Raw genomic sequence first — 70,199 nt, 5'->3', positions numbered from 1 at the left:
AGTTTTCTCAGAATCAAATTTGTGAATCCATTTACAATCGAGGTGATTCAGTTGGAGAAGAGGAGATGTTGTCAACCTCAGTGTAGGTTTACTTAAATTAGGAAGGTGAAAGGCTATCAGCATCAAAATGCATCACCATTGGTCATTTTGGGGACCAGCATGGAAAGTGAGGACTCAGTTCCGGTCCAACTTATTAACCTCCGATCAGGTCCAGTTTTGCATCTGTGAGTTCATTTAGTCCAAAATAATAATTCCGACCGTTGGACTGTAAGATGCTGAGGAAGATGAATGTTGGACGCCGTGTATGATGGCTCCGTACTAAGTATGGACCCTATATAAATGCGTGAGGAAGAAGAATGTTGGATACTGCGTGACAATGTTCCAAAACCACTGAATAATCACTCGGAGGCTGGTGAATTGGAAAAAAAAAAAAACATACTCCGTAATTCAATAACCGAGGATAAGGGAACATGGTTCCCCAGTCTTTGTTTTCATCACACATTTGTGCATTTTTCACCACAAAAAGTATGAATCTCACACAAAATGGTGGTGGAAACAGGGGCTAGGCTTCAGAGTTCGTTCCGGTTTGAATTTTGAGAGAGGTTTTTTGGTAATAAGTAGAGAGAGAAATGTGAGTAACAATTGGAGATAAAATCCATTAGCACCGTGCGCCTTGGAGGAGTTGGATTTTGAGACCTCAAACGATCAACCCCTCTTCTCCTTCCACGAACCCTCCGGTTCGACACAGTGGGCTTCCTCTAAGGGTACATCGCCTGTCAACTGTTAAATTGTGTTTTCAATGATCCGGATCTGCGGAAGGTTTATGACCGGTCACAATTAATTTTTTCCCGAAAAAGTTAACTGTTTCTAATGAGGGCGCCTTTATTTTCGTTATTTGCGGACTTCTGTTGTTAACCGTTGGATCATAATTTCAATGGTTCGAATTTGCGGAAGGTTTATGACCGGTCACAATTAACTTTTCCCCGGAAAAGTTTCATTAAAATCTAGACCATTGAAATCACGATCCAACGGCTACCAGCGACGTCTACATTTAACAAAAATAAGGGCGCCCTTATTAGAAACGCACTGATTTTAATGAAACTTTTCTAGAAAAAAATTAATTGTGACCAGTCATAAACCTTCCGTAGATCCAAAGCATTGAAAACAAAATCCAACGGCTGAGAGGTGATATCCACATTTTACTCCTCTAAGGGCGACCTTAGAGGAAGCCCACTGTGTGTGTGTGTACACACACACACAGAGTCCATCTCACATAAGGGGATCCTCATTTTAGTTTAAATGCGGATCTCCCCATTTCTTCCCTTTCTCGATCAAATTTCGATGATCCAAGCTACTCAATGTAATTAGGACATGATTTTAAGGGTACTCGCGAGAAATTGGCAAAACAATGACCGGGAATGACTTGATTTGAGTAGTTTTTATTTGAACCGTTCAATTAAAAACTGTTCGAATGAAGCTCTTTCTTGTCATTTTTTTTGCCGATTTTTCGTGGGTATCCTAAAAATCACATTCTGAATACATTGAGCGGCTCGGATCATCGAAATTCGATTGAAAAAGGGGAGTCCATATTTTAACTAAAATGAAGTGATCCTTAGGAGAGAAGGACTAATATATATATATATATATATATATATATATATATATATATATATATATATATATATTTTATACATGTGTGGTGAACCATATATCTATACACTCGAAAATCCAGTGACATGACAGCGGTGATGTTCATGTTACCACCTCCACTGGCCTAACATGCTTCGGTTTCAATCGCTCTCCTCGATCTAGGGCTTTCTTCACTCTTGCCCCGATCGAGTACCTCCGACAAAATCGTCATCGTCGGATGGCTGCAGAGACCCGTATTTTTTAGGCCATATTTTTTTCTTTTAAAATGTATGGCCTGTCGAGATAGACAGTGTAAATATACGGTGTGGTATGTTCGTGGAAGGGTATAGGCGTTATTATGTGAGAGGTGCACGTGTGAGTGTGTGGTGCGAGAAGTGGGGGATTGCTCCCCACTTCTATAATTCTCCCCAGGAGAATTATTTCTCCACTCTCTTTCCTCTCTCACTCTCTCGGCAGTCTCTCTCTCCTCCTCTCCTCCGAAACCCTCTCCTCTCTTCTCTCTTCGATTTCATCCACCCAGGGTGTGATTTCGGACAAGATCCGAGAATTAAAGTTGTTATACGGAGCTTTCCGAATATCCAAGAAAAATCATGATCGGACCACGTGGGAGCTTGGTTGACTTGGTTAAAGGGTCGGATTTTGCTCAAAACTCATGAGGTAGGGATTTCTTACTCTTGTTATACGTTTATATGATATTTATGTACCTAGATCGTGCTTTGTTTCGTGCTTGAGGTTGGGTTTTGTGTTTCTGTCGAATCTGAAAATTCTGCTCGTTTTCTGAGTTTCAGCCTAACTTCAAATGGCCATAACTTCCTCGTCCGATGTCCGTTTCATGCAAACTTTATATCGATTTTGAGGTCTTGAAGTCAGCTTTTCATTGCCACCGGAATCGCCTTAAAACTCTTAGTACACAGAAAGTTATGGTCATTTGAGTAGAAGTGTGTCAATCTATTATGTTGCTGCGTGACAGATTCATGTAGCTTTTGTAAACACCTGTTTAACCATCCTTGGAGTGCAGATTTGACTAGGGTTCCTTCGCACCTTTTAAGCTTCATTCAATCGCGCAATTTTTGGAACTGGAATCGCTCAAAAATATTAAGAACTCGATTTATAATGATTTTTAGAAGATTGCCCTATAATCTGGAAATCTGGGTAGCGTACAGAGCTGCGTTTTTCATTGTTAGTTATGGTTAAACGACGCTATTGGTTATGGGTTCTTATGGGTTTTAAATATTGGTAAGTTAATGATGTTTTGGCGTTAAAATCATTGAAAAATATTGACTATAAAATTTTTAATGAATTTTCGAACACTGACTGCTCTGCTGTCTGGATTGTTTTTGCTGTTGGGGTATCGATCCCCATGTTGTGGGGATTGATCCCCATGCTCTCTGGGACAGTTTTGGTACGTTTGATCCTCGTTCGATTTTTTTGACTCACGGTCACTTTTAACACCTTTTAAATATCGTTGATCCATCTCTAAGCTTGATTACTCGGGTTCCAATGATTCGTTGATCATTCAAATTCCTTTGATACCCGTCAAGCGTAATCTTAGTGTCGTTGTAAATGAAATACGTGATGTAAGGTTGTTTAGGAGTACCGTAGGCTATGTGGGACGTTGTGGAGAGTATAATTGGTAGATGTGAGCTTTTCTAGTGATCCGAGTGGTAGTATAGTAATGTGTGCCCACATGACTCACTTATCATTCAAACTCTTTTGGCGCTCGTTCCATGAGATCTATGTATCAATGTTAGTGGGTAGTATGTTGTAGAGTCGCTATGGAGTTGGTACGGTATTGTGATATAGTAAGGGAAAAAGGCGTGTACTCATTTATCAGTCGATGTTCTATTATGATTGATAGTTTGGAATACATTGAAACGTGATTGTCGACGCGTGCTTGATCTGTAAGTCGGTTTGATTGACGTGCTTTATTGTGACATGAGATTAGAGAGGTGCTTGTTGATGGAATTGTATGATTATTGGGATTCGAGTGGCTGTAATTGAGAATTAGAATGAGGAAGTGACTGCAACGCAAGGGGTGGTAATGAGACTGCAACGCACGTGGTGGTAATGCAGAAACTCAAATAATGGGTGATGTTGACTGCAACGCAAGGGGTGGTAATGCAGATTGCAATGCAAGAGGTGAAATTGCAGAGTGTTGAGATTATGAGGAGTATCGAAATGATTGCGAACCTATTGTGTGTACGTTTTCATTGATGTGAGTTTATTAATGCTTTTACATGACATACGAACTGTTAGAAATACTTATAAGATGATTGGAACCCTTTGTCCGTAGTCTGCCTCCCGTTGTGATAAAATCATGTTTCTTATGTTCACTTATCGAAATTCTTTCAGTCTTTGTGTATACTTAATCACATTTTCATATAGCTTGAGTATAGATTTCTCTACTGGACGTGTGTATGCTCAACCCTATCATTTTCAGGTACAAATCAAGGAATTGACATGGCGTGCTTGACGTGCTTGATTGAACATATCATAAAAAAAAAGGGTATTCAAGAGGGACTTTACATCATAAAATTTGAAGGAACATTTTGGAAAGTTGATTATTGTAAATAATAATATTGTAATTCCCCAAACACTGATATTTTGGTAACTTGGGGCCTCGAGCCAGAGATGCACTCTTTGAATTTTATTTGAAAACAGTGAACAGAAAGGTCTTTTGGGATATTATTTGTATTACAACGAGGACTTTATTTATTAAAAGGGTTAATTATTTATGTTGAAAATCGAGTACGTGACAATGGCGGTTAGGGCTTGGGAGTTGGGGTTGGTTCTCTTGCTGGTGTTCGGGAGGCTGATGTGGGCCGAGCTCATTAGGGTTCCGGTTGCTCCCCTTTGTGTTGCGAAATCGGTTGGGGAATCGGTGTTGCTAGGGCTTGGAGAAACTTCGAGGTGCCCGAGGAATGGATATGAATCTGTCCAATCCGTTGACTCTGTTCGTGTTACAGAGGTATTGCAAATTTTGTCTCTTTTTTTTGGTTTGTTGGTGTGGAGTTTATCTGTTGGGTTTTGTTTTGTTATTTTAAATGGGAATTGATTGCTTTTTTTTTTTTCTTGCTTTTTGATTTGTTTGTATGAGAGTGGAAGGTCAAGCATGGTTACAGGATCATATGTTTAGGGTTGCATGTATTTGTGTATTGCCAATTTCATCTGTCCCTATGTATTAGTAGAATTGATAGTATGCTTAAAGATTGCTTCTTCGTTTTTTTCGACTTCGAATTGAAGCGTCACTTTTTGTAAGCTTTTTCCGTATGCAAAAGAAAACAAAATTGTTTTCCATTTGTGATTAGTAAGAATCCCAAAATGCATGTTTTCTGGCTATGAAATTATTTTTTCTACGTCTTATTCCATCCACGTTAACCTATTTCAAGTACTTGTGTTATTTATGGCCCTCGTGTTTTGTTCTTCCTTTTTCTTCCCTTTTCAAATCCTGAAACTACTAAAGTTTGTATGTTTAATTGGGATTACTTGAAGGCCAAGTTGAAAGATTACGGGTTAAAAAAAACCACCGCCTCCGCCACCATCGATGACACACTCACGGCGTACGAAGTCCTGGAGGAATATGATTTCCCCATCGGTCTTCTCCCACAAGGCATCACTGGCTATGAACTGGATAAGTCAACAGGAGAATTCTCGGCCTACTTGAACAGCACCTGCACATTCACCATCAGCGGCTACGAGCTCAAGTACAAGACCACAATCACTGGTGTCATAACCTCGGCCAAGCTTTACAAGCTGAGCGGAATAAGTGTCAAAGTACTCTTCCTTTGGCTCAACATTGCTGAGGTCATTCGCGATGATGACGATGATGACGAGGAGCTCGAATTCTCCGTCGGAATTGCGTCCGCCGATTTCCCCGTCGATGGCTTTAACGAGCGCCCGCGGTGTGGCTGTGGATTTGATTGTGGCGACGTAAGCGGAGGAAGAACGAGATCTAGAGGGGCTATTGTCAATTTGTATCGTGTTTTATCTGATTTGTTGGACTGATTCCTTATCTATGCTGTAACCTGTGTTCTTGTATTGTATATTTGATCCATTGTGATTCAACCTTTCTCATCTACAGTATAAATTATCTACCATAGTCGTTGGTTGTTGTAGTGGTCGTTGGTTGTTGTTGACTACACTGTTGGTATTTGGATTTTGAATTTTGGGTAACGAGTGAATAGAGATAAAGAGTAATAATTGAGAGAAAATTTATTGATGACCATGCATAAAGAGGGAATCCAAAATCCAAAATCTCCAAACGAAACATGGTAGGTGCTTACTTGCTTTGCAACCAATGCAGAAAGTAAGGATCTTGGCAGCAATTTAAGGGATCCATTTCCGATGAGACCAAATAATTCTTCAGCTGAAAGGTTGAGTGTATTGAGAACTAGTAATGCTACACGCACAGCAAATGTGCACAGATTTTGTGCACAGATTTTTTGTGGTGCCCACTACGGGTTCCACACAAATAATTCGAGCCGTTCATTAAATGTAAAACATTTTTTCAAAGGCTCCCGCAAAAAATCAGCTCAATCCGATACTCATAGATGCTTGATTCAATCATTTAACTTTTCATTCGAATCTCAGGATAATGAAAAGTTAAATGATTGAATCAAACACTTATAGATATCGGATTGAGCTGATTTTTTGCGGGAGCCCTTGAAAAAATGTTTTACATTTAATGAACGGCTCGGATTATTTGTGTGGGACCCGTAGTGGGCCCCACAAAAAATCTGTGCACAAAATCTGTGCACATTTGCTGTGCGTGTAGCATTACTGATTGAGAACAAGGAGAAATGGCACAATTGAGAATCTGGAAATGTGAGCGCGGGAGTGCCTGTGGGTCCGTTAGAGTGGAGAGCAACTGAGAGCACAAGTTATGAACGCTTATTTGGGGTTCTTTGTTTCGTGAAGGCATATTAAACACAGAGAGAGAGAGAGAGAGAGAGAGAGAGAGAGAGAGAGCGCAAATAATCTTCCAGCTGAAAAGTTCAGCGTATTTTGAACGAGGAGAAATGGCACATTGGAGAATCTGCGAGTGTGTATGTATATGTGTGCGCGACCAGGAGTGCCTGTGCGAGCATTAGAGGACCTGGGGATCCCGTAAGGTGGAGTGCCTTACAGGGGTTGTAATGCAGAACACAACCGTTGATATCATCAATCAACAGTTTAGATAAAAAATCAATTATGACCGGTAATAAATGATTCTTACCAGTCATAATTAAAATTCATATCTCATTCATTCATTGTCAAGATCGATGACCCGTATGCGCCCTATAGGGTGTCTTGCAAGGCCTTACACTACAGAATTTCTCAATTCGCATTAGAGAGGCAGAGGAGAGAAAATGAACATTAATAGAATACCAATCAAATTTGACCGGGAGCGCTTGTGGGAGCATTGGCTAAATTTGTGGAGCCCACATAAATGTATGAGGAAGAAGAATGTTGAACACCACGTGACGGTGTTCCAAAGCTATTGAATAAATACTCGGAGGCTGGTGAATGGGAAAAAAAATTTATTCAATAACCTAAGGACTTGGGCATGAATCTCACACAAATTGGTAGTGGATACTTGGGGTGATTTTAGTTCGGGTTTGGTCTGTTCAAGGTAAAAGTTTAGAAAACCGATTAGGTTCAAGGTGAATATTTACACGACCGATTCCAACTGGAATTAAGTTCCGTTCCATCAGAATTGGGGTGGGGACGATACAGTCAATGATTTCAGCGATTTTCGGTTTGCCCGAAATGGACCTTAGTTGGGCCATATATAAAACTTGGTAATAAGCCAAATGGCCTAAACCCATCAATTTAAGAAGTTTTTGAACCACATCCCAGTGAAGAATTTTTTGGAGTAAGTTAGGGTTTGTGGTTTAAGAGAGATGGACGGTCAAGATTAAAAATAAATAGATGAGCGAGAACGACCAGATTAATGAGAAATAAATAAAAACCCTCGGTTTATATAGTTGGTTCGATTTGGTCCTAGTCGATCCATTTAATTTCGGTTCAGTTCGGTTCACTTTAAATTCCAACCATCCGAGATCGAACCGAAAATTAACTTTTTTTCTGGTTCTAGAACCGAAATTGACGGAAAACCCCTAGTGGTCCAGTTCGGTTGGGGTCCGACGATTTTTTTAAACACTTCTAGTGGAAAACAAGGTTACAAGGGCTAGGCTTTTATCTCCAATTATTACTCACATTTTTCTATCTACCTCTCTACTTATTAACCTAAAATCTTTCTCAAAACCCAAACCAAACATACCACTAGGACCGTGCGCCGAGTGAGGAGTTGGGTTTTGAGACCCAAAATGAACAAAGTAAACCCTGCGGGTCAATGTCCAGTCCAATTTTATTAAGGCCCAATTTTAGGCTGTTAATGGGCCCACAAAAATGATCGGAATCGTTCTTTTTGTAAAGCTCGTCGAATATTTCATTCACGCAAAAAATTACCTAGATCAAACATTAATAAATAAATAAAATGAAACATATTTGAACAAGAAAAATGCGATAACAAAAATTAAGTTGAAACCCATAATTGCCCATTTTTTACTTGTACAAATATATTAGTACGTTATTATACTTATTAATGTTCGATCAGACTAATTTTGGTGTGGATAACATACTGAACTCTACAAAAAGAATAATTTAGATTATTATTGTGGGCTTGAGAGGGGCTCTACACTGCCCAAAACTGAACCGGTGTGAATAATCTCTGGTCCCCTCAGGGAAAAGTTTTGATTATAAAAAAAGAAAGAAAGAAAGATAATCTCTAGTGGAAGGGAGCTGACTCATCAGGGTACTGAAAAGCTTTACGTCCGCACCTGATTGTCGAATCACCCCCCACCCCTCTTCTCCTTCCGTGAAGCCTCCGAACCAGACATACATACATACATATCTCCGCACGCGCGCGCGCACATACATCAATAGATTATACATGTGCGGTGTACTATCTATCTATACACGCGCAAATCCAGCCACATCGCGACGTTGATGCTCACGTTACAACCTCCACTGAACTAACATGCTCCGGTTTCCATCCCTTTCCTCGATCTAGGGTTTTCTTCACTCTCGCCCTTGATCAGGTACCTCTTTCGTCATCGTGATGGCGGTTAGGGCTTGGGGATCGGGATTGGTTCTCTTGCTGGTGTTTGGGAGGCTAGCGTGGGCCGAGCCCGTTAGGGTTACGTTCGCTCCAATTTGTGCTGCGAAATCGGTTGGGGAATCGGTGTTGCTGGGGCTTGGAGAATCTTCGAGGTGCCCGAGGAATGGATATGAATCGGTTGACTCTGTTCGTGTTACTGAGGTATTGTAGGATTTATGTTTTTGTTTGTTTGTTTGAAGATTTGAATTGGGTTGTTGTTTCTCTGTTAGTTTTCTTTTTCTTTTAAACGAGAATTGAATATTTTTTACTTTTTTTTTTTTTTGCTTTTTATTTGTGTGTATGAGATTGGAAGGTCAAGTATGATTACAGGATCGTATGGTGCCAATGCCAATTTCATCTGTCAACTAGTTGCCTTTTGTAGTTGTAGTTGAATTGATAGTATGCTTAAAGATTGCTTTTATGTTTTTGATAGTTTAAGTGGTTAACACTTTTTTTTAGTTGAATTGATAGTAATAGTATGCTTAAAGATTGAATTTATGTTTTTGATAGTTTAAGTGGTTAGCCTTTTTTTTTTTTGCTCGGCAACGAAACTGTTATATAACTTGGTACATCGAGGGAGAATGCAGATAAGCAAAAACTTGCGCAGCCGCAAAACAAAATAAAGTAGAAAACAGAACAAGTGCATCCAACCGAAAATTGGATGACACAACACCTCAATCCTAGACTAAAGTTTCAGCTTTTAGCACTTTTTAAGAATATATAGAGAAAGAATGTATAGAGAAGTGGACAATCAAAATCTGAATTTCATTTAAAGCAGGTTTGGAAAATTCAGTGGCAGTATATATTTACAATTTGGCGGTCCCAATTTATAGGAGACGGGAAGAACGCTTTTAGGAGTGTTACTTATCTTCAGATAGGTGGTGACTTTGAATCCATTGTCAGTTTAGACTTGAAAGTGTCATTTTTTGTAAGCTTTCTTTGTATACAGAAAGAAAATGAAATTGTTTTCATATGTGATTACAAAGCTTACTTGTGAATCTCAAACTTCTTGTTTTGTCTATGCAAAGTAATCACGCGTTAATGTATTTAGGAGTGTTACTTATCTTCAGATACGTAGTGACTTTGAGTCCATTGTCGGTTTAGACTTCAAAGTGTCACTTTTATAAGTTTTTTCCATGTACAGAAGAAAAATAAAGTTGTTTTCTTATTTGATTAGTAAGCTTACTTCTTGTTTTTGCTTATGCAAATAATCTTTCTTCATCTTATTCCATCTATGTTTACTTATTTCAAATACTTGTCATTTATGGCCCTAGTGTTTTCTTCTTCCTCGCATCCCATCGTAGCATTAGCTTCATAAATTCCCTTGCTGGTGCCCCTTCTTTTTGTTTTGGTAAATTTATCTGGTTTATTAATCTTTGCAACTCCTTGCTTGACTTTTTCCTTCTTTGAGCTACCGTGCCTCAAATGCATTTGTCTCTACCTCTACCCTTTGTTGTCTTACACTGTTACACATAATGATGTCTGTTACCATAGAACATAGATATCCCTAATTTCATTTATAAAATAGTGGAGTATGTAATTTGACGGGATACATTTGTTTGACTGTCACTTAACACACACACAAAGAATTGCATATTGTCTTTAGGAAGGAATCAAGGATGCTCTAGATTCTTCAACTTAATTTAGCCATCAGCACTGCGTCATCTTTTCCTTTAAATCTTTGGGCAGCACTCTCTTTAGTTTGCAACGTGTTCAGTGTCATGTATCTTGTATTGTATAGTTGATCCATTGTGGTTCAACCTTTCATCTTTTCCTTTAAATATCTACCAGAGTCGTCAGTTCTTGTTGACTGACACTGTCGGGACAAGCATTATGTGTTTACTTGATTTATAACCAAAACAGAAAGGATTTTGCCAGCAATTGATGGGAGCCTTTTCCGATGAGACCAAATAATTCTTCAGCTGAAAGGTTGAGTGTATTTTGAACAAGGAGAAATGGAACATTTGACAATCTGCAAGTGTGTGCGCGCGCGCACGCGGGAGTGCCTGTGGGTGCGTGAGAGAGGAGAGAAACTGAGAGCACAAGTTTTTTAATGCATATTTGGTTTGGGGGTTATTTGTTTCGTGAAAGCATCTTAAGCAGGAGAGAGGGACTTTACTGATGAGACCAAATAATTTTCCAGCTGAAAAGTTGAGCCTATTTTGAACAAGGAGAAATGGCACATTTGAGAATCTGCAAGTGTGTGTGTGTGTGTGTGCACGCACGCGGGAGTGCCTGTCAGTGCATTTGAGAAGAGAGAAACTGAAAGCACAAGTTATGTATGCATATTTGGGTTCTTTCTTTCGCAGAGATTATGATTTAAAGTTTTTTTTGTAAGGACGGTGGAAAAATTAAATTTGCCTGCATTAGAACCTCCGGGTTTCCTATAAAATCTTTCAGCACCTATTGATATGAGTTGGAAGGAGAGAGCATACACACATATATTAGAAGGGAGTTTGAATCAAACCATGAAGGTGTTTCTTTTCTATAAGCAATTTTCTGGTGGGGTACTGATGGAGTTCACAAATGTTTCGTAAAGGGAGATGAGGCCTCTTTGCAGAGGGCACTGAGTTTGGTCTACAATAATAGAGATGATTATGTTGCTCTGCTCTTCTATGCTTCTTGGTGTCCTTTCTCGGGAGCTTTCAAACCAACTTTGTCCATTTTGTCATCCTTGTATCCCTCCATCCCCCATTTTGCAATTGAAGAGTCAGTCATCAGGCCAAGGTTTGGGAACTATTATCCCTCTGTTAGTGGATTTCTTTTGTCATTTTTTCAGATTCCGTCTTTTCACGTGGAGTAACATTGATTTAATATTGTTCAGCACACTGTCCAAATATGGAGTTCATGGCTTTCCCACCCTTATGATTCTTAATTCGACCTTGCGTGTGCACTATCAAGGCTCCCGGACACTTGGTTCTCTTGTTACTTACTACAATGTTGTCACAGGTATGGCTTTTTTCTTGGAACCTATGTGCTTCTATTTGATTTGAGTATTATTGTGTAGAATTTTTATAGTTTGAAGTTTCTATTTCTGTTTTTGTTTATTCCATTGATTTTTTTGGCAAAACGCCATATCGGCTAAACAAACAGAAGGTGTGGGCAAGCCTTTTTTTTTTTTTTTTTACAGTTTTTATTAGCAATATTTGGTTTCGCCTATTTATACTCTTATATTGAACTTAAAGGTAAATGTCTTGCATTCTTTTCCTATGATGTCAATTTTTCGCTTATATATATGAAAGTGAATGGATTCTAGCATCTGGCCTCAATTTCATGGGAAGATATCTAAATCTGAGAACGATATATTTGTTGACTTGATATGCCTCTGTGTTCGTGTATGTAGCATGCACCTGTCTTCCTTTTCCAGTTTACTGGTTTTACCTACGTGTACTGCTACTATTTTACTTGCCCTCCTCTTGTGTGGAAGCTTCCCCTGCGAGCGCGCACATGCACGCACAAACAACAATAGTGTACACATAAACCCGTTAAAAATGTACTCATTCGAGCCTGTAAAAATAGGACTCAAAGATTGCTTCCCGAGTGTGAAATTTTTGCACGGCCATAATGAATATTACGTCATTTTGTGGTGTCAGAACTTCACGTGGTAAGCTGAAATGTTTCCACTATTCTTACCCTCCTTGGGCATGTAGGATAATACTTCACATCTACTAAGAAGAGACAAGTGAGGTAGTTTGCAAAGTAAAAGGCACCCAGGGTTCTCACCTGTATACATTGTTTGGAAAACAAAGTAAAATGAGTCTGTAATTCACCATACCTATTGAATAGCAGCCTACAGAACCCAAAGACTAATTGAAAGGACCAAACTGCACCTAAGAACCAGCTAACTGAAATCATCTGTTGTGTAATAACCCTTTATTGTATCACTCTATTCATGATTTGTGTTGTTTTACTGAAGAAATTACTAAAGTGATGCCTAATGAAATTGTACTCTTTTAGGCCTCAAGAGTGCAGCATTCGATGGAAACTCCCTGGAGGGAATCGGGAGGTCATCAGATCACGAGGAACACAATAAAGTTGATCCGGAAAGCTGCCCATTCTCATGGGCTAGATCTCCGGAGAATTGGCTTCAGCAGGAGACCTATTTAGCCTTGGCCACCGCTTTTGTCCTTTTGAGGTTGCTCTACTTCATTCTCCCAACCGTGTTTGTATTTGCTCAATTGGCTTGGAGAAGACACATCTCAAACATGAGCTTGAAGGGATTGTTGGAGCATCCTCTTGCCTTTATGAATCGTGTGATACAGTTGTTCCCTTCCCTAAAGGAGCCCCGGAAAAGAAGTAATCTGCAAGAAGGAGCAATGAATGCGAAGGCATGGGCTTCAAAATCCTTGGCTTCAGTTTCCTTTGGGGATGCGAGCGCCAGCCGGGTTGTGCCAGTAAGTTGATCTATCACTTTCTAATTGCGGTGATAATATCCTGTCTGGTTGCCGTTTCATAGTCAGTTTTCCAAATGAGTTTTACAAGATTCTGTTTGGTTGTTGATGGGTTTTGAAACTCGTTTTCAAGGAGCTATAATTTGTGGAAATAACTCACTGTCTAGAGAATTGTAAAATGGTAAACTCTTGTTCTCGGAAAACCATTCCGCTCAGACCTGAATGAGATACTAAAAAACGAGGAGTGTTTGTTTTCCGAAACAGTTTTCTGAAGAGTGTTTATCCTAAAGTGATTCTTGAAATTGCAACTAAACATGGCCGCATTACTGATTCATCTTCGCGACAGAATCTTTCATTTTAGTATAGAAGTTTGTGTCCAGAATTACTGTGATAATTTAGTTAGTTTTTCATTTCCGGTTCCATGTTTCATTGTAAGGTGGAAAAACTTGCCTTGTCTGACTCTTGCAGCAAATTCAACTGTATTTTTATGTAACCTAGAATAGAAATTGTTATCGTTGTCTGAGAAATAAGACGTGTTTGTGAATGTGAATAGCTTGTGCCTTGAATTTGCGACTGGTCGGTTTACTTTCCTGTTAAAAATGTTGAAGTTTGTGTTTATTGGCATCGTCATATCATTGTCCAGCAGTAATACTTCTTGATTACTACTATGTGTTAATGGTAGAAGGAGAGTGGAATAAAACACGGATGGATTTCAGATGGCCAGGATCGTTCTTATGCATATTTCTGCGATTGGCATTGTGTCCATTGTTCTTGTTCTTTTGGATATTTAGCTTTTTTCGTCGAAGAATTCGATTTCAAGGAAGAAACAACAGGGACAGATTTGTCATAAAATCTGGTTGATTTTAATTCCTGTCCAGGACAAATTCTCAGCTATTTTTGTTTTTGTTAGTGTATTTTGTAAGCCGCAGTTTGTTGTTACTTTAGCAAGCCGTTTGATGTTTTTTACCTTTTGTTTCGAAACCTCAAATGTTTATAGTACTATGCAATCTCTTAAACCAACCAAAATGATTTTCACACTCCTCTTTTTACAATCCACGCTCCTAGTAATTTTTTTTTTTGTGTGGTCTTTATCCACATGAATTTACAAAGTTATCCTTTGATGTGAGAAAAATTGTATTGAACAAAGGGCAAGATAGTAAATTTGTGTGGATAGAGACAAAAAAAAAAAAAGGAGTGGATTGTCAAAAAGGGATGTTTTAATTCCCTTTTGCCTTTTATGCCCATTCTATCTTACCAAATTCAAATGCTTAGTCGTGATCTTAGTCACAGAATCTTCTTTTAATCCTCGCGTTGCGGCCGTGCTCTCGCAAATTCTCCCACGCTTGAATTCTTCTCTCTTATGTGCACGCACATAACATAAACACAGACATAACTAGATAACAGGGAGGAATGGTTTCTACTGTGACTGAAAACACTCGATAACAGGGAGGAATGGTTCTTAGAGTTAGAGGTGAGAGAGAAACTTATTATTCACGGCTACATGAAATATCAGCTGTCCATTTCGGCAATCAATAGTCCGGATTTTAAAAAATATATTTGCGCGAAGAGTTAAACTCTTCTAGCGAATAGCTTTTTGGAAATCTGGACCGTTCAAAACACATTTGAACGCGCAATTGAGCACTGTAAGTTATTTTTCCGGCTCACCCGTAAAAAAGTCCAAACCAGAGTTACATACGTACTATTTACTACTACTGGATAGGGTTTCTGTTCCGAGTTTTCTTACATGTTCGTATGTTGCTTAGCCTTTGCCACTACGGGGGCGTTTCCGATAGTTAACAAAAAAAAAAAAGTTGGAAATTGATTTCTACACTTTTCTAATTGATGCAAACATTTTTTTTTATTTTTTAGCGGGTGAATTTATGAAACAGTCCCTGCATGCATACACTTTTAGCAAATTTCAGGAATTGTTTCGTATATTCATCCGTTAAAAGACAAAAAAAAGAAATGTTTGCATCAATTCAATTAGGAGAATAGAAATCAATTTTCAAAAAAAATTTAGGCGGTTAATTTTGCCACTCCCTTTTTTCTAAACGTCATTCTCCTGCAAGTGTATTTTTGATGCAAAAATACACATGTAGAAAAATGTTGCTAACAAAAAAGAAAGTGATAAATCATTTTCCAAATTTTATTCACAAATTATTAATTATCGAAAACAACTTGGTAAAATACTGGAACTAGATAATTTTTGTGAACATGACAGCGGTCAGCCCAGTCCATGTGACCGACACCCCCTCTCTGTCCTAGTTAATCTCATCGCCTGCACCAGATAAAATCCAACGGCCATTATCCTCTCAATCGCAATACACGAGCCCTAGATTTCCATCCCACACTTCACACGTACCGAGACGAATCTCCAACCGTCCGATCGCCCCCACTAAAATCCCCGCTAAGTTCCAATCCAACGGCCATATCATCGTCAAGAACAAAAACACCCCCCCGCCTCGCCTCTCTCAGGTTGCGTTCTTTTACACCTAATTTAAATTTAACTTAAAATGAGCTGGTTTGTAATTATTTAAATTTTTTTCGCATTTTTTAATTTTGTTTCAAATTTTTATGAATTATTAATTCGTTTTGACGAGAGAAATCGAAAAAATAAAAAATTTATATTTTTACATAAGTATTTTGAGAAATAACCATTTTTTAACAAAAAAAATTAAAAAAAATTCAATATTTTGAGAAATTAGTTGTTATTTTTTAAAATATTTATGTAAAAGTACAATTTTTTTAAAACCTTTTTAGTATAAAACTAACAAATGTAAAAATAATTCAAATAATTACAAACCAACGCTTTTTAAAAGAACGCACCCCTAGTCGCAAAAACCGTTACTAAAAAAGTCTGTCCAGAGAGAGAGAGAGAGGGGAGGGAGATGGAGAAGGCGAGAGAGCAGCAGGTTTACTTGGCCAGGCTTGCAGAGCAAGCTGAGAGATACGATGCTCTCTCTCTCTCTCTCTCTCTCTCTATATATATATATATATATATATATATATATATGTGTGTGTGTGTGTGTGTGTCTGTATATACGTATCCGTATATGTATATTGGCATAAAAAATGTAAGTAACACATTAATTTATACATCTTCTCATGCGAGTGATTGCGGCCCTTTAAATAGGGTTTTACCATTACTTGTGAAAAAGATATAAAAATGAAAGTAAACTTTGATGCGTCACTAACATTGTTTTATAATAAGCTTTATAGTAAGTGTTTTGTCCCTTTTCTAGTGTGTGTTGTTTTGTCTTTCTACAATTGATATAGCAAAATACTACCGTGTTCTATTACTGGACTAGATTTTTTTACTGTGTTATGTGGCTAACAGAGTCCAAGGGATGATCAAAAGCGTGGCCTTTCTGGGCAAGAGTTGTGGCTTCATGTCATTTGTTGTTTTTGTACTTGCTGTTTGAGCTATTGAAAGCATTGGTGGAGATTTCCCGCCTCTTTTTTGAGATTAGTAGTTAGAACTCATAAATTTGGGTTTGGGGGGGGGGGGGGGGGGGTGTCCCTGTGTTTTGAAAGTCAGCCTAGGCAGCCGTTACTGGGCGGTGGTCCGCTGCCTTGACTAGGTCGTGGGCATTACATTAGCCGGCATTGCACGAGATGACTAGTCAGCCGCTAGGCATTTAGTCGAGTAGGAGGCATTCGTTGGGTAGGCGGGGACTAGTCGGCGACCGGCTAGTATATTTTGTAACTTTCATTTTGAATTGGTTGTTTAAATATGCAGTAGTAAAAAGTACAGAGAGTCAAGTGTTATTTTATCAAAATCATATGTAATAACTTCAGTTCTCTCGACAATCAACATCCCTAAATCGCAGCAAAAAAAACCATAAGTTCCAGAAAAATTATGACTGAAAAGAAGGAAGTGGCGCAACAAATTAATGTCTGATGGATTGTTCTATGATGAAAGTCAAGGACCAAAAAATAGTTGGGAATTGATATTCGCGCTCCCTTTTTTGATGCAGGCGCTCCACCTTCAACGTGAAGGGAGCGCGAATATCAATTTCCAAATAGTTTATGGGTGCAAAACTAATCGTTAAAACTTTTGGTTTTGATGGATGGATAGATGGATGAATGTTTGATGGTTTCATTTTGCATGTTATTTGATGTTTTGTTCTTCTTTCTCAAACTTTGGGAAATGGGGACTATTATTAAAAATATAATAAAAAAAACCCGACTAATATCTAGGTGTTCACTAATCGGTGACTAGTCGGCCCAGGCGCGAGGCGCCCCTCTTCTGCCCGTCTAGCGCCTAGCAACTTCATTGTCATGTTGCTTTCTGCAATGGGATGGCCTACCATCCGACGGTCCCAAATGAGGAGGGTGTTGTATCCAGGAGGCACTCAGGCACACTTTGTCGACTCTGCTTCGTATCACTAAATAAATGAACTCATAATTGCTTTTAACTTTTTGGGGCATGCTGATATGCTTGGGGGCTGGATTGACCAACGAGATACTTATTTCTGTTAGGGAGTGTTGAGTGGTACCATAGAAGTCGTAAAGGACAGTTATTTGAATGATCTGATTCCAGAATTTAGTTTCATTCTTTGCAATCTTTCTTTCAACAGTCTCATCCTTCATTGTTGCATCGCCTCAATGTTCTCATATTCGGGCAAATTAGATGCATCAGTCTAAGCGGTCTTTCTAAGCATTCATACAGTTTTAATTAATCTTGCGATTTTTTTGGCACACATTATCTAGTCCCAAATTTTTTGTTTGCAGAGATGGTTGAAGCAATGAAGAAAGTTGCCAAGATGGATGTGGAACTGACTGTGGAGGAGAGGGATCTGGTGTCTGTTGGGTATAAGAATGTCATTGGGGCCAGAAGGGCAGCATGACGGATATTGCCTTCTATTGAACAAAAAGAAGAGGCTAAGGGGCATGAACTAAATGTGAAGAGGATAAAGGATTACCGACAGAGGGTTGAAGATGAACTCACAAAGATATGCAATGATATATTATTTGTGATTGATGATGACCTCATGCCATCATCCTCAACTGGAGAATCAATTGTCTTCTACTATAAAATGTAAGTGATTTTTTCCCTTTCTGGTAAAGTCTCATTGTATCTTTTCTTTTATACAATTTAAGTAAATGTGTGATTACACTCAAAACATGGCTGACAAAGTGGGTTCCATGCGGTGTTGTTTAGTGTTCTGATACTCATATGCAAGCATGTATTGGAATCAAAATTTTCACTATAAGTACGTATGGAACTTATTTGTTATGCATCAAATGATTTATGAGAAATGTAGCACTTGTTTTTACCTTAGGAAATAAAGAAGTATATTATGACATGAGAATTTTTCAGCTTTGAATCCCGATGCCCACATCCAACATTGTATCAGAATCCATGGCATTTCTAGACTTCTGCAATTTGAGGGGCTAATTATTGTGGAACACTTGATTAAGTTGAGAACAATAGAATGCATCTCCGGCTCTCAAAGTAACAATCGAGTTTCTTTCTGGTGGGATGGAATATTTGAAAACAAGGCGCATGATTTATGACTGATCACATTCAATTGGAATTATCATAGGATCTTGCATTTGACTTGAGCATGTAGTCTGGTCTTGTCTTCCATAAATTGTGCATGTTTTTGTTGAATACTTGCATATACTTACTTATATAGATAAAATGTGCGTCTTTCATTGGTGACCCCCTATTTCTCTCATTCCAGGAAGGAGGATTTCTACCGTTATTTGGCCAAGCTCAAGTTTGGAAATGATCGCAAAGAAGCTGCAGATAAGTCCCTTAAAGCTTATAAGGTATCTCCCTTCTACTTTCTTTTGACATACCCCTCCGTTTCTAAGACTAATATTTTACCAGCATCCAACATTTTGTTGTTTATATTTGGTTATATTTGGTTATCAAGCTTAGAATATGAACTGGGCATTTTGTTTATGCTGCAGGCTGCCACTAGCGCTGCTGCAACAGATCTGCCCCCCACTCATCCAACCAAACTTGGCCTGGCTTTGAACTATTCTGTGTTTTACTACTTGATTTTGAACTCCCCTAAGAAGTGGATCTCTCTCTCATGGTTTTGGTCATTTTGGATTTCGTGGCCTTCGTTTTCTTCCTCTTCATCTTGGATTCCCTTCTAACGCTTTTTCAGCTGTTGTTATTTTGTCTAATTTTATTGCATACCCCATATTCTGTTCTATCTTAAAAGTTGTCTGTTTGGCGTAGGGCTTGCCACCTGGCTATACAAGCATTTGATGAGGCCATTGCGAAACTTGATAGCCTCAATGAAGAATCCAAAAAGGATAGCACTCTTACTATGCAGCTTTTCAGAGATAACATCACGTTATGGACCTCAAATCTGTTGAAATGTAAGCTTGATTTGAATAAGAAAAACGTATGGGTACTATTCCAATCTCGGGTTGCAGCCAAAAAAGACTTTTTGAAGTTGCTTGATTGAGTTTGGGATTACAAGTTATCCAAAACCCTTTGTCTGCTTCCCCCATCTATGTCTATATATACATAGGAGTTCTGATTGTACAAGTAGGAAGAGTGTGAAGTAAAAGAGAGAAACAGAAGGAGAGATGTGAGAAAGAGGCAGCCCCTTTGGGGGGCCTCCCCCACCACCAGTGGAAGGGAAATTGATGAGAGAGAGAATGAGTGAGATGAGTAATTGTGTTTGTGTTTGTGTTTTGTGTTCAAGATTATTAAAAGAGTAGTGTTTGGTTGTGTGTGTAATTGATACCTTTCGCTTCCCCTTTCCAACAAAATCTGCCAGAAGAGGGAAGTAAATATCGTTCGTTACTTCTCTCTCACTCTTACCTGTTAGTTTGATTCTTAGTAGACTTGATAAACCTATTTGGAACCTTTTTCTTCTTTGGTGATGATTTTTTTTGGTGACTATTTTTTGTTGCCAATAGTCTGGCTTGTGCACGTGCACGTGTCTACCACATTGCCTATTTGACAATCGACAATGCAACAGGTCCAACATTGATCTTCTCAGTCTTTGATTATTTGTTTTTTGGAGTTAGACTCGAAATCAATTCTTACCACCGCCTCACCTCCATCACTGCATGATAACATTTCACACCCTTGACACAATAGATTCTATGTCATTGAAAACAAAGTACAAGTTATGCTTTCTGTTGCTTCATTAGCCAATTACATGAACGTGTGCTTATGGTAAAGCTATGGTTTAGCTATGTCCATTGCTGTTTGCTCTAGACCTCGGGTTTCGCTCGCTCAAGCTCGGAGAGAATCGTTCTTGGAGGATTTCAAATTTGGAGTTTTAGGGCTTAGGAAATCTTGGGTTTGACTCTCAAATCTTTGAGGTAGGGATTTCTACCGCTGTTTATATGTTTTATTAGTGTTTTGATGCCATAAATGGAGCCTAAATTATTGTTTTTGGCTGCAAAAGCTGTGAAAATTGCCATTTCTGCCCAAGTCTTACCAGAACTTTTTCCCTACCGGTAGTGGTCTTACTAGTAGAACTCCTTTCCTACCCGTAGAACGTTTGATATTTCTCCGTGTCCAAATTTTTGGCTCTTATGATTCCAGTTTGTACCGGTAGGACCCAATTCCCTACCGGTAGGACTCCTGTCTCATAGAAATTTTTCATATATCATCCCAATTTTATATTCTAAAGCTTTGGTCCATCCTAATGAGTGAATTTATGCATGTTGACGTGTTTAATGGTAATATTACATGATTCATACTTGGTACTTGATCGATTGAACGCGAATTGTATGATTATGATTGATAGATGAGTTTGTTAAACAATGTGGATGAATAATGAATGAACTGCGAGATGATAACATATGAAAAGAGTTGTGAACACGTACTAGACCCACCAACGGGTGAGGATGCTAGGCAAGGACCGTGGGATCCATAATGCCCGGCAGAAGCTGACGCTCATGACACGCAATAGACCAGCCGACGGGTGAGGATGCTAGGTAGGAACCACGTGATCCATAATGCCTGACCTGAGCATTCGCTTAGGTTACTTGATGATGAAAAGATGATGTGATATGAACGCGATTAAACGACAATGATATGAAACGAAAGACATGTTGGGAATATGTTGGAACTATGAAAGATGTGTGTTATGCTCATGTTCTCATCTGATAATTCGTGTTTTGCTTCCACTGTACATCCTTCTTGTCATCTCATGAGCATATAAAGCTAGTGTAGAACTCTCTACTGGGCTAGTGTAGCTCAACCCTTCATTCATTTCAGGTGTAAATCTCGGGAAATAGCATTGCGTGCTTGATGTGCATGGACTGATCATACTTTTGAAACCTGACTTGAGGAGTTACTTTCGCATCTCTTGTAAATCACGTTTTGAAGATGTAATTGTAACTTTAATTATATTCTTTTGACTATGGGTAACTGTAAACTCTTAACTCTTCGTATCAAGTACTTATGCTTTTGGGCCGTTGTGCCAAAGATGTAAATATTGGAAACAACTGGAGTTGGAACCGTAATACGTTAACATGGGAATGGTAGACTCTTTTGGAGTATTATGTTATGTATTGCGAGCATTTTATTTAAGGAAAGGCTTTATTTATTTATATTGAAAATCGAGGACTTGACACAAGTAATATATATAGCTTGGTATGGTGAATTAATTCCTTCCATCAACCTCTTTAGTGCACGAATTCTGCAGAGCTAGTTGGAATAGAAGACCGAAGTGTTTAGGTGGTGGGCTGACCGGCATGACTAGTGAGGAATATCATATCTCATGAGTCTCATAATGCGTTTGAAGATCCTCACTGTCATGTATTTTAGACAGTCGTATGCAGTTGTGTTGGTGAACTCAGTGTGATTACCGATATTGGTTCAACCTTTTTTTGAATCTGCTTTGGTAAAACATGCTATCTTATTAATTTGCTTTCTGTTAGCTATGTTGTTTTGCTTGTGGTTTTAAACCCTAGACTAGACTCACTCTTCTGATTCCATGCAAGATGATATCATGTTGGCTTAGTGATTGCGTTGCAGTGTTAAGTGCTGTGAGGAGAAGAATTTGATACTTATTGTGGTTGGCTGGGAATTGGGGTTTTTTTTTTTTTTTTTTGATCCGCAAAACACACCTTAAGGGCTTTCATTAACATCCTTTTCCAAAACTGGTACAAGAGAAGTGGGAGGATTAACAATCCAATTACATGGAAGAGAGTTTCTTGAAGCTAAAAAAGCAACTTTATGTGCCACTCTGTTTGCGGCCCTTCGAACCCACTTAAAAAGAAGATTTCCTTCCTTTGCAAAATGTCTAATGTCCATCACCAAAGCTCTGACATCCCAAGGAGGCACTAATTCCGACACACTTAGATGGATTGCCTGCTGGCTATCGGACTCCACCTCAGTCGAGCATCTTGGGCATGGTTGAGCCTTTTGCATGGGAGAAATCTGCTCTTTAAGGGTTTGAGATGGCAGGTCCAGGATGGTAAAAACATAAATTTTTGGAATGATGCATGGATCCCATCCTTGCCAAACTTCAAAATTCCTGTGGCCAAATCAGTTAACAGTGAAATAAACTTGGTGGCGGATGTCATTGATCGGTCAGGACAATGGGATATCTCAAAGATGGTGAAGGAGATTCCTCAAAAAGTTGTTGATGCTATTTTGAAAATCCCTTTACCTCATGTGAAAAGGCCGGATCATCTTGTGTGGCATTTTAACTCTTCAGGAATCTACACTGTCAAATCTGGTTACCATATCGCTCAACAAGCGATTTTGGAGAGTCAAAGAGAGAAGCCTGAATCGTCTTTCAAACTGAAAAAAGAAGCTTGGAAAGTTATGTGGAAAATGAAAGTGCCTAATAAGATAAGGAGTTTTTGGTGGCGGGCTTGCAAGAACATTTTAGGAACAAAAGAAAATCTGTTCAAGAGGAGATGTTCAGTAGACAATCTGTGTCCCATCTGCGAGAAGGAAGTAGAAACTACGGAACATTTGTTTTTTCTGTGTCCATGGGCCAAAATGGTATGGTTTGGGTGCAACATTAAACCGCTGGGGGATTTGGGTGGTAATGGCTCTGTGATCAAATGGGTAGCTGATATGATGGAAAACTTGACAGTAAAGGAGGTAATTAATCTCATGGGCAGAGTGGCTCTAATAGCGTGGAACATATGGAAGTCAAGGAATGATTTTGTCTTTAACAAAACGAAGGTTAACCCACAGCATACAATAACATCATTTCTCCATGCTGAGATGGAGTTTTTAAAAGCTTTTGAGATTCCTAAAGTCCAGATGGATAACCCAGCTAATCAGGAGGATTTATCCACCTGGAGGGCTCCGAACAAGGGCAGATTTAAAGCAAATTGTGACGCAGCCATTCCTGCCTCCGGGCTTAGGAGTATCGCTGCTGTTGTGCTTCGAAATTGGAAAGGAAAGATTGTGGATGGCCTTGCAAAGTCAGTTCATGTTAGGACCAGTCTTGGAGGGGAGCTCCATGCCATTAGAGCTGCCTGTGAGATGCTTATCAGTTTGGGAATAGGGGTTTAAACCGCCGGGTTTGGGTGAATTTTGGCGGCTTTTATATATGGGTTTGATTTTTTATTGGGTTATATTTACTCATCTACAACCCAATTAGCTAGGTAATCTTTATTCGTACCCAACGCGACAGATTTGTGTTAGGATCCAATATGACCTATATCATTTAAGTGAGTTATTCTCAAAACAAAGAGATGGAAGCTGGTCAGGTGGGATCCACTTAAGGACCCCACCGACCTTCACATTTACCTAGGGTTGCAAATGAGCCAAACCGAGTCAAGCTTTACTGTGTTCAAACTTGTTTATTAAGTTTTTAACGAACTCGAGCTCGAGCTTGAGCTTAGTGAAAACTTAACGAGTTGAGCTTGAGCCAAGTAGACCTTGGTTTGACTCAAGCTCGAGCTTGTTCACAGGTCTTAGCGGGCCAACAAAAAACGTGTATATATATATATCATCGCATAGGCCTAATACAACCAAAAATACATTGATTGTGAACGTATATATCTTTTATTTTCCTATATTCTACGAGAAAATAATCTCAATTTTAGAATAATAATATGTAATATATTTTTGTAAGAATTCTGCATCAAGATGTCAAAATGCTAATGTTAATTGTAATAATTAACGTAAAAAGTCTATTAAGTCTTGGCTTGCGAGACAACTCGAGCCAAGCCTCTACTAGCTTGTGTTCGGCTTGATACCGAAACGAGTCTAGAATTTGAGCTTGAGTTTGTTTATTTATGTCTCGAGCAAGCTCAAACGAGCTTTTACCGAGCCGAGTCTCAAGCGGCTCTGTTCATTTGCAGCCCTACTGATTTACCCATGAAGTTAATTGGTTAATTTTTAAAACATTTTGTGAATTTGAGCCCACGATTCTAATAGAATTGCTCACATATGAAGCAAGTCGAGCAACCCCACCAAAACTATAAATTTGCCAATCTTTTAATACTGGAATTTTGATAACCATAGGCCACTAAGTGTGAATAAGCATTTGCAAGCTTCTGTGAACATTAACAATTACCAATATCGAGATATTATTTCCACATTAACCGTTACCCCATGCTTGATCAATCACCAATTATTTTATAGTAGTATTGCATGTCAGGTTTTGTTAGTAAATGAGAAAAAGATCAACTATGTTTTTATATAGGGCAAATTTTCGTAATCGTCCCTCTAGTTTTACGGCTGTCTCTATTTCGTTCTTCTAGTTTCAATTGTCTCAATTTCGTCTTTGTAGTTTGTTTTACGTCTCAAATTAGTAAAATCGTTAACACCGTTAATGAAACTAACGGAAAAAAATATGATTAAAAAATTAAGTGCTCCAATTTTCAATCCGATTAAACCAGTGCGAATATCTTATTTTTCTGATCATTTTATTTTAAATGGTCATAATGGATTTTTGGTTCTAAGGCCTTTCAATAAGCATCCTAAGAGAGTCCTAAAACTAAATAAGGAGTTTTCGAGTGCTCGTTGAAAGGCCTTAGAGCCAAAAATTCATTACGACCAACTAGGATAAAATGATCAAAAAAATAAGATCTTCGCACTGATTCAATTGGATTGAAAATTGGAGCACTTAATTTTTTAATTATATTTTTTCCGTTAGTTTCATTAACGGTGTTAACGATTTTACCAATTTGAGACATAAAACAAATTAGAGGGACGAAATTGAGATAACCGTAAAACTAGAGGGACGACTACGAAAATTTGCCCTTTTATATATTGACCGCATTGCCCGAGATTCCTGGCTCCGTCCCTTGTTGGAAGAGCAAAAAACCTATTGATACAACTCTTGAGCTGGTTGGAAGAGTGAGATGTCTATTGATCTCCATACAACTCCTGGAGTAGTCTTGACCCAGTCGTTGATTAGGCTTTAATGGACTTCGGCTTTTCGCGGAACTTCAAATAAATGCCACGTGTCACAATTTGATTGGCGTGTCATTTTTTATGTATGAAGTTTACATAACAGATTTGTCATCGTATTCATGTTCATGATCTCATGTTCTTTCTTTTTTCTTGCCTTTTTCTCGTTATCCCGGAGACCATCAACGGCCTCCGAATCTTTTTTTTTAGATTTGGAATATTCGTTTCACGGTACATATGCAAATATTAATGTATCAGCTCAATGAACATTTTAGCCATTCTTGATAGCAAAAAGAAGTGACCCTGAAACACTTTAATAGGGGCTACCAAAAATGTCCTCGGCTATAGTAGCAAGCAACATATATTTAAGTACTAGTAGTTCACAAGAGTGGCTGCCGCGCGCTCTTGTAGGTTCTGGAGGTGGTGATGGCTTCTGGGTGATTGCGGCGGCTGTGGGTCAACGTGCGGAGGTGCGGGTCTTGGGTCAGCAGAGGCTAAGGTTACTGACTTGGGTTTTTGGGTTTTTAGGTTTTTAGGTTCTGGGCTTGGCCCATTAGTTGTACGGGGTTTGCCTTTTTAGGTGTTTGAATTTTGGCCATTTGGCGATTATGGGCTTGTCACAATAGGTGTTTTGGGTTTGGCTCAATTGGTGTAGACTTGACCAAACGAGTGTTTTCTTGGTTGGCATCTTATCAATTTCAAATTGGGTCACGGATTGTTCTTAGGGATATGATACGGTCAAATCCTTATTCATTTAGTCTTTGTAACAATTTCAAATATTAATATTTTGTTTGCCGTCCGGAAAAAAAATAATTTACTTTTATCACATTTTCCCCCCTCATTTTTCCTCTCTTCAGAAAAGTAATTGTACTCCGACATACAAGAATAAAAGAACGAGAGAGTATTAGCATCTTCCTTACATTTGGTAGCCAAAATAAAATACATTATGAGACACTGACTTGGTAATTTAATATACATAGGGATGATAGCCAATCGAAATATGAATTGCTTAAGCATATTTGCTGATTTGCGCTTATTAAAAAGCTTGATATTTTCGGCCTCTTGTCGGGATGAATGATTAATTAAAAAAAAAGTTGATTCAGAAATTAAAAAAAAATGGATAAAACAACAGTGAGCAGATATCTAGCCGATGAAAGAGATGAAGTGATTTCATCAAATCTTGGAATATGTTTTTATCCATTAATTTAATTGGTTCTCTCCGAACAAGGTTGATTAAGTGAGATCACCAAATCTTGTTATTTTACTTAATTTTCTCATTAATTTCAACTCTGGCTTTTAAATGCAACAATTGGTCATGGTAGTCATGCATATTTTTGGAAAATAATCCTACGTAACATAAAGATTGTGAATATTAATGAGATGTATCGTACTGGTCGCCAATATTATATATTCTCAATTTTAAGAGTCAATGGCTCAATTTTTTATATTGTTGGAAAGATAATTTCACGTAGCATAAGATTGTGGATATATACTAATGAGAGGTGTCGTATCGGAACCTCTTGTACATTTTCAATTTCAAAGTCAATGTTCCATCAAGAGAGGAGTAGAAGCCAATGGGTCGAATTTCGCCAAAGGTAGGAGTAATATATTTCTTTAAGTTTGTTCTTTATTGGATTCGATTTAGTTGTCGCATGAAAGATGTAAGCGTTCCCGTATTATAATTCTTATGATATTTGTGAACTAGCGATTCATTTGTGTTATTCACGATTTCGTACGATATTCCGCGACAATTAATATAGACATTTACTCCAATTAACAACTTCTACAGTTAGGCTTCTACGACCACCGTGTGGCTTAGTTGCATCGTCAAGGATATATATATATTTTTTTTTTGAAAAAAAGATTAGAAAAAACAAGAAATATACATTGCAGTACGTACCTAGATAGGAACACAAATAATTTTTTATGGGTTTATTTCTTCATGAGTGTACGGTGTACCCATCAACCCAAATGACAAACTCTAATCCGCCACGGTATACTAGTCCTTTAGTGTACCAGCTATATTAAGACTTATGTCACAGTTGTTGGTGCTTTGTTACTATTACTTTCATATAAAAATTGTAGAAATATACTGAAATAAATTTTAAAACTAACATTTAGTTTGTGGCTTAAGATATTTTTTAATATCGTGATTGCCTATTTCTGATTTCTTTGTTTTGTTCGTTCATTTTGTAATTCCATTGGTTAAGATAGCCTTGAAAATAAATCCAATTTGTTATTGGATTAAGTGGTTGTACTTGTGTAACATTTTTATGTGTATAATTTTATGAATGTCTATTAAGTTAATCATTTTTCAAAAGATGATTTATTTTTGTGGTTAGTGAATTTTTTCTAGTTTTTTGGTAAAAATGTTCGACTTTTTAGATTTGTCTGAATGAGAGAAATCAGGAAAAAATAGACCAGCATCGACTTTTTAGATTTTTTTGAATAAGAGAAATAAGGAAAAAATAGACCAGCATCTGAAAAAAATAAACGACAAAGATAAGGCTAAGAAATTGTCCTTGTTAAACTATTTTTGGCTTTAGAGTATTTTCTTTAAGAATTGGTCATACTTTTTTTTTTTTAAGACGAATTGATAAATATACCATTTCCACAAACTTAATAGAAAAATTTTAAAAAATTATAACACAAAAATAATGTGAAATAATTTTTTGGGGGCAAGTTGTTGGTATATATTTTGAGTGATGATGATATTTTGAAGTTAAGAGGCAATGGTGGGTCTGTTGGTACTTGGTAGAGAACACAAAACACAAAAAGGGCAACAAGGAATAAAAATCAATTACTCTCTCCGTCCATGTTTCAATTTTGGGATGTTCCAAAATAAGTGTCCACTTTCTAAAAATAACTATTCAAACATGTCAAACTTATAATATTACCCCTAATAGTATCATTTTCTTCCTAATTTGTTTGACAGATTTTGATATTTGTGTTATTTTAGGATTTACAAAATCTTTCAATTTAAAATATTTTTCATGATTTTGAAAACTTGGTATAATAAAGCTAATTGAAATCTATCAAATAAGATCTATATCCATATTTTTTGATATACATATCGAAAGATATAAGCAATTTAAATACATAATATTAACTTCACAAATTTTAAGGTTAATTTTGGAAATATAGAGCAAAATTTTTGAAATCTTACAAAGCTCTATTTTCCGTAGAGGACGCTTAAATTGGGACGCAAGGAGTATTTTATATAACCGAAAACACTCACACAAACACTTTACACACATACTCACTCACATCTTTTGATGGATACCACTCATACTATATTCACTGGAGGTATAGTATGTGTGGGTTCTAGTGTGCATGTAAGTGGATTTGTGTAATTTTTTTTGTAAATTTAGCTGACATCAGCAATTTGTGTTGCCTTGACCGGTGGGTCTATGCGTTGCCGAAAAGACCAATACGTAAAAATTTTGCAACCAGAAGAAAGAACAAATACTGGAGTACTCTTATTAAGATGCTTGATGAGGTATGCTATCTAATATTACTACTATCATTCATAAGTGTTTCCTCGTAAGAATGTTCGCGAACTAGGGGGCCGAGGTAAGAATGTTTGCGAACTTGGGGGCCGAGGGCCAACCGTACGTACATAACTACACATACGTACATTCGTATACATGTACGTAATCGTGTAGTTGGTTTGCATCATCCTAGTTAGGTGATCGACAGTAAACATCGATCGCCCTAGATGCAACACATTAATTTATTTACAACAAAAACGAAAAAATAATATAAATAAATAGATGCAATTACATTCACGCATGATTCATCTATCCAAAAGTCTAGACCAAAATGACCGGCATCGAATTTAAATTGGGTCTAATTACATCATGTTATATATACTACCACCCGGCAACTGACGAAATTGTCCTATTCATTTTTTATGGAATACTATAGTAAATTAGTAATCTTTTCGAATCGTCATTTTATTTTATTTTATTTTATTTTTTGAATTCAAAGGGATTAATCTAGATTAATTAGTTTATACCATCAGAGTTGCATGTCGTCTTCTTCTTCTTCTTTTTTGAATATCAACAGGGATTTTGGGAAACAAAGTCAACAACACAAACAAGGGCAATGCCGCTTGTCTCCAAAGGGGAGTCCATGGTTCCTCGCCATATGTTTGGACTTTGCTAGATGTGAAGTTACAGTTGAATCAAATGCGAAGTTGATAGCAAGAACAAAATTGAAAACGAACGAAAGAGATTCTTCCATTAACCTACACTAATTAATGGCCAACCTTCATAAAAGACATATTTTAGCAAGAGGCAAAGACAAAATTGAATTTACCAAAAAAAGACAAAATTGATTACAATGTGATGCAAATAGTCACAATGCCTCTGTCGAATCTTTTTGTCAGAGGCAAATACATTGTCCAAACCTTCAATGCAAGACTGAATTAAAAAGATATTTTGTTTCACACATGACGTAAACCACCAATTATATAGATCTGAGAATTTGCCAATGAATTGCTTTCTTTGCACGAATAAATTATTCAAGACTTTTGTCAGGTATGTCATCTACATAAAGAATTACTCCAATTTGATTCAGCATCGATGCGCAAATGAAGAAAACAGATTTGTAACGAAAAACTGACAGTTAATTTAAGTTTCAATTAAATTATTTTTTCTCATCCCACTTTCCTTTTGCTAATAATTTTACTTTACTTGATAGTTCTTGGGTTGCATGAGTCTACTGTAATAGTTTTCGGGTTTCATTGAAAATTGCTTAAAGCACAAGAGCTGAAATTGCATTTTATCCAATTTAGTATCCAAACATTAGAAAGACTTTTCTTTCTCATTATAATTTCTAGTAATTCCTGTCTAAAATCACTCACCCCAAATGGGTTGTAAAATATGCCAATCCCATTCTTAAAAAGAAGAAGAAAGAATCTCCCTATATCGATGTTTTCATGCATTCCGAGATACGCAATCTTTCAAAAGATTTGTACAGTGTAAAAACGTATGATTGTAGCTTGCACTACGATAGGTGGTTGCAATTTTAAACGCAAGAGGTTCCCTAATCGTTAATTTAATGTTTTGACCTGGTAATGATACTACAATTTATAACTATATATAAATACTAAAATGTTAAGTCTCTATATATTAAGAAGCCCTTCAAGTTGCCAACACTTTCAAGGCAAGAACTCACTACAAAGGGGGCACACACATATAAGCAAGAGGCAGCAGCCACTTCTTCCATTCCAGAATAGTTTCAAATGCCTCAATCACTTGCATTCGAAGCAGATGCCTTGTCCCCCAAACGGATGCTCAGTTTTCCCAGTGATTTCTCTTTGAAAGAAGATGTAGAGCTCTTAAATCCCAAAGAAGCAGTCATTAACCCCCCGCCAGCTACTCCAACTCCGACCATCGTCCAGAAGGTTTGTCTCTCATATCTTCGGTATATAGATTACAAATGGACCCGATCGACTTCGATCTTTGCAGTCCAAACCCGTACTATATATAGGAAGAAGTCCCATCTCGGCCGCCCATCTTGAAGATCAATGATTCAGTTTTGTAAAGACTCTAACCGAGGTCTGAGTCTTTTAACAAATTTCAGTCATTAAAAAACACTTTTTGGACAGCCGAGATGACAAGAGCTGCATGCTCTTTGTATCGTCCGAATTAAACCAGATCGCAGAGAAACCATATTCAATACGAACCTATAAGAAAATTGTTTGGTATACATCCATCTCAATATTCCACTAACAACAGATTTATTGGTTTGGTGTAAACAGGTCATTACAGAGCTGATGGGAACTTACATTTTCGTGTTCGTGGGGTGCGCCTCGGCCCTTGCCCACAGAGACGTCCCGCTTCCAATTGAAGCAACAGCGATGGTTTGGGGTCTGTCCTTCATGGTGCTCAAGTATACGCTCGCGCATATCTCGGGCGCCTTTATGAACCCTGCAAGCTCCATTGCCTTCGCTGTTGTCAAGAAGCTCCCATGGAAAAACGTACGTAAAACATCCCTTTTCCATTATCCATTAACGTGTAGCTAGCATTCACGTTTACTCGCCCCAATCGTTGGTTCTTCCTTTTCCAGGATTTTAACACTTTTTTTCTTTTTCTCGACGGAAACAGTGTTAATTGTAGTTAATGAGGTTTGAACCCCACTTAAATGCATTATAGTACATGATGTTTATCATTGGGTTACCACTCCAGTTGCGGGATTTTAAAATTTTTTACTGGAATTTGGATGCAGGTGCCCATATTTATTGTGGCTCAGATCACCGGTTCGATACTAGCATCCCTCAACCTCCGAGTATTGTTCCACAACCAACCCGATATAAGGCCCGCCGTCACTCAGGTTGTCAGGCCATATACTCCTCTTCAAGCTGTTGCTTGGGAGTACACCATCACTTTCATCCTCACTATCACCAGTTCTGGCGTCGCCACTGATAGCAGAGCGGTATGATACGTATGAACCCTTTTTCCCGAAATTAAATACATGCACGTATGTGTTTATGTACGTACGTACGTATACAAGGCTACTGATTTCCGTCTTGAAAATGATGAAATAAACAGCACAAAATGCTCTTTGGAGTTGCGATTGGAGCTACGGTGGTGTTCAACGTCATCATTGCCGGGTAAATGAGTACTTCCTATCAAATTTTCTTCTCATCAACAAAAAAGGCATACAAAGAAGCACGTATATATAAACACGAAATAATGATAAATGACACAGCATGGACACTTATCGGACACAATATTATTAATTTCCAAATAAAAAAGTTAGAACACCAAGACACTTATTAGGCCCCGTTTAGTTGCACGGAAATGATGAGAAAAGATAGAAAACTCAACTTTCACGTAGCTTTATGTGTGTTCAATTACTTGAAAAATTATAAGACTCACAGTTTCAACTTTTCTATTGAAAAACATTTTCCTGCAAAATAGGTCTTGTCGTCTTGCTAAAGAAATGAACACCAAGGAATTCAAGAGAACACACACAGGAATATATATTTTTTACTTCACCTTATTTCACTTTTTTCGAGAATCTATTTTTCACACAACATTTTCGACAACTGAACGGAGCCTTAGTGGGTTTCTAGTTACGAGTATTGTTTCCCACTTTTCCGCCAGGTAGGCGTGAGCACTTGTCGTAGTCCAACGTATAAAAGGCGTGAGCGTCTCGATCTGACTTCGTATGTAGTGCGACTGCGTGTGACCCAAAGGGTGATGCCACAATGAGCTAGGTTTGTGGTTTGCCACAACGAAGTGGATTAAAATTTCCCAACCGTGTGAGAAAAGAAGTAACAACGTAGAATAACTTTATTATGTCATAATAATAAAGTTGGGGGTACAAGAGAGATAGAAATCCAAATTACTTGAAGAAGTAACTGAGTGAAAATGAGAAAAGTGAGATAATTGCTTCGCTAGGAAGACTTTGATTTTTTATGCGCTGGGCTTGATTGGTGTGTGAACCCGTTTTTTATCTTGTGAACTAATATTTATAGGCAAGCGTCTTCGATTTTCTGCATGAGATGGATTTCCCGCCCTTGCTTCTCGTGATGACAAGTGTCTCATGTAATTCCTCCACTTGTACATTTCATGGGATAATGGGCGGTTGCTAGAAGTTAATAAAATTATCCACATGTTTTTTCCTCATCATGGGAAGTTACCGGAGATAATGGGGTACTCCATTTCCCCATTTCGTGGGCACCATAGAATAATGGGTCAGTTAACCACATGACTTTGGAACAATTATTCCATGCATCACGGCCCACAATCTTCTTTGTTCCCAACGGTTGGAGTCAATCCACAACCGTTCATCCATAAATCATGGGCCAACTCTCACAAAATAAAACATGGACCAAGCTTTAAGACTAAAATTAATTGGGCCTTACTCCAAATCACAAAATTAATGCGGCCCATTAATTTTTAGCCCAAGAAAGCAATAGACATCGGCCCAATTTAATCAATACTTAATTAAATGGTCCTCCAACGCTAGTCCAAGATTTGGTGCCAAAAACGGGTGTAAACAGATATATAAAAAATTCATATAAAATCGAAAATTTAATTTCTGTGAAATTGAGGACAACAATGCAGATAATTTAACCTAAACATAAAATCAACATTTGCCAAGTAATTTTTCAAGAACTTTTAGTGCAGATAAAACGGAAAATGATTTTCACACCTTTTTATTTATTATGGCACTCATTTTCTAGTGAAAAAATGAATACAAAAACTTCACTAAAAGACAAAAAATAAAGTGTTCTAATTAAAAAAGAGAATGTGAAAATCATTTCCCTAACGATTTATACAATGCCGCCACTTTTTAAAAACGCATTCTTTTGACTTTTCCAAATCTTTAGTATTCTAGCTTGTTCTCCTAATATGTTCCTAACATATTTGGCTAAAGAAATCAAATAACACGTTTTTGGGCATGTACAACATGTATCTGGAGCGTATATAAGTCTGACACTTGTCAAACACCAATACGAGAGAGTTATACAGACATATCTGGTTGATGTGATGCATAGATACTTCTACATCATATGCTATTGATACTCCTCGAATATTCGCAAAAACGTATCTTAGAAGTATTGACAATATTGACTTTGTTTTATTATTTTTGAAGTATCAGATATTTTTTGAATAATGTATGTCCCGTGGCCTAACGATCCTTTAGACCTTCAGAATTTAAAGCTAGAAATTAGGAGTGTTCAAAAAAATCGTCCGAATAGTAAAATCATTCCGATCCTGATCGAACCGTCCTATTTAGTCCGGTTTTGCGGTTTTACGGTCAGGTTATGGTTCCAAAAAAATAAAAACCGTTAATTTTGATTCGGTTACTGATTCTCAATTAATGAACCGTAGTTAGAACCGAACTGAACCGTTTAAAACTAAGATAAATATAGATATACATATGTGTGTGTAATTAAATATGTATTTGAATTTGGTAGGTTAATATTTTCCTTGCTAAACTTAATTTATTTAGAGATGAAATTTCATTTATTAGAAAAGCTTTTATTTTCTTCCTTCCTTTCCTATTCCAACAGATTATCTTCCTATTTTTTTAATTTTATGAGTTCATATTTTGTGAATAAGTGTTTGGATGCTTATTGGATAGAACCGGAACCAAACCAAAACCGAACCGGTCTTGTGGTTTGGTTTTGGTTAGGTTCCATGCATATATTGATTAGGTTCTGGTTCCCAATTTTTTAAAACCGTTTGAAATGGCATGGTCTGGTTACTGGTTTTCTAGAGAACCGGACCAATTCGGACCGTATACACCCCTACTAGAAATGTCAAAAAAGATACCGGTCGCAAGAATAACTGGCTTATGACAAAGTCAAAACCTTTATAGAATTAAGATGGTGGCAAATATTCGAGTAAAATTGACAAATACGAATAAGTACAGATATCGAATACTTCACTTGTGTTCCAGGGAGGAAATATAGTTAGATGAGAATAACATGATCATCTTTTTTTTTTGAATCTCTTTCTAATTTCCTTCTTATGTTATACACATGTTCGATAAAATTGAATTTCAACAACCAAGTAAATTTGTGTACAACACTTTTCGACAAAAAAAAATTTAGTTTCTCAACATTCTTGCAATTAATACTCCTAATACAGTCCCAAAAATTACAAAAATATTTTCTTACTTTGACTTATCCTAGCTGTGTCCTCGTATCCATTTTTTTTTCCCGACTTTCTCCGTTTCACTGTATATATATTTTAATGTGCTCATATTCCGTATCCGTACTTTGTTGGAAATCCGGTCTTCAAAATGATGAAAGTGATGGCATCGCTTGAGAGATTTGGAACGGTAGAAGCATTCGAGTCACGTTAAGAAAACGCTTTCCTAAAGACAGTATTTGCCCCCACCATAAGTGTGCACCGAGTTACAGCAAATCCGCCTTCAAGATAAATCGAATCCGAACTCTAGGTTCTTTCTGTCCGCGTTTGCACAAACGAAGACAGACAGAATATCCGCTAAGCAAATGTAGAAGAACCAAGAATTGATACTCTATTTTGAGATATAACAGAATATCAATTTGCCATTTCTAGGAAGAGAATGTGTAGAGAAAAAGAGAGCAATTCAGTATGAAATTTTCAGCCCCTTGAATGACTTTACAAATGGCCTATTTATAAACTTATAAGCACCCTTGTATGAAAGGTTGTTACTCTAGTAAACAACCATAAGAAATGGTCATGTCCTTTGAAGACACCAATTAGGAAAGATCATGTCTTTCAAAGACAATTAATAGAGAGGAGCATGCCTATTAGTAGACATCCTTTAAACAATTAATTAGGAAGGGTCATGCCTCTTGGAGGCATCCTATGATTCATATCCCTTCCTAACAATCACATCTTTCCAAATGAACACACCCCAATTTAATGGGTGTTACAATCATTTACATAAAGTCACAACTCATGCGAAAAAGTGTAGCAACCTTTCACAATATCCTCATTTAGTACTTTTCCAAAAATTCCAAACTAAAATCCAATTTTATTTTGAAAAACTCCAACATACTTCACAGTCCGTGTGTCTTAGTAAACATACCTACATTTGTCATCCTTACCATATTTTGATCGCATTGAAATAACAACCTAGTGTTTATAACTAGCTAATTCATCCAAATGTTGCAGGGATATTTCTGGAGCCGCGATGAACCCTGCGAGGAGTATAGGCCCTGCCGTTGTTGCCGGCGAATATAAGGACCTATGGGTCTATATCGTAGGCCCTCTCCTTGGAGCCACAACTGCAACCTTGGTATACGGTACACTCCGGTTACCGGAGCCGGATCAGCAACCAAAGGAAAGCACCAAAGTCATATTCAATAATCTTTATACTGAACCGAACCCATCTTATCAATATCCCTCTTATCAACAAGCCTCTCATATTGAGAAATTTAGAAAAGTTCTGAATGTTTAGCCTGACGCCTCGTTGTGTACCAGCCAAAAACTTGAGAGAGAGAGAGAGAGAGAGAGAGAGAGAGAGAGAGAGAGAGCAAGGCTCAACTTTTAGTAGATAAAACCATGCCTCTTTGTATATCAGCCCAAACATCTATTAAAACCATATGCCTGAGATCACCACTCCATAAACTACTTTTATACCCTTGCTTTTTAAAAACAAGTTACGTTTAATGGGATATGGAGTATCATGATTCGCGGATTTTGCGTGATTTGGTTTGTTTACCATCTCTCTCTCTCTCTCTCTCTCTCTCTCTCTCTGCGCGACATGTTATATATCCATCCTCAGTCTCTACCATAGCTAGGGAAAATCCAAATCTAAACCCCTCTGTGTTTTGTGCTTTGCCTGGCATGTTCGTATATATGGGGATTAGGACCATTGTTGGAGCCATCTATGGGACTCAACTATCGTTGTGAGTATAGGGCTCGGCCACGACATCTCATTAATTTATGCAAAGATGATGCAGCCATTTTTATGGTAAGAGACTATAATCCAACTACTCGATACAACGATCTGTTAGATTGTGTCCTTAGACATCGCGATGCAATCATATCACACCTCAACTGGATATGTATATTTTTAGGCTTTCACAGTTTTGATTTGTATATTCATAATGATACCATGAGCGCTTCAAGGCGTCTCCAAGATATATTTCCAGATACCGCTATACAATTACAACCCATCTTTTCTCAATGGATACAAAACACTCATGCTTTGGCACCTGGTGCAACAGCTCCTGGTGCAATAACAAGCACCAGTTTAACTTGGGGGGTAATGATTTAATAGTGATACGCCACATTACTCGTTCATTTTCGTCATAGAGACGCTTGTGTAATAAATGTTGTTTGTAACTTTGAGAATTCTCCAAGTTTAACATAGTATGAGGATTTTGTGTTTTCGTGAGATTGAAAACTTCTCATAGTTGTTGATTGATAATTTTCGTGTTTTTGTTAATCAATAGAATATGAATTATACAAAGACTAAAAGGAGCACGGGCGAGAAGCATGCTGCCCAAAGCCTGGAAAGAAACAATAGGTTGGTGAGAAGCCAACCTAGAAATACAGAAATGGAGCAAAGTAGCAGCTGATACATAACCAATAGAATTATAGAACACCACTGTATAGATTTTGTCAAAAGCAACAGAATTTAGAGAAGACAACCCCAGCATAAGCAACAAATCAGATCCCAGAGTCCAGACTCAAAAGTAATGTTAACTTTGCAGCATCTTTAGTAGAAACACATACATCTCGACGGGTAAAAACACCTTCATAAAAAACAACACCGCTTCACAAGCAGCAGCTGCACCCTCTGATTTGGTATCAGTAGTAGTAGCAAGGATATCACAAAATTGTGTTTCCATGAACTAACATATACGTATCAGGAATATCAAAGAACAAAAATAGCCACAAGAATTCAAGTGTATCACGATGAATTGACTAAAGCAGTAGTAATATCGAACCAAAATGAATGTAGTTTTGATAGCAGCAACAGCAGCATCGGAGCAACCTCCAACCGTTCACAACCTTGGCTTAATCACAACCCACCAGAGTACTAGACTGAACAGATTCTATGATATTGCTCAGCCTAAATATAAAAAGATTGACTGAATAATCGCTCGACCCCCACTTGGCTCTAACCCAAAAAGCCACTCCGAGTTTGATCAGTTCCAAAGTCTCCTCCCTATTAGGAAATTTTCATTTCAAAAACATAAGCATTCCTTTTATTCAACACAGTCCACATGACGGCAAAAGGTATACAGTCCCAAATCACTTGTTTCCGAGGTTTGAATTGCCAACCCATCCGCCACTTCAGTAGGTCTAGTTGGGCCACTCATTGTACACCCTGCAGCCCTGCCAATCCAGAATCTAAGTCCAGATTTCCCATAGTGAAATACAGCACGTTAGTTTGCATGGACTGCCTACAGAATTTGCAGCATTTTGGATGATCCCCAAACTCAATTAGCAAGTAATCAACTGTTTTAAAAACTTCTCAAGATTATTTATTGAGGAGTTTCTTCTTCCCAACACGTAGATGAAAAATTTTCAGTGCAATGTAAATATGAGAAATACCTTGCTTTGGATAGTGGATATAAAGTGATTCTGTTCTTTTCCCGGAGTCCTCTTCTCTTTATTTTCTTCAAAACATTTGTTGGGCCTTGATCTTCTTCTTGTGCCTAGTTTAGTTGTGATTCGGTTGTAATTGGATTTTTTTTTTTGTTAATCGATAGGAAGGGATAGGGGAAGGGGTGCTGCAATTCATAGCTAGCGATAAGACTCAAACCCAAGCATTTTTCCTAGTCAAGGATGCCACAATCACTAGGCCAACCCCTTGGTCTTCAGTTGTAATTGGTTGTTAGTTTCTATTTTTCTTAGTCGCTGTGGTTGGACTATGGCAGTCAACAAGGCTGTGTCTTGTTTGGTTGTTTTTGCTGGGGTATGCCCCTTTGATCCTGTAATGGTTGCTTAATAAAATCTTAAGTTACCAAAACAAAACAAAAGAGATTCAGGCCCTTCGTTGTCTCCTCTCTTCTGAACCTTCGCTCCCTTTCACCGTCTGTTGATTTTATCCCTCACCTCCGGTCCATCTCTACTGCCCTTCTGCCTTCACGTTCTTCGTTAAAGATCTCGTCCATCTCTTCCACCCCTTCTTTTTTTTTTCTCTTCTTCCCCTCTCATTCCACATGTTGCTAGTTTTCTAGTTTTGGGCTGGCTCTTTGGGTCTACTTGGGTGAGTTTTCTTTGGTTTACCTGATGAGGAGGATCTATATCTGTATTCTGATGTCACCATGTCAAGTACTCGATGGTTTTGTTGTTCCAGATTGGTTGCTGCTACCTACATTGGAGATGTCACGTACTGACTGCTGTTGCTGGTCCTATATTTACATATTCTGTGGCTAGCTAGCTGGGAGTTTTTGTTCATGTAATCTTACTTCATTATTTATTGGATTTTGGTTTTGCTTCCTTGGTTGGCATCCTGCCACCTATTGTTCTTTCCTCGGGGGCATGGGTGGCATATGATTATCCTTGCTTTTGGTGTCAACCTAGTTGGGATTTTTGGCTTTGGTTGTGATGCTGTTGTGCCCGCGTTCCTTTTAATCATTATAAATCCTTTTAATGATTAATAAAAAAAATCTTTGTTGAGCAGAGAGAAAAAAAAAAAGTTGCCTAGTTGGTTTGTCAGTGACTCTTTTTAGTTTTTAGTCAAATATTTAGACCCAAAACTATGAAACTTAGTAAAAAGACAAATATGAGCCAATTTGAATTAAGTTAAATTAAAACTAAACTAATCTTCCCAAATATTATAGGAGTAGTACCTGTATTAGATAGTTTCTTTCAAATGACCAGCGTTGAATGTGAAATTAAAATCTAAATTGAGCCTTGCATCATAACAGAATAATCTATCCCTGTCGCTGGAAATGTAATACGTTACCCGGCAACAGATGAAATTGCCCTATTTCTTTTTTATAGAGTATGAAATTGTTATCTTCATTTATTTTTAAATTCACAGGGAATCTAGATTATTTATACTGATCAGAGTTGTCATCACAGCTTGGGGTACTGCAGTCTTTCAGATAAAAGTGGTAAAAATATGAGAAGGAACACTAGAGAAAAAATCGAAAGCGTTACAAACTACATAAGTTGCTAACTCGTAGACTACATCGCTTACTTTCCTGATAAATATGCGACGTCTCCATATCACCGGCCATCAGCATTTGTAATCGTAGAAAGTGCATGATGATCCTTGACTATGGCAGATTATGAATAAATCTATAACCACGCCCGCTTTTATACATAAAGACATAAGTGTATAGTAGAACCCAAGCACACCGTTGCGTAAGAGTGTTTGTGAAATGGGTGATATAATTGTTTGTATTCTGAAGGATAATTTCTGTGTTCTTAAAGGTACGCAACAAATAAAGTTCGGTCCTCGCCGACTTTAACCCAATCTCGCCATTTTCTGTGAGAAACAGAACATGGTTGAATTAAGAGAATCCTCTTCAAAAGATTTTGACTTGATAGGAAACATTAAGAGAAATTATCTATCAGCATTTCTTACTATTTCTCAGCACTGATTTTCTAGTCCAAACATTAGAAATTATTAATGGGTATCTAAAGGCATCAGAATCAGAAATCACATTCCAAACCCACCCCCCACCCCCAAAAAAAAACAAAAACAAAAACAAAAACAAAACAAAACAAAAAAGAGGTTCCCTAACATTTAATTAAGTACTTTTGACCTGTTTTTTTTAGCGGTGAAGAAAAAATTAATAACCTCTGAAACATAATACAGAGTTTAAACGGATTCTAGAAAAGACGGCATCACAACGAAAGCAAAGCCACGAGATAATCATTTGCCACGTAGAATCCGAGAGAGAACAAAAACCAGGGATGGCAAGGAGCGAACCAAAAGAAGAATATTTTGACCTGGTAATGGTACAATATTTTGAACTGTTAATTCTCTTTAAAAAGTACTTTAATTTGCTAGCACTTCAAAAGGCAAAGCCTCATGGAAAGTTCCAGAATAGTTCCAACACCACTCATGGATCGAGCACTTTCATTTGAAATCGTTACCCTTCCCCTGAAAAACAGTTGGTTTAGTGAACTCTCTTTCGAAGAAGAAGGAAAACCAAGAAATGCCCAAGAATCAGCCACTCACAGTACCGCCGTTTCTCTGAGTATGTTCCAGAAGGTTTGTCTCGAAAACTCAGCATTGATTACAAATAGATCCAACTTTTCTGCGGTCTACAGGAAAAAGTTGCATTTCGGTTGTCCATCTCGGCAATCAATGATTCAGATTTGTTAAAAGACTCATAAAACAAATTTGAACCATTGAAAACACTTTTGGAGGATCAAGATTTACAAGAACTACTGCTCTCTGCAGCCCAAACCCAGACCGTCGAGAAGCCAAATCCATTACACATCTATAACCAACTTCTTACTATATGTCCATCTACTAACAACAGAGTTATTGGTTTGTGTAAACAGATTGTTGCAGAGATGTTGGGAACTTACATTTTCGTGTTTGTGGGTTGCGCCTCGGCCCTCGCCTACAGAGAAAACCCGCTTACAATTGTGGGAACAGCAATGGTTTGGGGTCTGGCTTTGATGGTGGTTAAATATTCTCTTGGGCATATCTCGGGTGCCTATGTCAACCCTGCAGCCACCATCGGCTTCGCTGTTGCTGGGAGGTTACCATGGAAACATGTAACATTTTTTTCCATTATCCACTCTCTTTTTTTGGGGCGGGTAAATTTTCTATTGTCTATTGATCTTTGAAGAAGGATAACCTCTTTAGGTTAGCAAAGAGTGCAAAAAAAAATATGAAGGGACGGAGCTCAGGTCCAGCGTGAACCTATCCAGTTTGGTCCAATTTTGTCCGGTTTTGGGATATTAACGTTCATTTCGTAGTTCTCACAGAGAATGTCATCATCAATATAAAGATTCAAAGTTGAAGGGTACAGTATCCATTCAACGACGACGGTGTCTCGTGGGTCACATTAGGAATTAATCTCATCCATATATAAATCACTGTAAGTAGTTTCCTAAGCACAAAAAACGTTACAGATTGTAGTGCAATTTACTGACATCACTGTATTCATTTAATTTCGGCCCATGCACGACGAATATAGTTCTACCAACGCTAGATTGTGAACGTTTTTCTATGAAGTTTTTCGAGTATATATTTTGGCTACGAGAGTGGGTGAAAACTCGACTACTAGAGTGGATGAAGGACATAGTCTTAACAAGTTGGAATTGGGATGCAGGCGCCCTCGTATATTTTGGCCCAGCTGATTGGTTCGACACTAGCATGCCTAAACCTTAGAGTACCGTTCCATCACCAACCCGATATAAAGCCCGCTCTACTCAGTACTCCAGCTCAACTACTCCTCTACAAGCTGTTGCTTGGGAGTACATCATCACTTTTCTCCTAACTTTCACTTCTTCCGGGATCGCCACTGATCACAGAGCGGTATGATCTTACACCCTCTTCGTGGAATTACATATATATATGTACATTGATTTCCATCTTGAAAATGATAAAAACAGCACAAAACGCTCTCAGGAGTTGCAATTGGAGCTACACTGGCGTTTAATATCATCGTTGCCGGGTAAATGAACTTCCACGACAATTTCTTTCTCATCAAGGCATTTCATAACCATCGAATAACAATAATCTTGCTCAAATTTGTTCGGCCAGATAGGAGAACGACAGTGGATACAACTAAGTTAATTTCATCCAAATGTTTGCAGGGAAATTACTGGAGCTGCAATGAACCCTGCGAGGAGTATAGGCCCTGCTATCGTTGCCGATGAATATAAGGACGTATGGGTCTATGTCGTAGGCCCTGTCCTTGGAGCCGCAACTGCGACCTTGGTTTATGGTGTTCTCCGGGTACCCAAGCCAAAAAAATCAAAGGAAAGCACTAAAATCATATACGTTAATGAGTTGTATACTGAGCCCTCTTATGATACCACTCGACTTCGGAATATTAAGAACATTTTGAATGTAGTATGACTAGGGGTTGAGCCAGGATTTTAAACTATTGGCGATGAATACGCATACAAAAAATAACGATAGAAAGATGAGCTACAATATGAACAGTTATCGAATTAACAAATTGAAAGTACAGTCCGTTCTAAACGATGTTTCTCATATGCACATAATTACCAATTACAAAAGGTATTTCTTTTATCCCAAAAATATTTGCTGTACTCATGATTTCCTCTGGCTCCTTGGGCAATACAGTACTTTGCTATATGTCCTGGTTGACCGCAGCTCCTTGGGCAATACAGTACTTTTCCATTGTCTGATATCACCATGAGCTTGTTCGGTTGGGGGCTTTAAAATCTCTGTGCACGGTTCCCAATACATTTTATCTATCTCTCTCCACTCAAACCTCCTTTAAAACCCAAAACGAACAAGCCTCATTTGACTGTGCTGACAGAAACGTCTTCTTATTCGGATTACCACCCTCACTGTTTTGTTTTAATTCCCACGTACCATTCTCTTGATGATCTCTTAAGCTGGTGTTCCTTAGACTTTAGTGTGTCTCCAATTGCATAACCATAACTAAAGATTTCTAAAATTAGCAAGTGTTGGTCTAAAATATGACTCACAATGGTATAGTCAAGCTTAGCAACCCTTTAACCAATAACTAAATTTTGGCTTTTGAATAATCAAGAACCAATCTTTTCTCTTTCAACAATAATCAAATTTAGTGCACTATTATCACATTAAGATGGTGGCACTTCTTGGTTCTTGCACACTCTTGGATAAAATTAGCGTAAATTTCAGAGACACCCTTTGTACTTTGCCCGTTTTTCAACTACACCCCCTTCGCTTCATTTTTAAAAACTCGCACCCCTTGTAGTTTAGACTAGTTTGGAAACTTAGCTTTTTATTCCCCGCAAACGATCCTGGACCTAACCGTTATTCTTTGGAATAATAGTTAATTCGTTGTTTTATAAATTACATTTTTGGTACAGAAACGACAGATCATTCGTTGATGCCGTTTTTGGCATTTAGGGTTCACAGAGATCTCACTAATGCGATCATGTTTCTATGACGATGGAAATATAATAACTTCAAATCATGATGATTTCACAGGCGACAAGACTTATGGAATATCTTTGATGTCATCTAACAATGTCACGTGTTTTACTTACGATTCTCATAACAACCTGATCAATTCACACCACTTGGTGCTCTCAGAGTTCTCTGCAATACTATATAGTATAGAATAGGCGGATGTAATTCTTTAGCTGATTAAGACCAAAAGAGAAAATAGGTGTTATGTAATTATTAATATATTAAGAGCAGCTAGCTACTGCAACAACTCTAAAGAAAGAAAGAGATCGATAATATTGTCACTATCTTGACGCCCCTGTGATATTTTTTGAAACTCTGATTGTGCTGCTGCATGCATGGAGTTGAAAACCTCACCAAATACGTCATTATGTATGAATGATTTGGAGAAATGTTGATGAGAAGTTTTTCAGTGCCGGGTGGGCACGGGCCGCATGATGCCAATCACGATCTCGGCCTTCCAAACATGCTTTGGACGGCCCACATCTGTTTGGGTAATTTTTTAGTATAAAATTACCAAAACACCCCTCAAGCCCAACAAATCTGGACCGTCCAAAATACGTTTGGACGACTGAGATACGTGCTCGGCACCACGTGGCCCGTGCCCACCCGGCACTGAAAATTTTCTCAATGTTGATAGCCATAATCGGAAGAACAGAAGCTTACTTGAATTTCTCCAAAAAAATGTCATACTTGCGTCCCATGAAGTTTATTTTAAATAAGCTAAGCCAAGGTAAATTTACGTACAACACTTATCCATAAAAATAAAAATAAAAATTTAAAAGTAAAAAGGTTTCTCAACAATTCTTGCTATTGAAAGAAACTTATTCACGGCTTAACCATGAACAACTTCTTTACAGCAACAATCAATCGCGACCGTCCAAAAGTGTTCTGAACGGTCCGAATTTTAATAAAACTTTTCTAGGGACTTTTCTGATCTAGAAAAAGTTTCATTAACATCCGAACCTTCCAAAATACTTTTGGACGGCCACGATTAGGGCCGTAAACAACTCCGCCGTGAAAAAGATTTTCTCCTTGCTATTACATGTAATAATTAATATGCTAGAAATTAGAACAATATTTTTACTTTGACTTATCCTAGCTCTACCCATATCCTACTTTTCAGTATATTTTCTCACATCGCCATATCAATATTTATGTGTCTTTATATCGTATATGTATCCGTATTCATGCTTCACAGCCTGCCCATGCATGTCTTAGAAAAATAAGTATATCTACGTTTTCATCATTATAATTTTTCATCACCATCGACTGACAGTAATCTAGCTCAAGATCTGTTCACCCGGACGGGATAAAAGTGCGGATACCAAGTTAGTTAATCCCTCCCAATGTTGCAGGCAAATTACTGGGGAGCTTCGATGAACCCCGCGAGGAGCATAGGCCCTGCTATTGTTTCCGGGGTATATAAGGACCTATGGGTCTATGTCGTAGGCCCTACTCTCGGAGCCACAGCTGCGACCTTGACATACAATATTCTCCGGGTACCAGCGCCAGAGAAATGAAAGGAAAGCACCAAAATCAAATACAATGATCTGTATAATGAGGCCTCTTCTGAAACCAGTAAACTTGGGAAAATTAACAGAATTCTGAATGTAGCATGACGCCTTGTGGTATATATTAGCCAAGAACATGAACATGATTGCAGATTCATTATTTAATTTCCCATCTTCCGCTGCAGTTTACTATCCTATTTGATTGCAGATTTGTTATTTGATTTCTATACTTTTTCCTTTCCAGTACGCAAGTAGATCTTTTCCCTCAATCTAACTAAATAGTCTATATCACTATAAGTAGGACAGGATACCTTAATATTTGCATACCGCGAGAAAAGAAAATCTTCAAAATGGAAGTTAAAAAATTAAGAGGCCAACCTATCCAGGATAAGGAGAAAAGGCAAGAAAAAAGAGAGAACAAGATGCATGAAAACGTATGAAAGAGGAAATTATTTGCTACAAGACTGTCACAAACTAGTCTGAACTAGAGATACTCGCCTCTACGAACATTAAAAACAATCTGAATGTAGCATGACACTTTGTCGTATATCAGCCAAGAACATAACATGAACATGGTTGCAGATTTTGTTATTTAACCACATGAAAAAGCATATAATCTGACTTTTTTTTCTCCCCTTACGAGAACAACATCTACTATACAGCAGAGCTATAGACACGATTCCACTGGATACATGATGAGGGTAGAGATGCACCTGCACCAATTCCAAGTCCATTTACAATGGAAAAGCTAACTATTGGTCACGTGACGTGGGCAGGTCCAGTGTAGCTCAAACAGTTCACACCTGAGGTATCTGGCACTCTGTTAGTCTTCTGGAATGGCGGATTTCGATGTATTATGGCATAGATCACCATCCCAATCAGTATAAGATCAGGTTTCGCGGCATTTGCTCCAACTCTCAGCTTGTGGTCTTTGTATTGTGGAAACATTACCTGTTAGCAGGCATAAAGTTTCAAACTTCTTCAGAAAATTATGGACACACAAAAGGCAAGCACATAAATTAGCACATTAAAACGAGAACCGTGTAGCTATTTATAAAAAGTGACATTAGTATTTAGTTTCTCTAGTTCTTCTGCATGTTTAAAGAGATGTCTCTTTTGAGATTCTTTTTTTATAAAAATTGCATTCAAATTTCGATATTGCCCCTTTATTCTCACTCTGAATGCATTCCAAGTTTTGAAAACCTTAAATAACAGTATACTTGTAGCCGGCCCCAAGTGATTGGGACATAAGGCTCGGTTTGGTTTGGTTTGGTTTGTTTAGAAAAAGGACCAACAACCTGGGACATGCCAAAATACCAAAATGACGAACAGATTTGTGGGAAAGAAACAGAGCCAAATTTCTTTGAAACAACTAAGACAAACAACAATTTGCAATCACATTCAAAAATGCCAAAAATCAATACCACAAGCATTACGATTCACTATTCATTGTTTGCTTACCCAGTTTGAGAAAGCCGCGTCCAGTTCATGAGTTCATGAGATCGTGGATGCCTTTGCAAAAATGATGAACTAGTTCCGGAACCATTTTCTTCGCCCCCAAACTGCTCCGAGTAACTAGAAGTAGACGGAGACCACACGGGAACTACACCTCCGTCCCTCTCTCTCCTACTACTAGAAGATTCTGCAGTGGAATCTTCTGCATTCCGTATCCCTACCATAATATTTTGTGTCAAATTTACATTGTTTTGGACAGTGTGCACTGCTCCTTGGTCAAATACATCCCTCCTTGGTGCTTGATTTATATTTGTTGGCACTTCTGCCCTACTGTCCACGGAATTCCTTATATCCAGAGAAGATTCTTCCTCTTCAACCCTCAACAAAGAAGAAGTCAATGTTGGGACCATTTGATCCTCATACCTTCTAACTGTATTATGGTTGGTAGTTATAGGTTCATGGTCCATGTCCATATGTATGTCGGGTGGAAATGCAATGGGCATTGACTCAGAGTCTCCCAGCCCTTCTTCTGTTCCGTTTTCAAGAGCAGCTCTAGAAGCTGCTTCTAGTTGCCACATCTCCAAAAGTGCTTCTTCCAACCGGGCTTTCGCTGCGTCTATTCCTACAATGGGACGAGGGTAGTTGGAACCTAGCTCGATTCCAGCAGCTTCGAGTACGGATTCCGGTGCATTCCAAGGGTGGTGAATCCATTCAGTAGGAAGTCTAGCAAGCTCGGGTAGCCACCGGCGCACGTACTCTCCGTTAGGGTCAAATTTGTAACCTTCAAACTGTAAAAGAAAAAAAAAAAAAAAACCAACATATTTGGAACTTCTGTCAGCTTTGTGAAGTTTCACTAATATTGTTGTACTGTAGTTTCTGTTACCAGCTTAGTGTAGTTCAATGGAATTCATATTTGTTTCCCAGACTGATTTCACTAACATCAAACAATTGCTACCAGGAAAACAAAAGTTCACCAAATTTTCCATCTTGGGTATTGAAAACCAGCAGCAGCCATCACCAATCTATCAATAAAACACATTGTGATTGCTACTAATGAAACCATTTTGTTTCAGTTTCACATGAATCAGCCATTCAAATGCAAAGGTTCAGAGAAAGGACATAACAGAATGAGGCACATACAGAAACTATTAAGAGATAATCTGATCATTTTATCACTATCAGCAATCCATTGAATTTAAATCAAAGCACTTCATTGAAAGCGTACAAGGAAAGATACGAAAAGGCTTTTCATCGGTTAAGTAACAAAGTTGCAAGCATTTTCATTGATAGGGTAGCTGAAGTATGAATAAATGACTCGTTACGATGATTTTTTGTAGATGTTGTAGCCAGAGGTGTCAGAAAACCCAACACAAAATAAACCAAAATAACTCAAAAATAGTGTACCTGTGGATTGTCAATACGATCTAACTCACGGCCATCAGGGATAGTACCAGAGATATACTGCCACCCAAGAGCATCACTCTCCAGATCTGCATCTAGAAGGGTATCCCAGAAATACTTCATTCCCCATATCCATGGAAGCTGCAAAACCTTCACAAAGAAACTAGACACCACAACACGTATCCTATCATGTAGCCATCCAGTGGCCCACAACTCCCTCATGCCCGCATCCACCAACGGATAACCAGTCCTACCTTGTCTCCACGCCTTAAAATATCCCTCATCAACTACCCAAGGGAAAAACTTTAAGTGACCAAGAAGAGGCCTTTCATGGCTATGCGGGTAATTAAAACTTATGTACCTTGAGTATTCCCTCAAGCCGATAGACTTAAGGAACAAGTTAACACTCTCTTCACCGGCTTTGTTCCCTTCATTGGCCCATAGAACTTGCTTAATGCGAACAAGATGATAAACCTTCCGCACGCTTAACTCCCCAAAATGTAAATGGGGAGAGAGGAATGAGGTTGTGGCACTATCGGCCTTCCTACTGTTCTTGGAGTACTCGATAAGTGGGCCATTAATGAAGGTAGTAAGTGCCTTGTCGGCATTGCTCCACCCGGGAGACCATGCTCGAGCAAGAAGTGCATTGCTTCCTTTCTCTGAGTCATCCTCAAGTACTAGTGTATCTGGACGGCATCTGAACACCTCACCTGAAAGCAAGTGATCAATGCACGACAGTACAAACTATGTAAACAAGTTAATGTAAGACTCTGAAAGGAGCTATTACTAGAAGAACAATTGTGTTGAAGTACCTAACATAGAGGTGTTAGATAACTTGGACTACAAGACAAATTTTTTGAAATAGTATTTGATTAGCGTGAGAGTTCTCGAATATTTATTCCAACCTCGTACCTATTGTCTTGAATTATTCCCAACTGAAACGATTTTCCTTATTGAAAGATGTTTTAATTGCTACAGTGTAATGACACCAGAACTGAACAAGAGCAATAATATCCAAGTCAAAGGCCGCATTAAAAAAGATTAGGTCTTCAAGGAATCTAGTTCCGGCATGACGTCACCTCTCACCTCTTGATAACCAACATTCTCTTCATTACAAATTTACAACATTCACAGCTGTACAAACTAAACGGGAAAAAAAATTCGAGTTAGGGATTAGCAAATACTCTTCCCCCATCTACCAAAGGAAGTCCTTACGAAATATCCTCCATTTAGTTCCCAGGAAGAATCTCATTATTAGTACTAACAGTTAAAATACAAGTTTTCTCATCATATAATACTGCAACATTTTATATGGTTGCATAGATAATAGTCTGTCTGCAACATTCCTGCCAGTGTCTCTGTTGCTTTGCATGTCACCATCTCCTATTCATTTTACTCATACAAAACAAAATAAAATATGACAATCCAATTGGTCTAGAGGAGAATGTTCAAGAGAAAACTTGAAAAACAAACCTGAGGTTATCCTCTTAGGTGGGAGAAGTGGAGACTCAGGATCATAAGCCATGGTAAGGCATCTGTCCCAGAAAGCTGCAAAGGTTGTGAACAGGCGACCCTCTTCATCGTGAACTTTCCAAGGTTCGTAAAGCAAGTCCGCGTTGAAGGAACGCACAGCTATACCTTCAGCAGTTAAAGCCTCCTTTGCCCTGTGATCCCTAATAAGTGACAAGGGGTCTGCCGCAACAAGAAAAGGAAATGGGGTTGAGACCATGGCCACAAAAATAACAAATTAACTTCTGCTGGCTAAGGTACTAAGGATTTGACCACAACCAAAAGCTTATGAAATCAGGAAATCGACTCATATTGCTTAAAAAAGTTACCTTAGCTTAGCATCATAGATAATTAGATGAAAAGCAAACCAAGTAACCTAGATGGCAGTAATAATGTCACAACTCACAAGAACTCAACTAGTCAACTACGCCACTCAACTCCACAAGCTTTAATCCAAATTGCTTTGGGTTGAACACAGTTAACATGCACATTAAAAGGAAAGTGGCTTTTACATGCTAGAATCCCAAAGTAGAATTAATAAGAGTTAATCTCTTCATAAAAGTTAACAAAAACAGACAACCACAGGAATTAACTATCTATCACCCTTGAGAAATGAGAAAGAAAACACCAGTAATGAAAGAATAAATTAATATCTAGAAGATACGACTCCATCCTACATGAGGAGCAGCATGAGCACCAAGAATTAACTAAATTCCAAAAGGAAAATAAATAGCAAACCATGTAGAAATTGCAGAACCCTAACACAAGATTTAGTGATGTATGGATGCAGAAAAAAGAAAGATGTGAAAAGCACAATAGGAGTCGAGCGGTTCACCCAATATTGGCTACGTTCATTGTAGTTGTATATGTTTCTACTGTGATGAGTAATGAAGCAAAACGCAAAAATTACACTGCAATTGTCTTATGGGAAATATACAGATAGCCTAAGAAGCGCGTGCACACACACAGACACAGACACAGACACAAATACTGACATGTGACACTTTCCAAATTAATAGGGACATAGACAAGACGGGGGGCAGGACAAAAAGAAAAAAGAAAAAACATGCTGGCAAATAGTTTTAGTTGTGATTAATAGGAATATTAAGAGATGATTGGTCAAAAGGACAACAGATGTTTCTTATAAATTGTAACTATGAAAGTAAGTTTTTTAACATTATGAAATGACGTGTTCCTGTATGTGTCTCCCTTGTCTCCAGCAAGCAAGATCATCAAATCGTGAATCGTAAAAGATTCGGCCATCGAAGGAAAATACAAGATATGTAAATAGATATTAAAGATTCACTACCACAACAAAAAATTAGCCTTAAAAATCAAAAGTATGTTTCTAACAATGATTGTGTAGCCTAGTAGGTAAGAAACTTGCTCATATGGCAGCGTAAGTGGGTTGGTCCGAGGCTCCAAGACCTGACATGATCTATGATTTAGAGTATACATTAATTAAAGAATTAAAGAGATCGATTAGTCAAAATTTGTGTTCATGTAGGGTATTATATTCAATAACATTTACAATTACTTGTATAATCATGGTCTAGCAAATTAAAATAACTAAACCAACTAGGGCTAGCTTAATTGGTCAGTACTCTTGTATCTCACTAGAAGATCAGGAGTTCAAGCCTTCCCATCTACGTGTGGGTGTTCTTTCCTTTGTATTTGTTGGGGCTATTTCTCCCCTTAATGGGGCTTATAGTTGAGTTGGGTTTATAGTGATTGTGGCCCCTTTGATGGGTTTATTTATCCTGTTAGTTCGGTTGTTGGGATTTGTTATCTCGTGGACTCTCACACAACAGATGTAGTGTCCCGTGATTGTACTTTGTACTTCATACATGATGTAATGATCTCTCTTACTGATTTGCAAAAAATTTAAAATAACTAATATATTTTATAGACATTGAGCTCATCTACTGTCTACCATGATAATAAACTACAGAAATTTCACTTAACTAATAACAGATAATCATGAGAACAAGGTATCTTACACTCAAACATATCTAGAATATCTTTTAACGTTTAAATGAGAAAAACTGGTCAACTTATAACCCCATAAATTAACTTTAAAGCCAACTTTTATAATCAACATGATCCATCGGAATAAATTGAGAGACTGACCATATAAGTGGTTGAAGAAAAGCTGAGTTGCTCCAGTAGCCTTGACAACATCAAGAAGGGCAGCCACAGAATCAGTGGATCTCTTGGTGATGAGAGAGGTACCAAGGCTCCTCAAGGAGGAATCAAGGTGAGCCAAACTGTGCTTCAGCCACCACCTAGAAACCCTACCAGGGTAATAGTGCCCTTCCTCTTCAGGTGCCCATATGAACACTGCAACCACTGACCCCGCCCTAACTCCTGCCGCCAGTGCTGGGTTATCTTCTACCCTTAGATCTCTCCTGAACCACACTACTGTACACCCACCACTTGACATCTCCCCAAATCCCAAAACACTCAAATTTGAATTATGAACAATCTCTCACAAAATTTCAAAAAACCAAATCCCAAAACACCCAAAATTGAACTTTGAACAATCTTTCACCCAAAGTTTCCAAAACCCAAATGCCAGGACACCCAAAATTTGAAATTTGAACAATCTCTCTCGCCCAAAATCTCCAATACCATAGACAACAGCAATAGATTGTAACTAATCTTATGATTTTTTTTTTATCTATTTTCCACTATGGTTTTCACTTTTCTGGGTAAGAAAGAGCTTGAGAATCTCTGGGGATTTTTTTATTGTTGGCAACCAGAAGGATTTCTTCACAGATGATGGGAAGAGAGAGAGAGAGAGAGGGGGGGAATTTTGAGATTGGATGAAGCTGAGTGGGTATAAAGAAATTGAGGCAGGCAATTTGCAGCCACAAGTTTTCTTTTCTAGATTTTTTACTTTTTCTTATCTTGTCATCCTGTGCAACCCTGCAGACATCTCACCCAAGCTACCTTCCCAAAAAGTGTCAAGCCGTCAAGGTTTTCCCATCCTTTTATAGTCTCTGGCGTGCTTGTGTTTGGTTTACCGTTTACCGTTCAAATACATGAAATCTCTCTCAAACCGTTGTGCAAAATTCTAGTTTTTATGGTTTTTCCTATGTTTCACTATTTTTCATTGTGAATTTTCCATAATTTAAAATAAAAAATTCACCATAAAAATTGTCTCTAGAACATCCGTGAAGGACTGATCAAATGAGAGTATGATAGCAAATATATGATGTTTACTCTTCAAATTTCGCATGTTCAACTTTTATAATAGCAAAAAGCACTTGGGGCTATTGAAATTGCTCGGTCCTTAATTTTATTACTATTTCACAACTAGTCAAGTTACACATTGGACTAAAGACCATGTTATGCATAATTCCTCCATTGATAGGGTGGAAAAATTGATAGGTTGGAAAAGTTGAATAATGAAACACTCTCTTGATGTTCCTTAACTGTAGCAATCTGAAAGTGATTGCATTTTCTTCTCAAATATTTTTTAGTGTATTTTAGTTGTACACAAAAGGGCACCCTGGCTGACACTGTCTCTATTGCCAAAAGCTTGGGAGTTTTCTTTGTTCTTTTTTTGCCAGTAATAGAATAGTGGTTATATACTAAGATAAAAAGGGGCTCGCAAACAGAGTGAAGTACAGTTGGTGTCTCTCTTGTACTCTTATGCACATGAGCAGGGTTCGATTTCCGTAAGGACATATTCCCTTCCCAAATCCCCTATGATAGAGTAGATTAGGATTAACAAAAAAAAAAATTTCAAAAAAATCCCTGAACTTTAACTAATGACCAAAAGATACATTAACTTACCATTCTATTAACAAAAAAGCCCCCACAGTCCAATTCCGTTAATTTGTAACGGATGGAGCTAACGGAAGACATTAACCTTCCTTCTTCTTTTTTTTACTTTTTACTTCAAAAAATTACTTTTAACTTTTATTAAGTAATAATAAATATACAACAAAATTCTTTTTTTCTTAATATTTATCAAAAATTATTTTAACCCTATTTTTTACTATTTACAAAAATAACCTCCTTTTTTTTACTTTCAAATTTTACATTTCCCTCCCTTTCTCTGCCCCACTTTTTTTTCCAAAAATTCGACCCCACACCACCAATCAACCCCACAACCAACCGCCAAAACCTTAGCCCCAATTTCAGAATTTTGAAATTACTTTTTTTTTAGGAGATGATTTTCACACTCCTATGTTTTACAACCACACTCCATTTTTATCTTTTACAACAACAACAACAACAACAACAAAATCCATGTAGTCTCCAATTAGGCCTGTCAATGGGCCGGATCCGACAGATCCGAATCCAATCCGGATCCGATAAGACCCAAATCCGATTCAAATCCGATAAGACTCGAATCCGATAGTGATAATCCGGATCCGAATCCGAAAACTTCGGATCCAATCCGAAAACTTTTTTTACTTCAAAAATTTTAGCAAAAAAATATAATTTTTTTTTCAAAAAATATATATTTTCCGAAAAAAATTTTAAAAAATTAAAATAAAAATGTAAAAAAAAAATACAACTTCTTAAACATTTTTTTTTCAAAATAAAAAATTTACTCTTTTTTTTTAAAAAATTAAAAAAAATAAAGTTCGGATTCGGATTGATAACGGATTTAATCTGATCCGATCCGTATTTGAATTACCGGATTCAGATTATCGGATCGACATTATCGGATTCGGATCTGGATTCGAATCAGGATTTTTCGGATCGGATCCGGTTCATTGACAGGCCTATCTCCAATCATTGGGAGTATAGGCGAGGATATATTGGAGACAGACATAACTTTTGGCAATATACACAAAGTGGCTGCTCTCAGAATACCACTGAAACAGTGGCCTCCCTTATACCTGCTTTGCCGCGAAACTATGCTCTCAAATCAAAGCCAGATGGCATTAGAGAAGGCAGGCCCTGAGACCCGATTCAATTTCTGTGCACATTACCATGCTTCCTTCATTGATACTCCCTTTTTGTCTTTTAGCAAAAAAAAATTCATACACTTTTAATACTAAAAAAAAAAGAGTGTGGCTATCAAAAGGGGAGTGTGAAAATCACTCCCCTTTTTTTAACCTTCATTTTATTTTTTATTTTCAAAAATTACTTTTAACTCTTTCTTTTTTAGTAATAAATAAATATGCAATAAAGTTTTTTTGTTACTATTTTTAAAAAATTACTTTCATCATCGTTTTTTTAACTATTTTCGAAATGGGGGCTAGGGCTTTGGCGGTTGATTAGTGGGGTGGAGTTGAATTTCTAAAAAAAATTGAGGGTTAAAGTTAAAAAAAAGGGAGGGTTAAAAATAGTAAAAAATGAGGTTAAAGTAATTTTTTATCAATAGTAAAAAAAAAACTTTATTGCTTATTTATTTACTACTAAAAACAGAAAGAGTTAAAAGTAATTTTTAAAAGTAAAAAGTAAAAAAAAAAGAGGGGGGGGGGGGGGGGGGGGGATGTTTACACCTTCCGTTAATTCCATCCGTTATAAACTGACGGAAGTGGAAGGCGGGGGCTTTTTTATTAACAGAATAGTAAGTTCAAGTGTCTTTTTGTCATTAGTTAAAGTCCATGTATTTTTTTGTAAAGTTCCTGAAAGTTTAGGAGTTTTTTTGAAAATTTTCCATTAACAAATGGAAAAAAAAAAAAAAAAAGAAGGTTAAAACTGTGGCTCGTTGTTACTCCACCAATTCGATCTTCAAACTTTCCTAGTGCCAAGGCCACCTCCATGACTGCTTGGGCTAGAGCCCTGGGATAAAAAACAAACTTGGATTTTGTTCAATGTTAGAACTTGCAAAGGAGAAATTTGGAGTTTTTACTAAACTGTTATTTTCTCGCATCTGATTCTCTGTATCGCTTTTTGCAAGTTGAGGGTATATACTTTTTTAATGCATAAAATATGATTTTAGCAAGTGGGTTTTTTATTGGAAGCTTTGATAACAACGAGACCACTTGGATTTGGCCTTTTAGTTTTAGTGGGCCTTGTGTTTCTTTGTTTTCGGAGCTCTTCACAAAGGTCCCGATTGGATGCAGGTAAAAGAGGGGGAAGGGGGTTGCGCCCGGATGAGAATGAGGGGTCATCCTTTACCTTAGTTTGCAGGTAAAGGAGGGTTTCGGGCGGGGCCGAACATATGGTTCGGTCGGGTACGGGTAGACCTTTCCAAAAAAATCAGTTTTCGGTTCGGGGCTTAAGGTGCTGTTTTTTTCTTACCCGACCCGACCCAACCAAAAAAATCGGTTACACGGACGGGTATCCCCCCTCCTTCGGTTCGGGTCCCAAAAAAGTGATAACCGACTGGTCGGGTCGGGGTCGGGGGCCGAACCCGACCCGTGCACACCCCTAATTATAACCATAAACACCGCACACACCCCTAATTATAACCATAAACACCGCACACAACTCACTCACATATCCCCACAAGCTATGTGAGTGTGTTGTGTATGTAGTTGTAGAAGATCCCTTTCCTCTCGGGCGGACTTGGGGATTCATTTTAGGGATGACTAATGGGTCGGATTTACCCAGCAAATACTAAGGCCTCGTTTTTGCTAACTTTTAGGCCTCGTTTGATAACAGTAATAGATAGATGTGATTCGTAAGGAGATGAGATTATGATTGAGATTCATAATGAGAAGGGATTGGTAATGAGAAGGGATTGATAATGAGTATGTTTGTTTGGGATGAGATTAGATGATGAGATTGGATTGATAGAAGAAATTGGTAATGAGAAATGGTTGGGTTCAGACTATGAATACTAAGTCCCACGGGGTATTGCTAATACCCTTTAAAGTCCAGCTTCCTCATCCCAACGGACTACAAATCCGAACCAATTTTGGAAACCAAATGCAGTATTGTTAATACCTTCGGCTTAGTAATCAAATCCCATCTCCTAAGAGCTTTATCAAACGTGGCCTTAAGTTGTAGACTACTACTTTTTTTGTTTGTCCTTATTTAAATTTTTTTTTTGCATTTGTTAATTTTATGCCAAATTTTTATATATTATTGGTTTGTCTCAATAAGAGGAATTAGAAAAATAGAAAATTATGAATTTACGCACATTTATCTAAGAAAACCCCAATAAAGTTATTTTTGGGATTTTTTTGAATATTTAAAAAAAAAAACTTGTATGAAGTCAGAATTTTTACTTTTCTGATTTCTCTAGTTAGACGAATCAATAATATGGAGTACAAGTTTGCGCGCAAGACTGACAAATTTGAATAAAACTAGAATAAGAATAAGGCTGTTGATTTTGCCACTCTCTTTTTTGTTAACGCTACTCCCCTATAAGTGTATTTTTAGTGTAAAAATACACTTACAAGGGAGTGACGTTAAAAAAAAAAAGAGTATCAAAATCAAAATGATGGCCAAGGACATATTTTGATAATTAATACCCGCTAAAGACATTTTCAGCATTAACAATTATTCTTAGTATGTCCTTGAAGATATTAATTATCAAAACACGTCCTGGGCCGTCATTTTTTTTCTCCCCATAAAACAAACATGTTGGGACTGTGGTCCACAACTTATAGGGTGAAGCAGACCCGACCCAGCCCATCTATCTCTAACCGAACGCAGGGTATATTCGTTCAATTCATCAGCCCCTTTCTTCCCCCACCCATATTCCCCACAGCAACCCTAACCCAAACCCTAGCCGTCTCTCTCTCTCTCTCCTCCGAGCAAGATGTCGCACTTCGGAAGGTCCGGCCCTCCAGACATCAAAGACACCTACTCTCTCCTCGTCCTCAACATCACCTTCCGTAATTACCCCCAATCTTCACACAAACAATTTTCGGTTGCACACTTATTGTTTTGATTTTTGATATTTTTTTGGAAATTCTCATCTAATCTTATTTTTGTTTCGATAGGAACCAGCGCAGACGATTTGTTCCCCCTCTTCGAAAAGTACGGGAAGGTCGTCGACGTTTTCATCCCCAGAGACAGGAGGTCTGATACTCTACTCACACGCATACCATATACACTAGTTTGTGTATTTTGCCCTCTTTTTTTCCTGTTTCTTTTTCATCTAATTAGGTTTCTAATTTTTGAACTTCAAAAGGGTTTGTCATAGAACAAAGGGTAGCCCAAGTGGTAAGGCGATCTCTTTATTCTTTACCAGGACAAGGTCCGGGGTTCGATTCTCACTGTAGGGTCCCATTCCCTACCTCTTTGATTAGGCTAGAGTAGATAGGTTTCTTGCATGTAGACAAAATGAAATAAAGAAAAGAAAAGAAATACTTGGTTTGCCATCTCATTTGAAGGATATTCGATACGTGTTACTTCAAATTCCAGGTTTTCCCCCCTAATTACAAGTGGTCTGATAGGGATATCTGAAGCCAAGGATAAAATCACCTGTTTTAGTATTAGGTTGAGGAATTGAAGAAATGGTTTATTGTTCCTCATAATCTTGGCTTATCTGCTATTGCCTATTGCCCAGCCTCAGCTTAAAGGGAAGCAAAAACGTTTTCCCTCTCAAAAGGTTGCTTGCATTTTTCTCTAGATCAAGATGTCCCTTGAACCGTAATTGAGTTTTTATATTGAAAAGAGTGGAAAACTGAAATCTATCTAGGGTTAAAATGTATGATGGAATCATTTCTAGATATGATGTCAATCAAATATCCCAGTACCAGTGAAGATCAGAGTCACAATAAATAATAGATAGTTTTGGAGTTGTGTTTGAATGTCAGTATGATAAGCAGTGTATCTATGCTATACAAATTGTGCATATGCGAACTTTAGAAGGGGGAGAGTGAACTTGAGTGATTTTTCCCTCCCTAATCACAATTAAACTGCTGGTGATGTGACTCTCCTCCTGATAGGAAATAACCAAAAGATATAGAGAGGCCAACAGTCTGCGAGGAGAGTATAGAAGCCAAGTTTGTTGGGGCAAAAACTATGGAGAGTAGAGGTGATTTCTGCAACTGTAAGAGAGCATGGTTTCATTAACTATGTGGAAGGGCACCCAGGGAGATTTCTGGAAGTGTGTTAAATACCATTTCGAATATTCAATACTGATTTCAGTTGTACCTTGTTGTACAATTAGTACTAAGTGTACATAATTGTAAGGATGCATTTCTTTAATCGTTTTTAATTTGGGCTCATTGGTTCGTGCAACTGTGGGTATGTAATACCACTTAGGACTGGTGATTCACGAGGTTTTGCTTTTGTTCGCTACAAGTATGCTGATGAAGCCCAGAAGGCGGTTGAGAAGCTCGATGGTATGTACTGAACTTATAATGTAGTTTACGAAGGAATTTCTAGATTTTGGATAAGTGGAGAGGTTGGTGGTTTATGCATCTGCGTTTCTTTGTCAGGACGAGTGGTTGATGGCAGAGAGATAATGGTTCAATTTGCTAAGTATGGACCCAGTGCTGAAAAAATGTGAGTCCCTTATTGTGATTGATGGTCTCTTTCATTTTATAATGTACTTAATGTAATTGGTAATTTGACTATCAATGTGCCTGTTACTAATTCGAAGTGATGTGCTGAGTGTACTATTCGCTAGAGGAGCTTCTTTAGAGTCTCATTATAGATCCACACACTCTCTGCAAAACCTATTTTGCACATTATCCTACTCATCACCTTCTTGTTCCTCATTTTTTGGCTCTTTATTGTCTTGTTCATTGTCGTAGAGCTAGACTGCTAGAGTCTGATGCATCATCTGCTCCCTTTCCAAAGCTCATACGGAGTGTTCATGGTACCGGTCGCAGATAAACCCGATTTATGACATAGCACGTGTTGGAAACGGCTTCAGCCCAAAATTGAAGAGCTACTTTTCTAGCATGTAACATGACACGCGCCATGTCACGATCCAAACCCGTGGGTTAAAGGTCTAATGACCGGCCAGTGAGTCGAGGTCACCCTAGGCCTATCCTAATAAATCAGTTTAGGGATTCAAACACTTTTTCAGATTCTGATTATAATCCAAAAATCTGTGAACTTCAATTCAGAATCTAAAAGATAATTGGCTCAAACATCCCTCTGAGGCACTTGCTGAGTCCTGTATATCTGATTGTTATCTTATGTGCCAAAGTTTCTTTTGTTTTTGCCAGTAGGTAAGAAAGGGATGGGGGAAGTTGCTGGGGCTCGAACCCCAGACTCGAGGAAATGGTTGCAAACGCCCCAAGCGCCCCAACCAATGGGGCTCTCACTCTTTCTCTCAATCTGGCAGTGTTTCTTGTAGATGCTTTTTAACTGTAGCTTAGATGTTTTGCACGGTTTTGGTTTTCAGCCATAAAGGGAGGATAGTGGAATCAGCATCGAGGTCAAAAGAAAGGTCAAGAAGCCGCAGTCCTCGGCCTAGGTATGGACTTCATTATTAGTATTTTCCTTTTTAATGTTTGGGTTATGGGGGTGCGGAATTACTTATCCTTTCTAATTTGCATATTTTGTGTTACATTTGGAATGATGTGCCCATGGACATTTTCTTTTCACATTCGACCAGCTTATCTCCCCTACAATAATGATTAACTTTATATGTTTTGTAAGAGGATTAAGGATGCTATCCGGTGTGTTGCTCTTAGTAAACCTTGTATGATTCATATCCTGTATTGGGTGCCCCTATATAGCTTCTCATGAACCTTTTGCAGGTGGGGCGGGTGAAGATTAGAGAAGATTGTGTTGGGATGGACCAGCCAGTCAAAAGGTTCTGAGCTGGTCTGGAGTGTAAACTTGCATAACTGAGAGCAACACTTAATAACTTCTTGTTGATGGGATGGGCCAGCCAGTCAAAAAGTTCTGAGCTGGTCTGGAGTGTAGACTTCCATAACTGAGAGCAACACTTAAATAACTTCTTGTTGACAGATAGAGTTAAAACAAATTCCATGCTATCTGCATTTGGATAGCTGCAAACGTAACTCCTTCCAAGGGGAATGGTTGGAGCCGAGGTACCTCCTATGTGTACTTTCAGAGTCGGGAAGTGTACCCTTTGGATGTCTTATTCTTATTGTAGGCAATTTGCTATGTCCCATCAATTTATGGGCAGGTACTTGGCAAACTGGGACAAGTTTCTATCCCTAGTTGGGGGCAGGGGAACTCTATTTTCTCTTCTGCATCATGGATGATTTCCTACTAACCACTAAGAAGATAGTAGTTAGTAAGATCACTCAGTTTGTTGGAACTTAAGTTTATTTTCACGAGTTGTAGTTAAATCTTCAAAGGTTCCTTCCATTGATTCTGCTAAGTTTTGGGAGCAGAATCATGTATTTAAACTAATTAGCCCATGTTTAATCACCAGGTGTTCGTTCATACCTTTGAATTATTGTTGTTTGATAACCATTGATTGTTTAACTTTTGTTGTTGTCTTGCATACTGTTGTATGTGTATAATTGGACATCTTCATGTCGGGAAAAATTTCAGGTATAGGGATGAATATAGGGGTAGGGATTCCAGGAGGAGAAGTCGTAGCAGAAGTAGGGGAAGATATGATCGTGACCAGCCTCGAGGAAGGGAAAGAGATTATCGTCGTAGAAGCAGGAGCCTCAGTGGAAGTCCTGATTATCACAAGGAACGTGGAAGAGGCAAATATGATGATGAAAGGCGTGGTCGAAGTCGGTCTTATGGAAGGTATTCTGCTGTTACTCTTTAAATTTCTACATGTTCAACTTATGAAGTGTTGTATAATGCTATGTGGGTGTTCTGAAGTGCGTCCCCTGCTCGTCGTAGTCCTAGTCCTCGGAGGAGCCCCTCTCCACGCAGGACCCCACCATCTAGGGGTGGCAGTCCAGACGGACGCAATGGCAAAGCAAGCTCTCCTACTCCAAAGAGTGTCTCACCACGTGGTGGTAGACGTGCTGGTTCTCGTAGCCCATCTCCTCATTCTGATGCTGATGTAAGTAATGAACCTTGTTTTTTAGATTAATCACATCCGGAAGTTTGTGGCTTGGTTTGTCATTTGTATTCTCTTGTATTTGTAGGAATGAAGGGGCGGTATACCATGTGATGCTTCTCTTACCCGTATGCCATATCATACTCAGCTGTGGTCTGTGGCTATTCCTGAGAGGACATTTCAATCGAGTGTCAATGTTGCTACCAGTTTATTGATTGCTAGAATTGTATGTTCGTGAAAGATTTTTAAGGTTGACTATTTTGTTCTTGAACTTGATGCTTCCTTTAAGTTTGCTGGTATTATTGCACTTTGATATTTCTGGGTTTGGTGCTATGGTTTTGCTTGGTTTGGCCACTCTTATTCTGAATCCAATGTATGTAGGGTAATTGTCAATTCAGGTTACTGAAATTTTTAAAACTTGTCATGGATCATGTTCTGGCCTTCTATATTGCATCCAGGGGTAGAGTGAATGTAGCTGAATGGCTGATGCTGTAGCAGCCGTTGATATGCTGTTTTTTACTTTGCGGTTGGTCGATGTGATTTCTTGCCGGTTGGTCGATGTCATTTCTTGCTGGTTGGACATTACGATGTTTTACAGATTTCTCTGATGATTTCATCTTTGGTAAGGGTTACGACTTACATGTGACTGAAGTCCCATTGGGATTCTGACTTTTCACCTGACCATCCTTTTTTGTGCTGATTATCAAATTTGGGTTGGGAAAGGAGTCTTAGTAGCTGTGATGACCTAAAAGATGGTTGGAGCTGTCCTCGTGCCTTAACGTGTGGCTGATGCTGTTAAGCTGCTGAACCACCCACCGTAGACCCAATTATAGTGAGAACCTGTTATGCTGGGCTGGACATTGGTGAATGAGGTTGGACACACGACGGACATAGATGCTTTTTGTTTTTTACTTGGCTAGACTTTCCACCACTGTTTGTTCACAGTTTTCAGAATCAGTTTCACTGAATTTTTTTCAGAGACTTGTTTGGTTGACACTTTTTAGAAGACAAGTTTTATAATTTGTGTAAAAGATACTTTGTTTTGTGAAACATTAGAAATCGGTTGTCTTACTCCCGAAAATCATTTTTTCTTAGATATTGTGAAATGTTGGTGATTTATATGTTTTTTTAAACGGGTTTTGAGAAGTCATCTGTAAGACTGATTCTTTTTTTTCTTTCTTTCTTCCTATTGGCTCTGTAAGACTTATTCTGGAAACTGCAAACCAAAAACTCCTTTTTCTTTGGCCATTATCTCTTACGGTTTTACACTACGCTGTTGTAGAATGTCCAGATACAGTTTGTTTACATTCTCCAGCGGATATGGTTTTGAGCTGATAATGACAGTTGCATGTTGTTACAGCACATGAGATCGTGGCTGTAGATATGATGTGAGCCGATACGTCATAAATCGCTTTTTGCTGAACTTATTGCTGACAGCAATTGAATTGGGTGTTCCCTTTTTTGGTGTTGATGAGTGATGCTTGGTTTGGTAGCTGTTTCCTGTTTTGCACCTGGCTCTGGTAGCTGTACTTCACTTCCTTGCCTTCCAGCACATCTTGAAGATGCTGAATCAGAGGTTTTGGTATGATCGTACTGCAAAGTGTTTTTAAATTCATGGCAGTATTTTGTCCCACCTGTAGGCACGTCGTTTGCCTGTGTCTTGCATCTTATGATTAGTTCTTGTTAATTTAGGCATTTCTTGTACTTCATTGTTCGGATGTTTTATATTTCTTACCTATTTCCTCTCATGACATTTATGGTAAATCATCCCATAATTTGGTAACGTTCATGGTTTGCATTGTAGTAGATGTTTGAATTGTTAATTTTTTACCTCTTGGTTATGCCTGGGCTCTAAGGCTAGTTAATTTCTTGGTTTCTCTACTAACTTGTGATCGAATAATGATTGGATACATGTATATGTTGTTACATGGGAAATTATTTATGGTTAGCATGGAAGGATGTTTTTACTGGTGGGGACGATTGCTAGAACTGCAATTTATCATTTGTGCCAATTATTTGGACAAGCTCTGTGGTCTTTTATCAATTGGGTTGCTTGATTTTTGCGTAATACTAAATTCTAAAGTAGATCGCTATTCCTCACCTTTTCAGTATAGAAGAAATAGTTAACTGTTGTTTTCCTCAAGCAAAATTACATTGTTCCAAAACCATGTCAAATGACTTGTAACTTGGTGGATTTCATTTGTCCCTAACCAATGTCCCCCAATTCTTCCACTCTATGGTAGAGAATTTGGAAGACTTGAAGGTGTATTGCTTTTGTTGGAAAATCTGTTGGCAATGTCCATTCCTTTTGAGGGAAGTTGACTCCAAGTTCTCCGACTCATTTTCACCCATTTCTAAAAGATGGTAGGAGTCAGTGACAGTTCTAAACTGTTAACATGAACCTGCTATGCTGTGCTGGACATTGTTAAATGAGGTTGGACAGACGTAGTTGCGCTTTCTAACTTTTGGCCATTAGGTATTCAATCTACCCTGCTTTAGCATGTGTGAAATACAATTCGGTACATGCTCTAGTAGTTATATGATTTTAAGTTTACAATAACTGTTGCATGTTGTTACAGTGTTGGTATGAAGTGATAGCTGATATCTTTGTAAATCAGTTGTTGCTGTACTTATTGCTGATAGCTATTAGTTCGGGTGTCCGTTTGTGGTGTTGATTAGTGATGCTCGGTTTGGAAGCTGTTTCCTCTTTTGCACCTGCTTTGGTTGCTTTGGTTCACTTCATTGCCTCCCAGTACATCTTGCAGATGCTGTATCATCTCTTGGTATCTTTTCCTATTTGCATTGGTCGGGAAGGTATTTTTGCAGTCATCATCTTCTTCATGCCTCCTGTAGGCATGCACGTCGGTTTTCTGTTTCTTGTGTCTTCTGATTATTTCAGGAGGATTTCTAATTTACTTGCATTATTTTGGTGTCTGATTGTGCTTCATTTTTTCATGATGCTTGTCATTTTTATGAAACTTTTTTCCCACGTCACCAACAAATATTGCCAAGGTTTCCCCAACGAGATCAAGAAAGTTGAGGTTATGGTACCACCGTTCTCTTCTCCGGTGAAGCTTTTAAATGCCAGGCTTTCGGGATAGTTAACTCTGTTACTGATCTCTCTTTTCCTCCTCACTTGTGGTTTTATGATATTTGAGTACAATACCTATTACTTCTATTATGGGATTTCAGTTGGGTAATGCTGTTAAATAGGAAGTTGATTTTCGTAAGGAAATCACGGGATGGTGTTTATGCTGGTGCATGAATGCTATTGAAAGGAGGGTAAGTCTTAGTTGCAAGGAGCTCCTAAAGTGGTGCTGCTCTCAACTAAGGAGCTTGATGGGAGCCTGGTTTCGTTGAGATGGGAGCTCGCTCCTTACAAAGATGGGAGCTATTGTATGTTCTTTGTTATAGAAAAACAGGGATTTATCACTTGGCTTTATTAATTGGTCTTTGATGAACTCATATATCTAGCTCAAGTCATGAGATCTTGAAAAGAAAATCATTCTATATTGTAATACTAGCCCATTTCTTACACTTATGGAGGATTTAGCCCATATTTTCACTATCTAAAATGATTTTACTTTTAAAATGAATACTCTATGCTACATTATTTTCATAATATATGTATACGCTTCCAACCTGTTGAAGTTATCATTCCTGTTGAAGTTGCTGAAGCACCACGAAGCACCGATACGTCTTGGTTGTTGCCGTATGAGTAGTTTTCATTAGGTTCTGATGTTTGTGTTGTCTTTTCGCCATGTTGGTGTCCTCATTTCTTTTCCTCGAATTATTGTCACGCTTTTTGTATCTGCGTCCGTGCAGCTTAGCTGACTGAGCCTCAAACTTCTATAGATCCATTGTCTCAATTTTTTTTGAGTAAATGCTGAATCATATGATCTGCTTTTGCACCCTTAGGCCTATTTTGGTTTAATACTCCCTCCGTCCTTTTTTTAGAGTTTAGTATTCTATTTTGGATTGTTACTTAATAAATGTCCATTTTGTAAACTTAATGGGTAAAGTTGGTATATTTTTCATTTTGCTCCTAAAAGTAAATTTTTATTTTGAAAAGTTAGGGAGTAGGGTTGTAAACGAATCGAATCGAGTCGAACTGTGTTAAGTTCGGCTTAGGTTCGTTAAGGTACTAGTCTGGCTTGAGTTCAATTCAAGCCTGAACAACTTGGCTCGAGTTTGGCTCGTTAAAATTTTTTAAGGCTCGGGTTTGGCTCGATTGGGTTCGTTAAGGTACTAGTCTGGCTTGAGTTCGGCTCGTTAAATTCAAACAAATCGAGCTGAGCCGAATCTAAGCTCGAATTGAGCTCATCAAGACTCGGGTTTGGTTCGGCTTGGCTCATTAAACTCAAACGAATCTAAACTCTCTCATTGGTCTTGTAGAATTTGGGAGATAAATAAGTATTGAATTATATATACAATTTTAAATTTTTTTATATTTACATATAGACTTCTATTGAATTATTAATTAAATTTAAGTATAGGTTCGCGAGCCTAACCAAGCCGAATACCGTTCGGCTCATTTACGGAACGAGCCTAGAATTGAGGCTCAGATTCAGTTCATTTAGTAGATGAATCGAACTCGAACGAGTTCTTGCTGAACCGATCCTCGAACAGTTCGCGAATGACTCAATTCATTTATAGTCCTATTAGTTAGTAAAAGTATAATGATGATATTTAAATAGAGGGTAAGTAGGAAAAGTAGAGGTAAAAGTTGACGTAAAAAGTGTAATGATGATATTTTTTAATATAATGGAGTTACGAAGTTGAGCACTTAAAAAAGGACAGAGAAAGTAATAGTTATGGAGTATTATTTCTTTCGTTGTTCAACAAAATTCTGCATTTGTGTTTTTTTTAATAAAAAAATTGGATTATTGGTCCGTATTATGATCAAAATTAAATTTTCTTGATTTAGTACAAAAATAAATCCAAAAAGATTTGATTTTGAATATTTTTATAGTCAATAATATAGCTAATGATCTTCCACCACTAATAAAGTGTTTAAGTGCCTATTTTAGATTTGTGGAATTTAGATGGTAAATTATAATTCTTTCCTTTATAGTGAGAACTGCTAAAAGTGTTGGATTATACGTGCTGAACGAATTTTGCGGAAGAGTTTATTGAGTGAAAGTATGATTAGAATTCAAAAAGGTGCCCTAGAATGTGATATTTGAGTTTTGCATTTTTTAGTTTATTTTTCCGAATGCCTTTTAACACAATAAATTCTAAAACTGGCTCTCAAATTGCATTACTCTCACCGTCTCACGCTCCAAAAATGTAAAACAAGGGCTCCAGACACCCTCTAAAGTTGCCTGGTAGTTTTTGGACTCATGATTATACATGTCTCTTGATTATGATTTTTTTTTTGACCTTTTGGAAGTCGCATAATTGATTTTGTTGATTTTTTCTGTCCTTTGTATTTGACTTTTTGTCAATGTTACTAGTATTAACCGTGTTTCTCATTCGTTGGAGGAAGGAAACTCAAGATAATTTCTTTTTCAACCGGAGGAAGAATACAAGAGTATGAATTATGACTTAGCCAAAAATTTATCATATTTATTTTTTTTGAGCTCAAAGGACATGCGCATTTTGCAATCAATCAAACATAAGGACAAGTGTGTTGCATGATTACTAAAATATCTTTCTAAAAAAATAGTGAAAGTTCACTAATAACTAAAAATTAGTGAAAGTGTCTAAAACCTTAAGGCATCTTTTGAAAGTACATAAATTACTAAAATCCTATGATAAGAAAATGCACTCTAAAACTCTATGAAAATGCCTAAATCTTAAGATACCCTATAGTAGGGTACCTTTACAACCGCAGGGTAGGCAGAACGGTTAGGTCCTATTCCACTAAGATACTTATTTTTCGTTTTACGAGATATGACATTCTTTCGCAATAAATTATAGGGTTTAGAGTTGCGCAGAAAAGGAGGGAAAGAGAGAGTGTCCATAAATTCAACATGGCTTCTGTAGAGTCAAATATGAAGGCCCAATAGCCTATTGGAAATGGCATCTATTAATCCTGGTGGAGGATATTTCAATGGTCAATTCGTGGGAATAAACAATCAAATCAAATCCGTGCATTTTAGGAAAAATATTCTCTCATAATAGTAAAGTTGACAAATGTATAGAGAAGACTTGGGAAGTGTGTCAAGGAAAGCAAATAACACTATAAGAAAAAAGAAGAAGATGAAAACCTTGAGCATTTTGTATCAATAACTATGACATGCTCCATAACATTGTGCAAATCTAATTAAAGCCAAAAAAGCAATTTTGTTTCTGACTATTCCACAAAAAAAAAATGAAGCGTGAAATAAATCACGTATGAGACATAAAAGTAATGGAGCGGTAATCTGAAAGCGAACGATAGCATATAGCAAAGATTGAGAGTGAAGACTTCTACTGCAGAATTATGTGATTTACGTTCTGACATCCAATGCAGAGTTGTGCATTATCCATAATCTTGTTAGTAGAGAAAGCGTTAACCCTTTAATGTATTTTCGATCTCTTTTTAGAACAAACTTATACTCCTATAATAAAACTACCCTAACATTTGCTAGGGAGAAAGAGAGAAATGTCAAATAAGATGTATAATCAGGGGGTGTTTGGGATACTGTAGTAGAAATTTTTTGGTTTTCATATTGAATAAGAATCTGTACAGTGTTTGAATTTATAATGAGAATCAAAAAGCTCATCCGGGAGTAATAATTCTTGAATTCTCAATTCTCTGGTTCATTTCTCAGAATGTATTCTCCAGTTCTATAATTTGCTCCAAAACATGTAAAATGCATTCTTCATAATCCAAAAGCACACTATAGTATCTCAGCTCCCAAACAGGCCCTCAGTTTACTCGAGCCATTTGCTAATAAAAAGAAAGAGGTACGAAATTATTGCATGGCAAAGATGGAGTAGAAGGTGTGCCATTTTTCTTCATCCGGAGACATTCCACTTTATATGTTTCTGATTTGGTTTGGGCCCATTTCACTAGAAAATGCATAAAAAGGTAGACAGCTTCACATGGCTTAGGTTGTACTCTGCGATGAATTTCGGGATGGAAATTGACAGATCGTCTTATACTCTTGCGCAACAAGAATCAACCACCATTAGTATAAAATTTGGGAAAATGACGGCCCAGAACGTATTTTGATAATTAATACCCGCCAAGGACAAGCCAACAATATTTGTTAATGCTGAAAATGTCATTGGCGGGTATTAATTATCAAACACGTCCTTAGCCGTCATTTTCCCATAAAATTTTAGGGCTGCAAATGAGTCGAGCTAAGCCGAGCTTTGTCGAGCTCGAGTTCGGTTGGTTTACTAAACGAAGAAAAAAGCTTGAGCTCGAGCTCGGCTCAAACCTTAACAAGCCGAGCCCTTAACGAGCTCAGCCTACTCATGTACCTCTTTAATTGAACCGAACTGACCTCAACCATTGATTGTCAAAATGGACGGTCCGGATCCATCCTACAGGATGCACTACAGAGAGTGTCCTACAGTGTCCTTTGTTCCTGTTTCCATTCGTCGTAAGAGACTATAAAAAAAGGGAAATATTTGATTTTTCCCCTTGTTTCCGTGCATCGAACACACACTACGCTGATACTCTAATTGAGGAAACGTACAAATAAAACAAAGACCCCAGAGGGCCCAGACGCCGTTCCACATTTTAGAAAAAGGAACTTTAAGAAAAAGAAGGTAATTTCAAGGTCAAAAATCATGTGTTTATCCAAATAATTTTCCTACCAATATGGATATTGTTTGATAGATCTCATTGAGATCTTTTAAACAGTGCAAAAAATTGAAAAATCATTTTTCATTTTCGTTATATTTGAGTTTGAAATTATATTCGTTTTGAAAAAGAAGGTTTTGGGAGAAAACGAAAGGGGGCCTACTCTATTGATATAGCGTTACTGACTTAAAATGATATAGTAGAATCGATTCAAGAGTCAGAACTCAGATTTAGAGCATCTTTAACCTTGACCCATTTCAAAATCCAAATTTAAAATTTGGGCAAAACCCACAAAAAACTCTCTCTAATCTTTGACCCAAATCCTTTCCCATTTTGGGTTTTACCTATTTTTTTCTCCTAAATTTGAGACAACCCAAGTCTCTCCCCATTTTTCCCCCAATATTCCAACGGCTCTTTTCTCTTTTCGATGTCTCTTTCCATGCCACTCTGAGAGCATGGTGTTGGCTTTTCCAAGCTTGGATACCTGCACATCTCTCTCTCTCTCATTCATGGCTGCCGCTGCCGCCGCCAGAACGAATCACTCACTTTCTAACCTAAATCAAATTTGTTCTTTTCTATTATTTACATTATTGCCATTGAATACTTAAAAAATAATATATTTGGCTAAAAAAATCATTTTGCCATTGAAAGCCTGACCAAAAATGGATTTTGACCCAAATTTGAGTAAAATTTTGGACCAAGGCTGAAGATGCT

At 37.8% G+C, this 70,199-nt stretch overlaps 5 protein-coding genes, 1 non-coding gene and 2 pseudogenes across 13 annotated transcripts; 6 read left to right on the top strand and 2 right to left on the bottom strand.

The window, feature by feature from the left end:
• The first annotated feature begins 1,947 nt into the window (after nt 1-1,947).
• On the top strand, nt 1,948-5,765 carry LOC131332166 (uncharacterized). The gene is made up of 3 exons (XM_058366241.1): nt 1,948-2,307; nt 4,091-4,618; nt 5,143-5,765. The coding sequence occupies exons 2-3, from the start codon at nt 4,385-4,387 to the stop codon at nt 5,653-5,655; spliced, it is 747 nt and encodes a 248-aa protein (XP_058222224.1). The 5' UTR covers nt 1,948-2,307; nt 4,091-4,384; the 3' UTR covers nt 5,656-5,765.
• Nucleotides 5,766-8,424: 2,659 nt separating this feature from the next.
• Nucleotides 8,425-13,732, top strand: LOC131332165 (5'-adenylylsulfate reductase-like 4). Its single transcript, XM_058366240.1, has 4 exons — nt 8,425-8,953; nt 11,331-11,518; nt 11,616-11,740; nt 12,749-13,732. The coding sequence occupies exons 1-4, from the start codon at nt 8,753-8,755 to the stop codon at nt 13,192-13,194; spliced, it is 960 nt and encodes a 319-aa protein (XP_058222223.1). The 5' UTR covers nt 8,425-8,752; the 3' UTR covers nt 13,195-13,732.
• A 3,933-nt stretch (nt 13,733-17,665) lies between these two features.
• On the top strand, nt 17,666-20,355 carry LOC131332164 (14-3-3 protein 7-like; annotated as a pseudogene).
• A 10,303-nt stretch (nt 20,356-30,658) lies between these two features.
• Nucleotides 30,659-36,656, top strand: LOC131332163 (probable aquaporin NIP-type). The gene is made up of 5 exons (XM_058366238.1): nt 30,659-30,908; nt 31,266-31,484; nt 31,733-31,939; nt 32,056-32,117; nt 36,130-36,656. The coding sequence occupies exons 1-5, from the start codon at nt 30,747-30,749 to the stop codon at nt 36,413-36,415; spliced, it is 936 nt and encodes a 311-aa protein (XP_058222221.1). The 5' UTR covers nt 30,659-30,746; the 3' UTR covers nt 36,416-36,656.
• Nucleotides 36,657-39,239: 2,583 nt separating this feature from the next.
• On the top strand, nt 39,240-43,135 carry LOC131332959 (aquaporin NIP1-1-like; annotated as a pseudogene).
• A 2,853-nt stretch (nt 43,136-45,988) lies between these two features.
• On the bottom strand, nt 45,989-52,877 carry LOC131332161 (cryptochrome-1-like). 3 transcript variants are annotated; one of them, XM_058366237.1, is made up of 6 exons: nt 52,051-52,732; nt 49,885-50,103; nt 48,415-49,121; nt 47,148-47,798; nt 47,017-47,105; nt 45,989-46,506 (listed from the first exon to the last, which is right to left on the bottom strand). In XM_058366237.1, exons 1-6 carry the CDS (start codon nt 52,361-52,363, stop codon nt 46,503-46,505), a joined length of 1,983 nt encoding a protein of 660 aa, XP_058222220.1. In that variant the 5' UTR covers nt 52,364-52,732; the 3' UTR covers nt 45,989-46,502. The 3 variants fall into 3 exon arrangements, with proteins under 3 accessions (XP_058222220.1, XP_058222218.1, XP_058222219.1); XM_058366235.1 differs by having other exon boundaries at nt 47,017-47,798; nt 52,051-52,877; XM_058366236.1 differs by lacking the exon at nt 45,989-46,506 and having other exon boundaries at nt 47,013-47,798.
• A 1,903-nt stretch (nt 52,878-54,780) lies between these two features.
• Nucleotides 54,781-54,888, bottom strand: LOC131334934 (small nucleolar RNA snoR100). The gene has a single exon (XR_009202336.1). It is a non-coding gene; the product is annotated as a small nucleolar RNA snoR100 (small nucleolar RNA).
• A 2,621-nt stretch (nt 54,889-57,509) lies between these two features.
• On the top strand, nt 57,510-63,527 carry LOC131332160 (serine/arginine-rich splicing factor SC35-like). 6 transcript variants are annotated; one of them, XR_009201612.1, is made up of 11 exons: nt 57,517-57,677; nt 57,786-57,864; nt 59,056-59,135; nt 59,232-59,298; nt 60,149-60,220; nt 61,276-61,482; nt 61,582-61,747; nt 61,833-61,994; nt 62,203-62,366; nt 62,468-62,616; nt 63,105-63,527. XR_009201612.1 is itself a non-coding variant. In XM_058366232.1 (8 exons), exons 1-8 carry the CDS (start codon nt 57,602-57,604, stop codon nt 61,836-61,838), a joined length of 753 nt encoding a protein of 250 aa, XP_058222215.1. In that variant the 5' UTR covers nt 57,510-57,601; the 3' UTR covers nt 61,839-62,059. The 6 variants fall into 6 exon arrangements, 4 of the variants coding, with proteins under 4 accessions (XP_058222215.1, XP_058222214.1, XP_058222217.1 ...); XR_009201611.1 differs by having other exon boundaries at nt 61,561-61,747; XM_058366232.1 differs by lacking the exons at nt 62,203-62,366; nt 62,468-62,616; nt 63,105-63,527 and having other exon boundaries at nt 57,510-57,677; nt 61,833-62,059.
• The last annotated feature ends 6,672 nt before the right edge of the window (nt 63,528-70,199 follow it).

This window comes from Rhododendron vialii, chromosome 7a (assembly GCF_030253575.1).
Source record: "Rhododendron vialii isolate Sample 1 chromosome 7a, ASM3025357v1".
Lineage (NCBI taxonomy): Eukaryota > Viridiplantae > Streptophyta > Magnoliopsida > Ericales > Ericaceae > Rhododendron > Rhododendron vialii.
This window is presented reverse-complemented; position numbering and strand designations above follow the sequence as displayed.

What these genes read in the sequence shown, in the direction of transcription:
- LOC131332166 (XM_058366241.1), top strand. Translation starts at nt 4,385, where the DNA reads ATGTTGAAAATCGAGTACGTGACAATGGCGGTTAGGGCTTGGGAGTTG. An exon ending in ACTCTGTTCGTGTTACAGAG is followed by an intron (nt 4,619 to 5,142) that starts GTATTGCAAATT and finishes GATTACTTGAAG; the next exon opens with GCCAAGTTGAAAGATTACGG.
- LOC131332165 (XM_058366240.1), top strand. Translation starts at nt 8,753, where the DNA reads ATGGCGGTTAGGGCTTGGGGATCGGGATTGGTTCTCTTGCTGGTGTTT. An exon ending in ACTCTGTTCGTGTTACTGAG is followed by an intron (nt 8,954 to 11,330) that starts GTATTGTAGGAT and finishes TGTTTCGTAAAG; the next exon opens with GGAGATGAGGCCTCTTTGCA. An exon ending in TTACTACAATGTTGTCACAG is followed by an intron (nt 11,741 to 12,748) that starts GTATGGCTTTTT and finishes GTACTCTTTTAG; the next exon opens with GCCTCAAGAGTGCAGCATTC.
- LOC131332163 (XM_058366238.1), top strand. Translation starts at nt 30,747, where the DNA reads ATGCCTCAATCACTTGCATTCGAAGCAGATGCCTTGTCCCCCAAACGG. An exon ending in CTCCGACCATCGTCCAGAAG is followed by an intron (nt 30,909 to 31,265) that starts GTTTGTCTCTCA and finishes TGGTGTAAACAG; the next exon opens with GTCATTACAGAGCTGATGGG. An exon ending in AGAAGCTCCCATGGAAAAAC is followed by an intron (nt 31,485 to 31,732) that starts GTACGTAAAACA and finishes ATTTGGATGCAG; the next exon opens with GTGCCCATATTTATTGTGGC.
- LOC131332161 (XM_058366235.1), bottom strand. Translation starts at nt 52,363, where the DNA reads ATGTCAAGTGGTGGGTGTACAGTAGTGTGGTTCAGGAGAGATCTAAGG. An exon ending in TTTCTTCAACCACTTATATG is followed by an intron (nt 50,104 to 52,050) that starts GTCAGTCTCTCA and finishes TTGTTGCGGCAG; the next exon opens with ACCCCTTGTCACTTATTAGG. An exon ending in ACCTAAGAGGATAACCTCAG is followed by an intron (nt 49,122 to 49,884) that starts GTTTGTTTTTCA and finishes ACTTGCTTTCAG; the next exon opens with GTGAGGTGTTCAGATGCCGT.
- LOC131332160 (XM_058366231.1), top strand. Translation starts at nt 57,602, where the DNA reads ATGTCGCACTTCGGAAGGTCCGGCCCTCCAGACATCAAAGACACCTAC. An exon ending in AGCCGCAGTCCTCGGCCTAG is followed by an intron (nt 60,221 to 61,275) that starts GTATGGACTTCA and finishes GAAAAATTTCAG; the next exon opens with GTATAGGGATGAATATAGGG. An exon ending in CGAAGTCGGTCTTATGGAAG is followed by an intron (nt 61,483 to 61,560) that starts GTATTCTGCTGT and finishes GGTGTTCTGAAG; the next exon opens with TGCGTCCCCTGCTCGTCGTA.